The following is a 72089-nucleotide window of genomic DNA, read 5'->3' as shown; positions in this document are numbered from 1 at the left end:
TCACAAAATACATTTTAATTCAATTTCCATTTCTTTTTATTAATTTTGTATTTTTTGACACATTTTTTACTGATTTTTATCAAACAGAATTTTTTTAAGATTTCAATTTAATAAAGATTTTTTATAAAATATATTCGTTTTATCAAACATTATTTATTAAATATAAATCTTTTAAATTATGAATTTTTCATCAAACAAATTAGTATTCAATTTATATTTTTATAAAAAATGTAAATTGAATTAAATTCTAAAAAAATTCTATTGGATAAAAATCGATAAAAAAAACTATTAAAAAATCTAAAATCTAAATTTGATAAATCTAAAATATGATTTTGGTAAAAAATTCATACTTTATAAAAAAATGGAAATTGAATTAAAATCTATCCGATGAAAAATTTATAATTTAAAAATCTATACTTATAAAAAATCAGTTTTAAAATAAATTGATAAAAAATCTGTTTGATAAATAATTTTTATTTTATAAAAAATCTAAATTGAATTATAACCATAATACAAATTCTGTTTGATAAAAATTCAAAAAATTGTGTAATAAAAAAATTGATAAATAATTCTGTTTGATACAAATCCAAAATCAATAAAATATCTATATTTGATAAAAAAAAATGTTAATCAATATTCTTAATTGTTAAAAAAATTTGTTAGGTCCCAGTTTTATCATGCCAATTTTGGTCACAATGTCAATGTTGTAAATTTTTTCATGTTGGTTGATAAAAGTTGCTTCAATTTTGCTTATTATATAAGAAATAGTCTCTTTGTAAAAGTTATCGGGTCAGCTTCATGAATAGGTATGATGATGCTAGACATAAAAAAGCACATTATAGTAATATTAATATTTTCAGAGCTCTGTTCAGAATCTAAAATAATTATTGAAAAAGAATGAAAAATTAAAATGGGTGGTGGTGGGGAAATGTACGTGAGTAATTCATACCTATTATAAAGCAGCTGCGACACCCACATAATCACCTTCTATTTTTAATTATGAATGAAATTCATCAATATGAACATTGCATTTTTCAGCTTGGAATATAATTAGTGAATAATATAAATTTTCCATTATTGTACTTATCTATAGAAAAGAGGACGTAAGCCAGCGATTGATTCAGATACTATTTTCCAAGTTCTAGAAGAAAATAAATATGACTTGTTTGAGGATGAAAAATTAAAATCAAATACACACACAATATGGACAAAAATATCTGAACAATTAAATTTTAAAGTCACGTCTCTAAATTTATTCATTTCTGTCTACAAAGATCGACATAATTTTCAAACAAAACTAAAGAAAAGTCTAAATATTGAACATTCGTGCATTTTAAAAGAATCAATAACTGACGAAGAAGATTCACCTAGTGATTTAAATGAAGTAAACTATGAAAAGAAAATAGATGATTGTATAGAATCATTATATAGCAGAAGAATTATTGATGATGATACTACATTATTTAATTTTTGTATTCCTTTTGAGAAGTACTTAGAGTTCAGACCTTCGATAGTAGAATACCGACAAAAGAATAAGATAAGAAAATATAACGTTTTAAAACCATGTATCTGGTCAGATGTAATTAATGATGCTTTTCTGTCTGAACATAAACTACCTTGCAACTTTATTTACCAGAGAAATAAAGTATCCATTGATAACACTCGAAGTAAATATTTCTTCACATTTAATGCCAAGTGTAAAGATTGCGGCAGTAAACTATTTGGATGGAGTGAAAACGAACCTACTGACGGAGATCCACTGTATATCAATATACGAACCAAAGACACTAAAGGATGTGAGTTGGAGCATATAACTAAGAGGCCACTCAAAGGAGAAAAACGAACTGAAATTGGAAGACAGCTATCAAGAGATCTAGCCAGTAATTGGAGACGAGAAAATGTTTCTGATATGGAATTTGGTCGTATTTCTCCTCCAAATTTATATGGCCTTTCAGTTCTCCGTAAAGCTAAACAGCAATATAAGGATAAAGTTTTAAGTATCACAGAAAAGTGTCCTTTTAAGTCACTAGTAGAGTTGAAGCATAATTCGCAGTTTGCTGGATGAATACACTCTATAAGCATTGATCCTTTAATTGTGCATTATTGGAGCACCCATCAACTAGTTATTTATAAAGATTTATGTAAATCTTACACAAAAATCTCTATTGATGCAACCGGTGGATTAGTAAAAAAAATTAAGCGTTCGTCACTTCATTTATTATCAAGCCATATTTTCTTGTACGAAGCTGTTGTAAACACTGGGTATGGACAGATACCAATCACTCAGATGATATCTGAAAAACAAAATTGTCTCACGATATACAAATGGCTTAGTGATTGGCTTAATTCTGGTATTCAGCCACCTAATGAAGCTGTATGTGATTTTTCTATGGCTCTTTTAGGTGCCATATCTAGAGCGTTTTGTGATGGAAGCAGTCTACGTTCTTATTTGGATAATTGTTTTAACATATTGTTGGGTCAAGAGAGACTATTTCCCCAATGTTTTATACGTATTGATGTCGCACATATGATGAAAATATTTTTTCGATTGAAATCCTTAACTGGAATTAAAAATAAACATCTTAAACATTTTTATGTAAGAGGACTTCGACTTTTATTAACATCGTATGAAATTAACGAGTTTAAAAATATTTTAACGTCATTATTAACTGTAATGATGAGTGAAAAAGATGGTTGGTTAATCGATAACTCTATTTCTCCTGCTGAATCAAGTCGGGAACATATATTGGATTTAGTTAAAGGTATTAAATATGATATAGAGAATGTATATGATGAAGATGTTGATATAGTTCCAAATGAAGAACCAGGTACTGAGTTTGAAGAAACTCCAAACTCTATTGCAGATTTTTTGAGTGGTATTGATAGGGTATGTTCTGATAATGCTAAGAAAGAGGGGAATCGTATTTCTGCTTATTATCTTCCCAACCTGGCAAAAGATGTACAAAGGCTATGTAAATACTTTCCTCTTTGGACTGGAGTCATGAAACCGAAGTTTAATTCTCCATTTAATATCGCTTCCTCGGCAGCTGTTGAAAGCGATTTTGGAGAACTAAAACACAAGATTCTTCGTTTTGAAGGACAACCTATGACAGCAGATCGGTTTGTATGTAAACATTTAATATCCATCAACAGTAATACCAAGCTTTTTAGAAGTTCTCAGCTAAGAAATGAGTTACCAAAAATTTCAACTACTGATATTCCAATTGAAAAAAAAAAAACAATATGTAATTGATTGGAACAGTGATGAAGTTGATATTCATGAATACAATAACAAGAGTTATGAACAAAAATATAGATACTCAGAAAGTTCAGATACTTCTTTAAAATCAACAGAAAATTCTAATATAAGTATAAATTATCGTATTCAAGATTCTGTTATAGAAAATACACAGTTTCCTCAATCAGACAGCAGTGACTCTGGTAAATCAAAATCATCTTTAGATTTAACTGGAAATTGGCGTGGTATAGGTAAAAATGAAGATGTAGTACCATATGTTAAAGAAAAAAAGAAAAAAAAGAGATTGACAATGTACATGCAATCAGCACCAGAAATTGATCAGATTTTAAACAGAAAAACACGTTCTAATTTGAACACATTATTAATTAATGGTAATGTTTCTACGCCTCTTCGTAGAATGAAAAAAAAATACATCGTTAACAATACTTGTCCTTTTGACTCTATTGCTTTCATACTATCTATGGCATATATAGATCATCCTCAGTATAAATCATTTATCGATGTTAGTGATAATACTCTTTTACAGTTTTGCAAACATTTGGCAGTAAATGGCACAAGCAAAATATCATATATGACACGCTTGGATATACTCAAAGACATTTTTGAAGAACAAGAAAGTATTAATAACGTTAGAGTTATTGATGCTAGATGCAACGTATTATTTATTATCACACAACTATTAAAAACAGCTCCATCAGCAATTGATCATATGATATGTTCTAACAATATCAATTGTCCTCAATCAACTAGAGATATACCAAGCCCCACAATAATTGTACGATTACAAAACAATATGCAAGATTTAAATAATGCATTAAACTTGTATGTAGTTCCCAAAGCGATAGAATGTCCATCAAATCAATGTACAGGAACAGTAATTGGAACAAGAATTCTCCAATCACACTTATTTATTGAAACTGACGTATTCACTGAAAATCAACAAATTCCACTTCATGAATTTCCATTGGAATTGTTTATTGAAAAATCAAGGTAAACAAATAATTTTTCATTAAATTTATACAATTACTTATTTAATATTTATGAGTTTTAATTCTGTGATAGATATGTTTTTTATGGCGTTGTGGCATATGGAATGGGTCATTATATATCATATATTCGAAGAATTGATGGCATATGGGAATCTCATAATGATCTCCAAAAAAAAATTAAACGGTTTGTTTCCACAGGAGAAAAAAAGGCAAATCCGCATTGTTTAGTATATATTAAGTGTTAAATAAAACAGACCAATAAGTATATAAGTTATTTTTATTTTTAATATTTTTTATGTTTTTGATTTTGTTAGTAGTTTGTACAACATAATTGATAACACTAGTTGGTATATTTAACAAGAAAAAATATACTACTATTTTAAAATTATAACTGTATATAATTATTTGAATGTGAATTACGAGTATTAACATGGTAGAATAGCTTATAATATTACAAAATATTTTATATTAATTATATTATAAACATTAAACATACTAGGCCATTGTACTGACATAGTATAAATTTATCGGTGACTTTACAAAAAATTACATAAATATTTTACTAAGTTGCAAAAATATAATAGGACCTTAAGTCAAAATTGTCCAGCAAAGGCTGTAGGATAGGATTAAACTGAGTATTTTAAATGTTCATGGGCGTTGTTTTTTTTTCAAACGCTGTGTAGAGTCAACTTAACAGTAATAGTATTATCCATGATTGTATATAGTTTTTTTATGAATTGAAATTGTTAACCTAGTTATAATATTATGGCCTATGGGTATATAATTATGTAAAATATTGCTAAAGCAGTTTGAAATTTTTGTGACCACGTGAAGGGACTGCATACAATTGCACTCCACGCACAATTTCGTGTTTTACCATCCGCTAAACGAATTGCAATTTTTTTCGAGAGACATGCAATTAGTCCAAGAAAAATTCCCAAATGTCGATACCAGTTTGAAGTCAGTGAGACCATAATATTGGCTGTGTAGCCTACGTTATGGTAATTTTAGTTATAGTTACCAAGTATATTTAAAAAAAATTATGTTTATTGTTATTTTTATACCAATTATAGGTTAAATGGGAAATCTTTGAATAAAAAAATTCGGCAAAAATAAATATTTGAAGTCGACAACTTCAATAATAGATTAACTACTATTTATTTTGCTATTTATCCGCTTACTAACTGTGCTGGTTTCGGATCATTTGTGTGGGGGGGCTACCATAATTATTTTTGAATTTACGGGCCCCACGACGAATTGCAAATTTTTTGGCGAGACATGCAATTAATTGCATAAGAATTGCAAAATTTTGATACCAGTTTGAAGTCTGTGGGACCACGCGGGGAAGCTGTGTGAACTTATACCCCCATAAGTATTTTTGAATTTCCAGTCCCCACGACGAATTGCAAATTTTTTGGCGAGACATGCAATTAATTGCATAAAAATTGCAAAATTTTGATACCAGTTTGAAGTCAGTGGGACCACCTGGGGGGGCTGCGTGAACTTATACCCCCCATAAGTATTTTTGGATTTCCGGGCCCCACGATGAATTGCTAATTTTTTGGCGTGACATGCAATTAATTGCATAAAAATTGCAAAATTTTGATACCAGTTTGAAGTCTGTGGGACAAAGTGGGGGGGCCAACTTCACGAACGTGTTCACATGACACATTCATTGTCTTGGCAAAACTGGTAAAATTAGATCCTTGGTCACTTGTTAATACTCTAATCTTGAGTGATTTCTTTTGAATACGACTAATAACTGCAAATATAGTATTTTGTAGATGAAGCCCAGAACAACTAATGTTGATTATAAAATATGCGACAGGCTGCTTCCAATTATAATTTATGCTTCTTAACATAAAACAGAGTACATGCTTTGATGGCTCATATGTTTTTCTATCGTATAAATTATTAAATCCTACAATATAATCATGTGACAAATTATAAAATAAATGTGTTTTAATTGACATCTCATCAATACATAAAACACTATCCTTTGAATCGTCTTTTAAATTGTTCATCTTCAACTCAATGGTTTCAAATATGACATCATTTAATCCAGGCTCTATATTAATTTTCTGTGTTATTCTACGTAAAGTTCTTGGACTGGGTAATAATAATAATGATTTTAAAAAATTGTATATTCGAGGACCAAAAAAATATAGTTCGAGCCAACTGCTTGATTTGATTAGAATACCGCATGCCTTGAGGTTTTCTCTTACCCATGTGTACGTACTGTTTAATAACCATGCTCAGGTTCGGAGGTAAATGTGCTTCAACAACTCGATTAAATAAATCGACTGAGGTAACATCTATTTCATTTTCACAATTTTTCTGTGTACTTCTTGACTCAATGCTTCAAATTTTTGTTCTAATTGTTCGTATTTATTTTTAATAGTTTGAAGTTGAGCTCTACACTTTTGTTTTCTAGGTGTATGTAATGTGAGATATTGAGTTGTTTGTGTAGATGAGGAAATTGATTGATCGGCCGAATGAGATGAACTTTGAGATGCCGAACCTAGAAAAAATGCAAATTAAAGTCATTTTTAGTTTTCATACAGTAAATTATTTATATTTTTTTTTGACTTACTAAAATATTGGAAAATTCAATAGTATGTAATATTAATAAAGCAATAATATTAACATAATTACAAAACCTTACAAGCAATAGAAAAAGACTCCTTTTGTTTTAATGGTGTACTTGAAGAAACTGAAGCATTAAATATTGGATCTGAAATACTTGTATCTAGACATGTCGTAGAATTGCAAGGATCTTCTTTAGGAATTATAGCTATATACATATATATAAAAAAAATGTCAGTATAAGATAAAATATTCAATATCACACATTAGGTAAAATTGTAATTACTGATGTCAGTAGGAACAGCATGGCGCAGTAGAACTTTTTTTCCTATGTTTTTGTACATGCACTCCAGGAAATGATCTGAACAGACCTTAAAGAATGTCAATGATTTTCCAATTAAATCTTCTCGACTACAATTTATCAACCATTGCTTCGACCTAAAATGGTGGTAATAATTAGATACAAATATTGATACGCATTAATTATTAGTAATAGCTAACGTTCTACTTACATACATTCATCTTTATGGAACTTAAACAGTTTACACTTCTTTGCGGTGTACTTATACAAATTTATACAACCTTTCACAAGGCATACATACACCATGATAATTATATAAATATAAATCGCACAAAAAATATAAAATACAAAAAAAAAGGCTCGGTATAAGCACAATTTTCAGCACTCAATTGCAGCACAGAATGTAATAGGTAATAGCGTAGACGCGTACTAGTCAGTTCGTCACTAGTGACTAGTCAAAAAGTCAAAGCACAAACAAACATCATGGAAAATTCAGTGCTACCAAAAATAAAACGTTAAAATTTCATATTTTCCCAGATACATGCCCCTACTGCGGACCTGCAGTGGTTGATTCTCTATTATCAGCCCGCCGCCGAGAAGTGTCCTACCCCTGGTATAATTTCAAAATTCAAAATCAGAGGGAAAATAAATATTGACATAGTTTGTCTAGATGGTGTTAGTGGCCCTGCCAACAAGTGAGAAGGTTCGGGCCTCACTTATCATACGTTCGTTCGGTATCCTGTATATCTTAATTTGTGGTCGTTACCTATCACCGTCACCGTAGACAATCAACGTCCAAGCTGGCACCCGTGGGTCACCGTCACCGTCGTCGCCTGTAAACGTCAGTGCAACACCACCGCCGTCTTCAACAACACGGTTCTCTTATTATTTATTTATTACTCAGAATTATTGTGAATGTTTTATTAGTTATTCCTCGCTGGCCAGCACTCATTTGTGCCCCAATTTTTATTTTGTTTCTTTTTAGATTGAATAGTAGTCCGTAAAATCAGTAAACGAAAACCTCAAGCTTGATTTATTATGTAACCTTTATCCTAATAATTACAGTCCGCTTTATCTTCGAATTACCGAACAGCAAGAGTTCATCTAATGACTTGACCGACATTCGATAATACTCGAAAAACTTTTTGGGGTGCTTTCGTGTATTTTGATAAAATTCTAAAAAGTTCAAATTTTTTTCTCTATCGGAACTTAAGGGATGTACCAATATCTTCGTTTTGAAGGAGTAGGTTCATCAAATTTTCCAGGGGCATCTGTTGCACACAACACGTTTAACAATCTTTTATTGGACATGGTATCGACTGTCGACCTTGTAATACCAAAATAACATTGAAACTGAACTAAAATTTCATTCTAAATTGATTTTGAGTTCTCAAGTTTAAAGTAAAATGTATAACGAAATTTAAAAAATATTGTTAAACGCATCCGGTCACAACGCAATGCGGCGTTGTGCGCATCGTGTGGCCCGAGCATAAGGATTCTTAATATTTTTCAAATGTCATTGTAACAATATAGTAAGAGCCTTGTATTCAATTTTCAAGCTTTTTACCCAACAAATAAAGTTTTATTGATATTCATAGAAAAAAATACTAATAGAACTGGAAACTAAAAATATTCCTAAACAGTTCAAAGCAAATCAAAATATTTTGAAAATTTTGAAAATTTCATCCTATCTAGAAAATTCAAATATAAATAACCAGTAAAAATTTCATGTATATACGTGAAAGATTTTAGAGTTACACCAAAAACCAAAATCGTTTTTGCGTAAAAATTCCCATTTTTCATTAATTTTACTTTTGTTTTTCCCGGCGCTTTTGAAAACTATTGAGAATTTTAAATTTTGACCTTCCCAAGCACCTCTCTTTCCCATCCAACAAAATACTGAAGTTGAAGATTATAGTAAAATCATTATTTCGACTATTTATCGTGAGACACAAAAAAAAAAACAAACACAAGTCATTGTAAAAACAATACATTCATCGCTCCGCTCAGAATCTAAAAAATGTTAAAAAGTTACAACTTTTCGAAATAATAAGTGTTACATTAAATTGATAACCCTGTGTAATATGTACATTATGTTGACGACCCTAAGTTTGTGTGCTGAGAGGTTCAAATGAATAAAATAGTTTTTCCTTATATTATACTAACGGTGTTTACCCAAGAATCACTTCATTGACATCAAGTGGCCCATAATCGATTGAGATTTCACAATTATAAATATAAACATTACATAATCATAATTTTTACTGTACATTAGGTATGGGTATGTTTTTAAAACTGAAAAATTGTTCTTGGGTCTGAATTAAAATATCTACTTTTCTGGATATTGTCCATCTCATAAACATGTGGTATTTTGCTGTATTAGGAAACGTGCAAGCATTCAATGTTTCTTTATGTACTTTACTTGCATTTGTTTTGGCATTACGGTTGGCTTTTCATTTTTTCGGTCGCTATGTTTACCACACACAGCCGCTCTATTGGGCCACTGCCAACTATATGGTTTCCACCATCGTCTTGGGGAATGTTTGTCTACTTTATTTCCACCGTCTTCAAGAACCAGACACTGTAAAAAATCTGCACAAAATCCATGGTGTAATCGTTCAAATGCCACCCATGCCCCGGCCTCAAACACGGACATCACTTCTGAGTAAGACTTACACTCGACCTGATCGCTGCATCCGCATAACGTAGCATCCTCAAACAATAGTTTTGCTATTCCCCTGGCTAATTTGTCTCCCCGTTCCGCCGTCAGATAACTTCCTCCACATGTTTTATCCAAAATAATTTTCTCAGGCAAATGTTGCGTTGACAATGGAGGTTGCGTTGACAATGGAGGTTGCGTTGACAATGGAGGCATAAATGGTCGCTCCCTAATGATTAGATGAACACCACCATGGGTTGAGGCTGTTCTAATTTCGATGTTTTTACTATGTTCCTCAGAGTAACAATCAATCAAAGTCATGACATACTCCGATCCAGCCTTTGCTTCAGTTTGTTGAAGTCCTAGTCCCATGGCGTTATTTTATTCGTTTAAAATTTGCTGTTAGACGATAAAATGTTGTCTAAGATTTAAACAATTTGAATAAACAAATTATTTAAAAAGGAGTTTCTTTATTTCTAAAATAATCCATATGGTAACATAATAGTAGTATTATATGATAATTGTTTTTTTTTTATTGTAGCCACATTGTATTTTTAGTCATATTTTCTCTCTTTAAAATAAGTTGTTTTCAAAAACATACGTGTGATAATCATAGTAGGTAGGTTAGGTTAGGTGCATTGTATAGGTGAGGAAGGCACTCACCAAAGGAAATAACAGACACATGATGTACCATTTATGGTATTAAATAAAATAGTAGTTGTTGTATTTAACCTAAATATAATAACACATGAAACGGCTACCGTAGTTGTGCAAACCAAACATGGGTACTCCGTCAACGTAAGAGCTCTATTAGATAGTGCCAGCCAAAGCAGTTTCGTGACAGAACGCTGTGTATAATTGCTGGGACTTTGCGAGAAAATCGAGATATTGTGGTACAAGCTCTCGCCGGTACCCATGTTCCAGTCGTTAAAGGAAGTACCACCATTAACGTACGGTCTCGAAAATCCACAGTTTAATGTTAACGCTTTAATATAACCTCGTATAACCGGTCCGATACCATCAGAACACGTTTTCACGGAACATTGGCCACATGCCGTTGGGCTAAGTTTAGCAGACCCTGATTACGACAAACCACTGCCCGTCGACCACCTATTATTTGCAGACGTGTTTCCACAACTCATCTTTGGAGATAAAAGAGTTGGTAACACCGGTCAACCAATAGCTTTATCTACAGTGTTTGGATGGGTCTTAATGGGAAGAACCTCATGCGCTACGGAAAATAAGATTGTCATAATGTGTTCAACACTGGAATCCGTTAATCAAACCTTAAAACGCTTTTTTGAAGTGGAAGAAGTTCCAAATGTCGGAAAAAGTTGCGCGGTGGATTTAGAGTGTGAACAAATCTACCAGTCAACCACAACGCGTCAACCAGACGGTTGGTACGTAGTCCATTTACCCTTCCCGAAGAACCCTCCACAACTTGGACGCTTAAAAGGTCAAGCATTGAACCGTTTATATCATTTAGAAAACCGATTTACAAAGAATCCTGTCTTGCGGAAAGAGTATAACAAAGAAATGAGAGATTACCTAGACACCACCCATATGACAAAATTAAATCAAACCCTTACAAATGAACATAACACTTATTATATTTCCCATCATGTAGTTATACGGCCTGAGAGCACAACCACAAAAATGCGAATTGTTTTTGATTCCTCTGCAAAAACATCTTCTGGGATGTCATTGAACGATAACCTTTATTGCGGAAGGAAGCTCCAACAAGACCTACCCGGAACAATTTTGCGATTTCACCTACATCCCATTGTGTTTACTGCAGATATAAAAAAACGTATGCGGCGGCCGTGTACCTACGGATTGATACTGGCACAGAAGTAAAGTGTCATCTCTTAATGGGAAAATCTAAGATAGCACCGGCTAAAAAGATATCTGTTCCGAGACTAGAATTATGTGGTGCTTAGCTATTAGCTCGTCTCCTTGCGTTTGCTCAAAGTAACTTGTCCGCAATCAATATATGAAAAGTTACCGCGTTGTCTGACTCCACAGTAACGCGACATTGGATAAGAAGTTCGACCTCACGACTGAAAACATTCGTAGCCAATCGAGTATCCAAAATTCAAGAACAGACTGTGTGATAAGCCAATAATGAAACAATTAGTGAAGTACATTTCTCAATAGATAATTTAAAAACTGATGTAGTAGATAATCAAAAAACTGTGAGTAATAATGAAACATGGTATAAGGATTTGACAATAGATATTGTAAAAGTAACATTTAAAATAGATACAGGTGCTAATATTAATGTATTGCCATTATGTTATATAGATAAAAATAAGCAAAAAAAAATAAAGCAAAGTAAAATTAAATTATATGCGTTTGGAGGAACAAGTATAGAGGCGTTAGGTAAAATACATTTTAAGTGTAAAATAATTGATAAAAATGAACATATAGATACAGTGGTTGAATTTGTTGTAATTAAAGAGAAATTAACTCTAATTTTAAGTTTAAAGTCTAGTGTAGAACTAGCTCTAGTGAAAAGAATTGATACAATAAAAACAATTAACGCAAATGAGGTCTGTAGTAAAAAAGATATGTTCTATGAGAAAAATAAAGACATATTTACAGGTTTAGGATGCTTTCCTGATATTTGTGGGATTAAACTAAAAGAAGGGTCCACACCAAAAGCATTAACAGCGAGACGAATACCAATAAAAATCAAAGATAAATTCAAAGCTACGTTACAAACGTTAGAGCAAAAGGGAATTATAATACCAGTAAATGAACCAGTTGATTGGGTAAATAGGTTACAAATAGTAGAAAAACCTAATGGGTCTCTTAGGTTATGCATTGATCCAACATACTTAAATAAAGCTATCGTTAAAGAAATGTATACAATTCCAACGCTTGAGGAATTGGTGCCTAAGTTATCACATAGAACATATTATTCAGTGTTTGACATTGTAAAGGAATAGCTTTACGCACTCAATTCATATATTCGTATATAAGTATTATTATACTCGGAGAGGCAGTTCTCCTTGAGTTGTTATGGTCTCCTAGACGTAACCTCATAGTTAGAAACTATATCCTATTTTGGCAAACTAATCAAGGGGAGCGGCCAATAACAAGTCACGAGCGGCGGTTGCGAGAATAACAACTTATTGAACCAGCTACATACACCGCCCCGTCCATGCGCAGGATCCATCAAAGGAACCGACATCATATATAGGAGGGCTGGAAACACAGTAAGGACAGATGTACCTGGACCAGCAACGCAGAAGCGACTTCACGCCACTAGCCATATACAGGACGACGACTACTTCTACTACTATTACCACGACGATACTATACATTTTATATTTGTTCTAATAAAACATTGTATTATAAATCTAATTTGGCTACCATTATTTCCAAATCATTTACATAGAGAATTCCTGAAGGGGCAGCACGTAACAACATAAAGGATGGTTTTTATCATATACAGCTAAATGAGGTATCGAGTAAATACTGTTCTTTTAATACTATCTATGGAACATATAGATTCTTGAGAGCCCCGTTTGGATTAAACAATATACCAGAATTTTTTCAAAAGTTAGTATACAAATATTTTGGGGATATATCAGGTGTCACAATATATGTCGATGACATATTGATAAGTGCTGATACAATTGAAGAACATGATAATATAGTTAGAAAGGTGATACAAAGAGCTAGAGACTATAACATTAAGTTTAATTTTGATAAAATACAATACTGTGTACAGGAAGTGAAATATCTTGGAATGATTTTTAACAAAAATGGAATGAAGTCTAACCAAGAAAAAATACATGTTATTAAAGAATTATAGTATCCAGTTAACAAACTTGAACTACAACGATTTTTAGGTATGATAGGTTTTTTAAGAAACCTACCTTTTTTATTCCTAATATGTCCAAAAATAACGGAACCACTTAGGCAGTTATTAAAGAAAGACAATATGTGAGTATGGACAGGAAAGTGTGCTAATGCAAAAGACAGTTAAAAAAATATAATCACAAGTAATACGGTCTTGGCACCATTTGATGTGCGAGCACCAGTACAAATATATTATGATGCGTCCAAAAGTGCATTAGGTAGTTGTTTGATACAAAATGGTAGACCTGTTTATTTTGCATCGAGAACGTTAAATAAGACAGAGATTGAGTATGCACAAATTGAAAAAGAATTACTAGCAATTACATTTTCATGCAAAAAATTTCATAATTATATTTATGGACATGGAGATGTAACAATATATAGGTACAGATCATATGCCGTATACATCAATCATTAATAAAATATTAGACGAAGTACAAAATAACAGAATAAAACGACTAAGGTTAAAACTAGTTATTTATAATTTTAGTTTAAAATATATACCAGGGAAGAAAAATGTGATAGGAGACTTTTTGTCAAGATTGAATATTAAAACATGTGAAGAGGAAGATATACAAATTAGAGATATAGTACATACAGTAGGTATAAATAATGTACAGTTTAGTGAGGAGAAGTTAAAACTTTACCAAAAAGAAACCATTACAGACAAAGAGTTGAAATTAGTTCATGAATATTATTTTGAGGGGTGGACAAATACAAAAAGTAATGAAAAAAATGAGCTTAAAAATTTTATATAAAAAAAAAAGTGATATAGAAATATCAGATGGACTGATTTATTATAAAAAAAGGTTGATTGTATCAAAGACATTAAGGAGAGAAGTTCTTAAATTATTACACGAAACACATTTGGGTTTCAATAAAACATACATAATAGCCTGAGAATTGTTTTATTGGCCAGCAATAACATCTGAGTTAAAGTCGTTTATAGGGCAATGTAAAACATGTAATAAATACTCAAAATCACAAACAAAGAAGTCATTGGTCAATCATTATATACCTGAAATACCGTTTATGAAAGTAGGCATTGATATTGCTGAGTATGCAGGAAACAATTTTCTTATACTAGTAGATTATTTTTCAAAATGGTAGGAAGTAGAAATATTAAAAAATAAAACCTCAGCGGAGTGTATCAGTAAATTTAAAAAAATATCTAGTACTCATGGTACACCTGAGATAGTGGTTGCAGATAATATGCCTTTTGACTCATATGAGTGTAAACAATTTTCTAAAGAGTGGAACTTTACGTTTACAACTTCATCACCAAAATATCCAAAAAGTAATGGTCAAAGCGAAAAAGCAGTGGGAATTAGTAAAGATATGTTAAGGAAGTGTAAAAATGAGAGTGTTGTGGACTTTGAATTATTTAAATTAAATTACAATAACAGTCCAGTAGGAGGGTTAAATTTTTCGCCAGCGCAAATACTAATGAGCAGGAGATTGATAACCAAATTACCATATAAAATGGAAGATTTGAAACCAAAAGTATTGTGTGAGGATGCATACAAATTAATTATGAAAGGAAAGAATAAACTAACAAAATATTACAACAAGACAAGTTTAAATAATAATACAGAATTTATGGCAGGAGAAAAGGTATGGATTCAAGATGTGAAAAGTAAACAGTGGAGTGAAGGGAGTATAGTCAAATCATTACCACTATGGTCTTACTTAGTTAAAATGGATAAAAATAATAGGGTTGTCAGAAGAAATGATATTTTTATAATAAAGGTAAAAACATTTCGAAGGCTAGATAAAGAGGATGAAATTAAAGAAACACACAATCAAAAGAATGAAGAAAAAGTGTTAAGGAAATCACAAAGAAAAAAATAGTTCCTGTTAGATATGGTTCAACTAATTAAAATAGGGGATATATAAAAAAAAAAAATATTAATATTATTAAAAGTATTATTACTGAAGAAATGTATCAATATTATTCTTATTGTTATGATTATGTGTATTGATATTTTTTTTTTTGGGTGTTTTGTCTTAAATAAAAAAAAATAAAAAATGTATTAATAATGTTTGGTTCTGATGGATTAATAGGGTATTAACATTATATTATTATGTAATGAGAAATGATGTTTTATGTTAGCAGTTTTAATATGTTTATATATAAAAAAAAAATGTTTAAACATAAATTGTTAAATGTGTAATTATATATATATTTTTTTTTCTTATTTTAAAAAAAAAAAAAAAAGAGGGGCATGTGTGATAAGCCAACAATGTTCATTATATTCAATAATGTTTTTTAATATTAATTATGAAAGTACTGTGAATTGTAATTAATATAATAAAGTCATATCAAACATTAACAAACACAGACTCACGAGGAAAATTGGCGTCTCGTACCAACCAATGATAACCCAACGGACTGCGTCCACGTGGGCTCAGACCCGACCTTTTAGCCAGCCACGACATATGGTGGCATGGTTAGGTTAGGTTAGGTTAGGTTAGGTTAGGTTAGGTTAGGTTAGGTTAGGTTAGTCCGGCTCCGACCGCCATACCGATAACACGCACCCGCGTACCGCTCCCGAGCAGTTTTTTGTTTTCGACGAAAAAACTCAACCGATCTGAGTGAATCCAGTGTCTATCGCTCCGTCTCGACTCCGCCGTCACTCCAAGACATCGCGCGTCGAATTCGGCCAAAGTGCGACCGAGATATCGGAAAAAGAGTGCGCCGAATCCGCCGCCGCCGCCTAAAATAAAGTTCGTTCGCAAAGTGCGTCTGAACTGTTCGTTCGCAGTGTCTATCGCTTCAGCTGCACCGCACTAAGCGAAAAAGCCTTCGCGCGTGAACGTAGGTGCAAAAGCCAGTGCGTAACGGCGAGTTAAGTGCGCCGCGGCCGGCTACCCGCTCGCACGGCCACCAAATAACTGCCGATCCCCGGCGAACCAGACATCCAACAGCCCCGTTCGACACATCAAAAAATCCGCGACAACATCACGGATCGATTGGTGTACTCAGCGGGCCTGTAAGTCCAACAGAAAAATTTTCCGACAAGGGTAAGTGAAATTAAAAAAAACACTACCTAAGATAACACGGCCGCCCGGTTTTTGACACCGCGATCGCGTCGGTCGCGCGCGCAGCGATACCCGTGGCGACTGCCGACAGTTGCCACCGCGATCGCGTCGGTCTGAAAAAAATCGGATTTTCAATTCAACGGTACGCGACAACCAGCGCTCCGATCGAGCAGCGGAAAACGCACACGGGTAGGAGGCATTGCCCTCTACCTCCACGCGGAATTTCCCCTCACCCCGTTTCACGGAAACACCGTTATCTCCGGCGGAACCGAAGCCACGACCCCAGGACTCGGGCACAAAGCCCCGAGGCACCTCCCGGACGAGGTCCCCCCAAGGGAAAAAAAACCAAAAAACCCCCCCCAATTTTTTTTTTTTTTTTTTTTTTTTTTTTTTTTTTTCCCTCCCAGGCCTTCGCGACTCCGCTTTAGGCTAGGTAGCCATGGCGAAAAGCATCCCAGACAGCTGGGACATGGATCAAGACCCGACCAACAACCCTCAACACAAAAGGAAGGGGTCAAGCTCACCAACTCAAGCGAGCAAATCAAAGAAGAAGCCGGTCAACACCCCCAACGTTCCGACCAACATCGACCCAGAAAGTCTCCTCGGCGCCGCCGCTGACGCCACAAAGTACGCGTGTGAACTGGTTGAAGGACTCGCCGAAGAATACCATCACGAAGATGAAATCGGGCCATGCCTGAACAAAGTTGCCAAAGCCCTTGACCTGGTATGCAGGGCACTGCTCCAGCTGTCTAAAGAACGGCACGCCGCATCACAAAACTGCAACCGGAAAAAAGTGGATGCCGAGACCAACACTGAAATCGCACTACCAACTCCGCAACCGCCCCCAACTCCACATGTCCCCGGAAAAAAGCAGATGACGAAATCGGCCAAACAAAGACAACGATACAAGAACGCCAAAATCAAAAACAAAAACGACGAAAGGACCCCGACTCACGCCACCCCGGCCGAGAAGCCGACGACCTCAGGAGAGGCAAAAACAATCTACCCGGAACAAGTCGAAGAACCGTTCACTGTAGTGGACAGGACCGCAAAAACGAAAATTCCCCCCAGGACCCAAACGGCCAGGAAAACGGTGCAGAGATCTGCGGCCGTCCTGGTCAAGGTCCCTGAAGGCCGGACTTACGCAGACACTCTTCGCGCGGTGAGACAAACGGACATCGACTTTGAGGGCATGGGAACCCACGTGACGTCGATGAGGAAGACCCAAAACGGGGATCTGCTGGTCGAACTGACCAAGGGGGCCAAGGCCACCGCAGCTACTTCTATCATCCGTGACAAGCTGGCGGAAAACATGTCCGGATCCGTGGTCACCAGACTACGCCACACAGCCGAAGTCGAGATCACGGACCTCGACGAAGTGGCAACAAAAGAAGAGGTCCTTGCAGCCATCCAGAAGGCCATACTCGGCGACGATCTTCCCTCCGGCGAGGAGATTAAGATAACCGGTCTGTGGGCCACTCGGGACAGCCGACAAATGGCCACCGCAACAGTGCCCATCGCCATCAGCCGCAGCCTAACCTCGATCCGAGTCGGCTGGACGCAGTGCCGGGTCCGCCCACGCAGACCGGAGCCGGCCAAGTGCTACCGGTGCCACGGCTACGGCCACGGCACGCGGCAGTGCACCGGACCCGACCTCTCACACGCCTGCAGGAGATGCGGGCAGAACGGACACACCGAGGCTATATGCACAGAGGGCGCGGACATGTGCGTCGCGTGCGATCGCATCAAGTCTCCGCGCGTGCCACACAAGCCCGGCTCCGGGGCTTGCGCCGCCCGGCGGGCAGCTCTAGCAGCCATCAAATCCGCAATAAGATGATCAACATACTCCAGATCAACCTCCAACGGAGCCCCACGGCCCAGAGCCTCCTCCAGCAGACGTCGGCCGAGAGGGGAGCCCACGTCCTCACAGTATCGGAACCCAACTGGCACCCCGCAAACGACGACAGGTGGGTTAGCAGCGACGACGGCACCTGTGCCGTCGCCCTGACTGCGGCAGCTGACTTCGTCGCGGAGACCAACGGCGCGGGTCGCGGATACGCCTGGATCCAGGGACGGGGCCTGAGAGTCTACAGCTGCTACAACTCCCGCAACGACACCGCCGAAAACTTTGCCGCCTTCCTCGACGACGTCCACCAGTCCGCCCGCGAGTGTGACCACCGGACTCACCTAGTCATCTGCGGCGACTTCAACGCGTGGTCGCAAGAGTGGGGCTCGGCGCGCAACGATCAAAGGGGCGAGCAGCTGGCCGACCTCGCCGCCAGCCTGGGGCTGAGCGTCGAGAACACGGGCAACACGGCCACCTACCGGCGGATCAACGCCGAGTCGATCATCGACATAACGTTCTCCCGCCTCGTGGCGCCTTCCGTCATACGGGGCTGGAGCGTCCTGGAAGACGTCGAGTCCGCCAGCGACCACAGATATGTCGAGTTCTCCATACACACGACGCCGGACGATGACGAAACCGATCGCAATCGCCCCGCGGGCTGGTCGTACCGGCAGCTGGATCCTGTCGCCCTCACAGCGCACCTGGCCAACACGGCCCACCCCGTCGTCGATGACTCTACCACCGCGACCGGAGCAGCCGATCAGCTGATTGACTACCTGGTGGCGGCTTGCGACTCTTGCATGCCTCCGAGGGCCACCCCGATAGCGGGCAGAAGATCTGCCCACTGGTGGTCCAACGACCTCGCTACGCTCCGGCGATCTACCATCAAGGCGCGAAGAGCGGTCCAACGGTCCGCCCGAAGACGCGACCCACGAGAACTGACGGAAGCTCACCGCGCGGCCTACACTGAAACGCGGAAAGTCCTACGCGACGCCATCCGCGCGGCGCAGGCCAACAGCTGGGCTGAACTCTGCAGAGCCGTGGACGACGACCCCTGGGGCTTGCCTTACAGGGTCGTGACGAAAAAGATTTCCCGAAAGCGGCCGGGCGTCGAAGCTCGCGGCAGGGAAGAAGCAATCGCCGATCATCTCTTCCCGGAACCTCCGGCGACCGAATGGGCATCGGAGCCCCCACTGATCGACGACCCCGCGACTTCCCGGTTCACGGTCGAAGAGCTGCGCGAAGCGTGCCTACGACTACCGGCGGGCAAAGCCACGGGACCTGACGGCATACCGAACGAGGTGCTTATCCGGGTCTCCAAGACCGCGCCACAAGTCTTCCTCGATGTCTTTAACCGGTGCCTCATGGAGAACAAATTCCCCGAAAGATGGAAGATTGCCAGGCTCGTCCTCCTCCGTAAAGGACCGGACAAACCTGTCCTCGCCCCGTCGAGCTTTAGGCCGCTATGTATGCTGAACTCCACGGCCAAGCTCTTCGAGCGACTCCTGCTGACGAGGCTGAACCAGCACCTGGATACGACCGGCCAACGTTCCGAGAACCAATATGGATTCCGCCACGGGCGATCCACGGAGGATGCGATAGAACGCGTAATCGCCGCAGCCCGAGGAGCAGCTACGGGAGCAACCCAACACCGCGACCTTTGCGTTGTAGTGTCACTTGACGTCCGTAATGCCTTCAACACCGTCCCTTGGCCGCGCATCGACGCCGCTCTCAGACGGAGAGAGGTCCCTCCGTACCTAAATAGGACCATCCGATCATACCTCGAGGACAGGACATTACTCGTCGGCGAGGCGCAGACAGCCCGGAGAACGACCTGCGGAGTTCCTCAGGGCTCCGTCCTAGGACCGTCCCTCTGGAACTCGTTCTATGACGATCTATTAGACATCGACATGCCACCGGGAGTTCAGCTGGTCGCATTCGCGGACGACGTCGCCGTCATCGGCACATCCCGGACCGGACCGTCAGCAGCCGAACTGCTGAACCCAGCGCTGGAAACAGTGAACAATTGGATGCGCGACAACGGCCTCACAGTAGCGCCCCAAAAATCGGAGGCCGTCGTCTTGACCAGGAAATACAGATATGCCGACCCGGAGCTGTACGTCGAGGGGCACGCCATCCCGGTCAAGTCGGCCATCAGATACTTGGGAGTCGAGCTCGACACTCGACTGTCCTTCACCAGACATATCGCAGCTGCGTCGAGGAAGGCCACCGAATCCGCCAAAGCCATCGGACGACTGATGCCGAACGTAGGCGGCCCGTCCCAGTCGAAACGAGCACTACTGGGATCGGTGACCAACAGCAAACTACTGTACGCGTCACCGATCTGGGCGACAGTCGGCATCAAGACTGCCAAAAACCGCAACGAGATGGCCAGGGCGCAGAGGACCACGGCACTGCGCACAATCAGGGCATACCGAACGGTCTCTGCCGACGCGTCCTCCGTTCTGGCGTGCATGCTGCCCGCCGACTTACTCGCCCACGAACGGGCAAGAGTGAAAACCCGGATAGAAGACGACGGAGAAGTACAAACCAGCTACGCAATCAAGAAGGAGGAAAGGGAGATCTCCATGTCGTCTTGGCAGGCCAGATGGGACCGGTCAGCAGCTGGCCCGGACGCCGTCGGCCGCCGATGGACTCACCGGCTGCTGCCCGACGTCGCACGCTGGCTTGCGAAGCCCGCGATGAGCCTCACCTTCCGGCTGACTCAGGCCCTGTCTGCGCACGGCTGTTTCCGCAGCTACCTGCTGCGGTTCAACCGTGCCGTAGACAGCTACTGCACATACTGTATGGCCCCCGACGACACTGCGGAGCACACGATCTTTGCGTGCCCCAGATGGGAGGACGAACGCTCCGTGCTTTCCAGGATTCTTCGACGCCCACCAGAGCCGGGGGACGTGCAGGAACTCCTGTGCGGCCCACGGCCCGACGACCTACCTGACGAACCAATACACCGGCGGAGGATCCTGGAACAAGCCAAGATCAACAGAAGTGAGTTCGTCGAGATGGTGGAAACAATTCTGAACAGCAAAGAAGCGGACGAGCGGGAGGACCAGCTGCACGATTGACGCCAGCGGCAGGATGAAGAACAGCTCGCGTACACTTGACTTCGCAACAGCGATACGTCGGAGGTGTCACCGACCACCGTTCTTCATCCCCCACGATGACACCACGGGAGGGATCTAGACCATACCGGAATGGATGAACAGGATGAACGAGACAACCAGGGCGGCGGACTCCGGTCGGCCCTAGAACACAGAAGGAAGGTGCCAAGTCTCAAAATAACTTAATTACCATAAATGTCATGTCTAGGGGGGGTAAGTCGGGGTATTGTCCCGTCTACCTCCCCCGTATGTATAAAATATTTGTTTACTTTTCAAATAAACGATGGCGGCGTCGCGGCAGTAATGCGCAAGCAGTTCCCGCGGCGCCGTCGGTTATAAACTGGAAAAAAAAAAAAAAAAAAAAAAAAGGTTAGGTTAGGTTAGGTTAGGTTCCTCGGCGTCGAATTAGACACCAGGATGTCCTTCACGAGACACATCGAACAGGTCTCCCGAAAGGCGACCGCAGCGGCACTCGCGATATCGAGACTGATGCCCAACGTCGGAGGCCCGTCTCAGTCCAAGAGAGCGCTGCTCGGAACGGTCGTCAGCAGCAAGATGCTGTACGCCGCGCCGACCTGGGCCAACCAAGGCACAAAAACGGCAAAGAACAGGGGCAAGCTGGCGAGAGCGCAACGAACGATAGCGCTCCGCACCGTACGGGCGTACAGAACCGTATCTGCAGACGGGTCCTCAATGCTCGCGTCAATGCTACTGGCTGATCTCGCTGCGAACGAGAGACTGAGGATTCGCCGACGCCGCGAAGACCAGGACGACACCGAGACACTTAGTACGATCAAGCGGCAGGAGAGAGCCATCAGCACAGCTGTCTGGCAAGCCCGGTGGGATCGGTCTACGAACGCCAGGTGGACTCATAATCTCCTCCCGGACGTCGGTCGATGGCTGTCCAAACCGCCCATGGGCTTGACATTCCACCTGACCCAGGCACTCACCGGCCACGGCTGCTTCAGGGCGTACCTGAAAAAAATGAATAGGGCCGAAGACGCGTACTGCGTCTACTGCATGGACCCGGAAGACACCGCGGATCACACGATCTTCGCGTGTCCAAGATGGATAGACGACCGCGCGCGCATATCAGAACTACTGAGGAGGCCTCCTAACGCGGCAGACATCGAGGAGCTACTCTGCGGCCCTCGCGCGGACGCCATGCCGGACGACCCAACCGAAAGGACCAAGCTGCTTCTCCAAGCAGCGACCAACAGAAATTAATTTTTAAAAATGGTGCACAACATCCTGCGCACTAAGGAAGAAGACGAGCGCGAAGAGCAGGCCAACGGCTAACCGCTCACACGGAACGCTCGATGAAGAACGTGAACGCTACACTCTCCGTTGATTCGTGACACGCGAAACGTCGGAGGTGTCACCGACCACGTTCTTCATCCCCCCATTCGTGACACCACGGGAGGGACGACGATCACGGCATCGCGGCTCTCATCCCACAACCGGCAAGAGGCTACAAGGTCGGCGGACACCAACCGGACCGCCATCACGGACAGCAAGAGACTGCAAGGGTGGCGGACTCCGGTCGGCCCGCCAACACGGAAAGCACGAGACATCAAGGGCGGCGGACTGCGGTCGGCCCTCGAAGACGGCAGGAAGCACCGGAACAAAATAAATGTATATAATTTATAATGAAATGTATAATGTAACAAAGGGGGCAGTTAGTCGGGGACATGTCCCGTCAACCCCCCCACGTATGTATGTATAATATTTGTGCATCAAATAAACGATGGCGGCGTCGCGGAAGTAATGCGAAAGCAGTTCCCGCGACGCCGTCGGTTCATACAGGAAAATAAAAAAAAAAAGGTTAGGTTAGGTTAGGTTAGGTTTTTACCTAACCTAACCTCCGTTTCTCCGACAACCTGAAAGAGAATGGCCTGTGGAGAGGACGTTGAGCCCTATTAGTTGTTCAGAGGAAGAAAAGGAAGAAAAACCTATTACGCTTTTGTCCCAAGGAAACGAGGAAGACCATCGGCTTCTTTATCAATCAGACAATTTACCAAAAGTTTTAAGACTCGCCGTCTATTGGTTAAGACTTTGAGATCGTCTTAGGAAAAACCGTTCTTACCGATCACTTCTCCACCTATTACAGACAAAACGGACAGGGGATTTCGATCCTTAGTACGCTGGACTCAAAACGTTTATTTTTTCCGACGAGAAAAAAGACCTCTCCATGGACAAACAAGCGCGAAGGCATTTAAGAAAATTAACACCGTTTCTGGATGACGACCACTTGCTGAGGGTAGGCGGTCGTTTAGGATATGCCGAAATTCCTTACAATGAAAAACATCCCTTATTATTGCTAAAGTCTGCGCGGTTGACTGAACTCCTAATCGACTTTACCCACCGGAAAAACGGACATCCATGACCCCAAACGGTACAATATTTACCACGTCAAAATTACTGGATGCTTTCGTCCCGAAGTGTCATCAAACAAAGAATTCATCGATGCATACTGTGTTTCCGCGCAAAAACTCGCCTGGTCCAACTTTTTATGGGATACCTACCGTCTTTTCGTATTTCCCAAATAAAGCCATTTAGTAGAACCGGAGTAAATTTTGCTGGACCCTTCCAGGTAAAGGCAGCAATGATTCGAAAAATAAAGGTCACAGAGGCGTACATCTGTATTTTTGTATGTATAGTAACAACAGCAGTTCACATTGAACTAGTTTCCAACTTATCGACTCCATTGTTTATAGCTGCACTTGATCGGTTTATTGGACGAAGAGGGAGATGCACAGACATTTATAGCGATTGTGGAAAAAATTTCATAGGAACGAACCGATATCTACAAGAAGTATACTCCATACTGAAAGGACCTCGCTGTGTTGAATATGCGGTAGATAATCAAATCTGTTGGCACTTCAACCCTCCAGCCTCCCCCCACGTGGTTGGTCTATGGGAGGCTGCAGTAAAATCAACCAAAACCTTTTTACTACGAATTATTCAAGACAGGGTCCTGACGTATGAAGAACTTAATACCGTACTGCATCGTGTCGAGTCAACCCTCAATTCTCGCCCTCTTAATTCCATGTGTAATATGCTCGGGAGCTTGGTACCTACTATCGTAGTACTGATAGTTGATAAGTGGCTGCCAATATATTATAGATGCAGGTCGCAGACACTTTATTTGATGTTGTAGTCGTGGTTGTTGAATAAATAAAAGACAGTTGTTGTTTTATTGTGAATTTTATTATATTGTTGATAATTTTCTAAGTCCAAAATAATGCTCGTACAGAGTGGCGTGAAGGTGCTTGCACTAATGGGTGGTAGTACACGTCTGAAAACAGGCCGATTCGGGCTCCCTTATATATGAAGTTCCCCGTACCCCTTGCATATAGATACTGTATCTCGGCTCACGGATGTGATTTGTGTGACCATCGTTCCGGCCCACGCATTTTATGACTTCCTTATATTTCTACGTATTGCTAAAATGCTAATCTATGATTCAATTGAATAATCATTCTACTCTTTTATATTTCTATATTGAATATCGTCGCGTACAGCGTTGTAATTAAAATAATTATTTTATTATTTTATATTTTTATATTTGAATATTGTCGTTCACAGGACTCCCCGAGTAATTATATTATTCAGTGAGCCTGTCTCCTTATGCTAAACAGTAGGAAATCCTATTTCCGTTTCTAATATCCGAGTTATGCCGAATTACAGTATAGCTAAATTACAGTATAATATGATTATGCACCTGTGTGTACAATGATGTTGTTAAGTAGTAACTTGCTCACTATACATGTCTCAACCTAACCTTCCGACCAGAACGATTTCCAAGCCCTCACGGCAAGACACTTTCTAACTATGACACCATTGGTATCCGTACCTGCACCCCACGATCAGGTTGAACTTAGCAGGATAAGTAGGAGTAAACGCTGGTCATTAACACAACAAATTCACCATCATTTTTGCATCCGGTGGCAGAAAGAGTACATACTATCCCTGCATGAGAGATCTTAATTGACCCATCTTAATCGCAACCTCCAAGTGGGAGACCTAGTCTTAGTGAGCGAACCAAGTGCCCCTCTGACATGGCCTACAGCTCGAGTGGTAGAGGTTCATCCAGTAGCTGATGGGATTGTCCGAGTGGCAAAAGTAAAGCTGTCAACAGGAAAAATCTACACTCGGCCCTCAGCGAAACTGTGTCTTTTACCCCTCACTGATTGAAGACAGGGTCTTCAAGGTTGACCACCTACCTTTAGGCAAGTGTTTGATAAGCGATACGACAAGCCTCGCACCGACACCGATACCGCGTAATCACAATCAGACCCGTGCGTGAGCGTCTAGACTTCGGTTGCCTATACTTGTTGTTTTTTTTCGTTTTTCTATTCTTTCGTTGGTTGTTTTTTACAGTTTGTCGTCACCTATCACCGTCACCGTCACGTTTCAAACCGGTGAAATAGTAATACAAGCTTTTTTAGAAGACGCAGATGCTATATTTGAAAATTTTAAAAATAAATCAGAAATTTTATAAATTAATTAATTAATTTCATTAATTTTGTCAATAAATCAAATTTACCTTTGTATAAATTAGTTTGTATTACGACTGATAATTTTCCAAATTTTATAACGTTCCATTGTGTGATTCATCAATAAGCATTGTGTGGGAAAATATTGAATATAAGTAGTATAATGGACATTGCTTTTAATATAGCCAATTCTATACGTTCACGAAGCTTGCAAAGGCGACTTTTTAAATTACAATTAGAAGAAAACAATTCTCAGCATTGTGATTTATTACTGCATACGGATGTTAGATGATTGAACCGTGGTAAATTTCTAGAAAGGTTTCAGTGATTACTTCCTGAAATAATAGAGTTTTTAAAATCCAGAGGCGATAATTATGATTGTTTAACAAACAATACATGGCTTCAAAACTTAGTTTTTTTAACAGATATAACGGGTCATTTAAACACTTCAAATGTTGAACTTCAAGGAAAAGATGGGACAATAATTGAGTTATTGAGTTCTATAAATGGTTTTAAATCAAAATTGATATTACTCAAGTGACAATTAAATGAATCTAATTTGAATAATTTTCCAAACTTAAAAGATTTTTTTGAAAAGCAAAAATGTACAGTGGCAGTGGAAATATATTGCTCTGAGGTTGAAAAAGTGTACAATGAATTAGAGAGACGATTTAAAGATATTCAAAAATTAGAGCCATAAATTATTACAAGTAGTATATATAAGCCGTTCCTGGCGCAGTGCATTATATCATCAATAAAAGATCACAAAGAAAACAATTTGCAAAAAGATCAGAAAATTGAAATGCAATAATAATTATAATATTTTTCACAAAATTGAAATATATTAATAATTAATATATTTTTTACATTCATGACCTATTATCATTAATATAAGATTGAATTGCATTAATAATAAAAATATTTTTCACAAAACGTATGTTATTAATAATATAAAATCGAAATGCAAAAATAATAAAAATATTTTGCATATTCCTTGAAATGCAATAATAATTAAAAAATATTTTTCACAAAAACTAATATTTACTAATAGAAATAATAGAAATGGAAAATATTAAAAAACTTTTAAATATGTTCCAACCCAGGTAGCAACATTATAATATAATAATGTTATAAATACATTTTATTTGTAATGACTAATATTATTTAATGATGATAATTTAATTAGAAATTGATTAGAATAATGTTATTGTATTATTATGGTATTATCTTTTTGCAACAATGCCATTATTATTATATTATTATATTATTTAATAATCATATTTTTATATTGTTTTTATAATATTATTATCTTATTAATCAAATATTTTTTTATTTTACACCAGCGGCTAAAAAATGTTTTGAAAATACTGTCTAAAATGTCTGTACAAAGAGTAATAGCATTTTTTAATATATTTAGCTAGGAAAACTTTTTTAAATAATTGATCATTAGAATTTCATTATTTCAATACCTTGGATGTTTATCACGCAATACAAATAAAAACTTAATTGTATTTAGTATTTTTTGAACAGGAGAAATAACAAATTAAGAGTAAACAAAATTGAGCAAACTACACTTTATTATATTATGCTCATAAGTATAATGACAAATTAGTATTATATAAATTAAGTACCTATATACTATATAATATGTGTATTTAATTAATTTTTTTTTGCGAAATGCAGCTCCAGAAATATAAATTTTGATAGGCATTTCAATATTAAAGTTGGGAACATCTTGAAAAAGTTTCATGCTTCTTACAGCTTCTAAAATCAAAAAAAGTTAAGAATTAATTATTTTAATTAATATGCAATGTTAAAATATGTAAGAAGTACCTAGTTATAGATTTCCAATGTACATTGAATTCTTAAACGTACATTATAAAAATGTAATATTGTATTATAAAAGTCTGTACTCAATTTACTCAGGGAATGTGGTTGCGTACAGTCCAATATGTTTTATATCCTGCCACATTAACCTTACATCCTACTCCTAGTTTGTAGTGGTATACACGCAGTAACCACATTCTCTCGGGCCCCGGCAGAGTATAAGTTAGGTTTATATTTAAATATTTTTAACTGCATTAATACTTAATTCATATATATTTTTTATTTTATAAAATTTGTTAAAATCTAAAGCAATAAATTAAAATAGAATATAGAAATATACGGTATGTATAACTTTTTCATTAATTACTTGACACTATATATAATATATAGTAGTGTAAAGTCTCTATTCAATATTACAAAATATTATTATTATTAGTTATTACTTATTACCCTTTAGCATTAAATATTAAACTATCCGGGTCTAAAGCGGATTTTTAAATGAAAAAAAAGAAGGACTAAAGGAAAAAATTTACTTTTAGTGCATAAAAGCACAGCCATATTGGCATAAAGTTTAATAAAGTTTTTATAGTAAAATAATAAAATATTCATCATACATGCACATTATAAAAAAATATTAATAAAAAAATTTAAAAAAATTACGTTTTATTGTATATAATATTATATAATTATTAATTAAGTATGCAAGAGTGAAATATTTTTAAGCTTTGTTCCCCATAGCCCCTCCCCCTTGTATTGGCGTCTGATATACTTAGTTTAAAGTGCTATAACTTAAGATTCCCAAAATAGATACAAAAGGGCCATAACCATTTACATAATATAGGTAATGTAGCCACTGGGAATTTCAAATAAACATAAATAAATAAATTTTCATAGAATTGTTTTTGTCTTACCAAAAATAATAGCACATGACGCCAAGGATGAAAATATCATTTTCTTTTTTTGACCCACATAACTATAATTTTGCAATAGCTCATCATCAAAGATGGTTCTTACAATTTGTCTTATAGTAGAAGCTAACGAATTTTTCACTAAACGTTTTAGACCATTAACCTGAAATCAATATTCAAATATTTAAAATTGTTTAGTTATTATTAATATGTATAATATATACATATAATGAAGCTTGCATATTCATATATGAATTAAATGTATATATACCAACATAAAGAATAACTTACAACATTTAATCTGAACGATTCGTTAACTAATTTATTTTCAAATTCAATTAATGCATCTTCGTTGTGCAATGGCAATATTACACTATAATCATTTTCATAGTTGAAAATTGAATCCTCTTGAACACTTCTTTCATTTGTTAATACATCACTTAACATTTTATCTATTCTATTCTGGTTATGCGTTAGATTCTCAATGTCATATTTAATTTTTTAAATCACATTTAAAATTTTTTTCAATGTATCTGAATTATAAACAATAAAAGTAATGATTTATATTAGAAAAGGTTGACAATAAATATGCATAATATATTAGAACATTACCATTGGAACCTGATACATTTGGAATCGTGTTAGGAGTAGTGCAGTTTCGGTCTGAAGATGATGGTGTGAAAATAGCGGAAGAGTTATCACCTGAAATATAAAAATATATTATTACTAAATATTTATTTAATAATACAAAAGCGTATAAAATGTTAACACATTTATTGTTTGAACAGATTTTGATTAATTTTACTGAATTAGAAACGGTGTTTGAAAAGGTAAAGGCAACTGGATACCTGTTGAAATTGAGCTATAATACCCATCTTTCTTCAATCAGTTTGATTAGTCATAGACCTTTTACTCACAGACTGGCCCATCCTATGCCAAATATATTAGTAGTCACATACAGACATAGCATGGTAATGCAGCTATCATTTAGTATGAATATATAGTATACAAATGTATTATATTTTGTATCGTATCAGAGTAACTCAGTAACCAATAAGTGATACCTATCTCGACACGGTGGACCATGAAGAGAGCCGGTCTATTAGTAAAATTTCTGGATAATATAGTGAAGCGATAAGAATTCCGAAAAAAGATTTGAATTCAGCATCAAGTCTACATGACAACATGCAGTCTAACCGCTTTTTTAATATCAGTCCTTTACTTACAAACATTTGAAAAATTGAAAAAATCATTAAAAAAAATAAAAAAATAAATTGCAAAAAGTGGCTCTCATGTACATATCACACTGAATTCAAATTTGTTCTCATAATAAAATTTTTTTCTTGACACTACATTAATCGGACTGATTGAAGAAAAATAGGTAGTTGTATATATTTCCAGCGTTTTAAACAGCAGCAGTTTTAACTACTTAGAAACTGCTGGTATTCAGTCACCTTAAGTATTGTAATATAAAAGTAGTATTTGTTTAATATTACCTAAAGACATTTTAATACCAGAACCCTTATGTCCAAGGGTATTTAATGCTGCAGTAGTTTCAACTTGAATAGAATCCAATATAGTAGTCACTTTGAACGGAGAAGATGTAGTATGTACTATAGTTGAATTTTCCTTTTTCATTTCTAAGAATTAAAAATTGTTTAAATTCATTAAAACAATTAAAAATTATTTAATTCTAGTACCAACCTATAGAACCATTAGAATCCGATGATAAAACATTTTTATATTCAAAAAAGTCCTGCGAATTAGAAACTTCTAATTTATCAAAATCATCATGATTTATTGTAGGTACATCTAAAATGCAAATATGTACATATTATTATATAAAATGAAAACAAAAATTCTAAGTTATAACAATCACGATACCTATATAAGTTCTATAATCATAAGATTCATTACAGTTTGCAACATTTATTCCAGAAACAGTAGAACTTAAATTCTGTGTATTATATTTTTGCTTATTATTAAAGCTAGGTATAAGAAAATCATCTGAAAAATAAAAGTATTAAATCAATTAAAAATGATTTAGACTAAGGATAAAATTGTAACTATTTTTAGTAGAATAATACTTTGGCTAGAAGTATAAGAGGTTGTATCGAATAATTTTTTTCTAACTTCTAAATTAGGACTAGTTGAGCTTATCTTCTGGCTTATCTTATGTGACGAATTTGGTTTTGGGAAGTCACACACGGAACTAGACAAAATAACATCTAGAAAAATGTTTATTATTAATTAATGAAACAATAATAATTATAATGACAATTACCTGTATTTGATAAACCAGTAAAAATAGGAGCATCTTCCACTACAAGTATTCTCCTTCTAGTTTTGTTTTGAATATCTTCACTAGTAGAAAGATCAGTAGTGTGTTCAGCCATTTTCGCTTTTAAATTAGCTTCTTGGAGACTATCTAAAATATTTTATAAAATTTTAGTAAATGCATAAAAAAAACAAAATATAAATAAATATCTGATAAATATATATAAATGAATAGGTATAGGATGGATAGAAAGACTTTTTTTTACTATTTACTTAGGTAATCATAATGTTTATTTATATATTATATTATAAGTTTAGAGTTTATCCTAAATTTTTCGATAACTACAGGTAGCTTATCCTAAGTAACTTAGTATGTTTAACCTTCACTATGCATAGATACTAGATAGATAAAAAAATTATAAAATTACCAATGCCTTTTCTTAAAATTCTTGAAGGAAAATAATTGAAATCATATTTGTTCACAATTGTTCTTCTGTTAATATGTGTTTTTATTTCCCTTTTTGGCCACGCACACGTTGGTTTTTTAACCCAATGGCTGGGTACTGCTTCAACTGAATTTTCCTTAACAAAATGAACAACAGTCCACATGATAATGCCGTAATGTCTACTGAAAAAAAAAATTGTTAACACTTGTTATGTGAAATTTGTAAGTACCTAATCCACTAAAATCATTTTTAAGTAATAGTATAAGTCAATTTTTTTTTTTACTGCATATGCTTTGTATCTGCTTAAAATGGCAGTATAATATTGATAAATTGTGAACATGCATAGATAAATAACCTCGTATTTAAAAAATAGGCGTCAGTGTTACCTATGAATTTTAAATTGTTAGTCCGATTGTCAAGTTGTTGATGGATTATTTTATAAATACCTAATATAACTTTCAAGATAGAATATATTTACATTGTTTTTTTTTTTATATATTTCAATAAGTAATTGTTTTTTTTCTTCTTATAAGATATAACTTCAAATTATACATTAAGAAGAATGTAACAATGGAATAGCAATGCTAATGTTATTCAATGATAATAACATTACTTTTCTTTGGATATCATTGATGGTCCAAGTAGGTACTCATATTCTTTGATAAATTTTTAACAGTGTATATTCCAAAATAAGATGACTGAATTGGTTCTTCATAGAATAATTCTTTTAATTCAAATTTTCTTCCAATTAAAACTATTGACTCAGTGTCATTTGAGTGAGCGATATTAATCAATTTTATAATATCATTTGTTTTAGAAGCAAAATATGAATCTGCATCTATTTTAACTTTTATTTTATAATTTTCTAAAACTAATGTATTAAATTGTGGATCGACACAACCAACTAATAAAGGGCCATTATTATGTGGTCCTTTTAATAAACTGTTGTCACTTTGATTAGTTGTATTGAAACACAAATTAAAGTTATCGCATTCACTGAATCTTTTAACAACTTGCTCCAAAGGCTTATTAGGCTGTCTTAACATATTTTTGAGAACTTTCATTTAGTTCTCAAATGGAAAAGCACTGCAATTATCTAGGGGCCCATATTGTTTATAATCATTTACTAAATTAAGTAAACCATGAATATTGCTATTTATTTTATATTGTTCTTTGTAATCTTAGTTCCGTGGTTACATGATATGGTAGTATACCTGATACCTGGTTATCGTTATCATCCACATGACGTTGAGTAAACAACACGATTTAAGATAGTATGGTTGCCCAACGACCCATTAGAAAAATGTTTTCACACTGCATACGGTTTGAATCGAAATGTCACGTGTTCTGCAGGGGTCTGTTGGACATTGTTGTAAGTTAGGTTATACGATATTACCATGCGAGTATGAAATATGCAATACTTACTAAACACTAATAAGTGTAAACAGACACTCGTCTGTTCGTGACTCGTGACTCGTTAATAAATTATTTATTATTTATTATTTAATAATTTTATGTTTTACAATTTTAAATGTTTAAATTGTAACAATAGACTTACAATTATTAATATAGTATTAGTTTTTGTAAATATTAATGTCTTGTATACCACGCCATGTTGTATTTTTATTTAATAATTCAACCAAACATAACGTATAAGTACGAAGTACCTAAATTGTTAAGCGTTACATGTGAATTGGATACCTACTTATCGAGTACGCGTACGTGAATACTGTAATACAATTTATTGGTAAGTTTAACTTATTTGGTAGTCGTAAAAATTATAATAAATAATACAATGTCATTGTGTATAAACATTTTGATTTCAGTTTAATAATTTCAACACATACAATTTTCGTTTAATGTATAACCTAACTCATGGATCACTAAACCTACTGGATATTATTTATATTTTGATAATATTTGGCTCATATCACAATCAAGTGGTACTGTTTTGGCATAACACTACACAGAAATATTACAATCATCTAAGACATTTTTATAATTGTTCATAATTTAATTATGTCATCGTGAACTCTACTATAACATACTGTGGCGAACCGCCGCCACATAACTACCTCCCAGCGTCGATCATCATGTAAACGATTGGTCACAATGATTCCCGGCAGACGGCGATTACCGTGACTCGGCGGCCGCCCGTCTCGGCCTCTTCACCCAGTTCAGTTTTCGTCCTTACATAACGCATCACCCAGTGGCGTAAACTGGGGGTTGCACGGGGTTGCACTTGCGACCCCTGAAAATATCATAGGGTCGCAAGAGTATCCTTTTGCGACTCCAAAAACTCACGATATCAGTTTTCAAAAAATTGAAATATCAATTTAATAATAAATTAACTAATCTATATTTTGAGAACCAATGTTCAACTTTGTTTTGAAGCACTGGAACTATTAATATATTATTATATCCTTTCCACATTTATTTATAGTTTTGTTATCAATCATTTTCTATTATTATACCAATATGTATAATTATTGTGATCGGTCGACTCGAGTCTCAGTAGTCAGTGGCAGCAGTTGGTGAAAACGTATTTCATGGTTTAAAATTATTATATTTTGTTTGTTTTATACATGAATTTAATTTTTACACTTGTAAGTTGTATTTATTTGTTATCCGCTGTCGCTTTAAAATTACGCGTTCCAACAGCAATGGACCAATTTCTTGTAAAAATATCGAAGTCGAAAGTAAGTACATATTTTTTACTTTAAATTCATCTAATTGTTTAGTACACATATTTAGTATGCATTAAGTTAAAAGTAGCCCTTAAAATATATCACTGATTTATATTATATTAAAACTTCAATTTTGACAAATACAACAATATCATTTGTTAAATTATTACAGATCAGATATAAACTTTATATTTGATCTGTTATTTAATTTTTATTATTAATTATTAAGGTAATATTATATTATTGAGCAAATTAAATTTATTTTGGTATATATTTTTTTTATTATTTTGGTACTAATTGTTGTACCTGCTTATTAGAAAAATACTAAAACAAATGCTGAGGAAAATGTTAGCTTATCTGAAGAAAACCTCCATTCCATAGGAAAAAGATCAAAAATGGTAACTATAGTAATTTCATATCATATATTTAGTTTTCATAATATATACAATTTATTGAAAATTGAAATTAATTTAATATCATAAAATATTTAAGGATATTTTGTTAAATACTTCTACCTTAATTTAAAGTGAAAATTCTGTAACTAGTTGTCTACGCTAAATAAATAATAGTAAATGTAATTAAAATGTGTGTATTAATTTCATTGATGATTTTAGGATATTGTACCAAATACCAAGGACATAAATCAAATTCAGAATGATGTATCTAGTGATGTAGTTACATCAAAATCAGATCAAACTACAAATACACTATTGGTAAATATAAAATATTGCATACAATTTTAATCTTTAAACCATTAACCAATGATATAAGTTTTGATTTTTGACTAATATCTACATGTAATCACAAAACATGAAACAAGTATTAAAACAATTATAATTTCAATAGAAATTTAAAATTACTAGAAATTGAAATTTGAAATGTAGAATTTTAAATGTTGTTACACAAAATAGTCAATATTCACTCATTTTTATACTCTTTGGTAAAGTGAATAATTTGTGTATGGTATTATTTTGTGAAAATTAATTTTAATTTTAATTATAATATATATTTATTTAGGAAAGTGACAATCTTATTCGAGATCTTGGTGAAAAGAGTACAAATGCTTTAATTTTATTTTCAAGTGGGTTTGGACCATATCAACCAAATAACATTATATTTCCACAGCATTCAGGAAGAAAATTTCATCCAGAGTGGTATTCTTTTTTTCCTTGGGTAGAATATAGTCCTAACAGTAACTCAGCATTCTGTTTTTACTGCCGTGCTTTTCCATCTAACACATCAGATCCAACTTTTGTTAGTGTTGGATTCAAGCAATGGTCAAAAGCTAGTTATAAGTCTTTTCCTCAGCATGAAAAGTCATTTGGACACAAAGAAGCTAGTGCCAAATTAGCTGGTTATAAAAGTGCTAAGAAATCTGGGAGTATAATTAGTAAAGTTAATACACACCATCAGCAAATAGTAGCTGATAATCGAGCCTATTTAAAATGTATTTTAGACAGTTTACTTTTTTGTGCTCGTCAAGGCATCGCTGTCAGAGGCCATAGAGAAGACGAAGACTCTTCAAACAAAGGAAATTGTCTAGAACTATTAACACTTCGTGCTAACGATAATGATATTATCCAACGATATTTTATTGAAAAAGAAAAGACGTTTCGTTATATCAGTGGCGATTGCACAAATACATTTCTTGAGTATTTAGCTAATATTGTTATTAAAAATATAATTGATAATGTAATAGCTGCAGGCATTTTCAGTATAATAGTTGACGAAACTCAAGATTTGTCTCGACATGAACAAGTTGCAATTATTATAAGATATGCAACAAAAGATTTGTCTCCAGCAGAAGTTTTTCTCGGTTTTTATAAAACAGAAACTACAGATGGAGAAACGCTTTCAATGTTAATAAAATCAACTCTTGTATCTCATGGTTTAAAAATAGAAAACATAAGAGGACAGTGTTACGACGGTGCAGCGTCAATGAGAGGGTCGTATAAAGGAGTACAAGCAAGAATTAGAGAAGAAAATCATTTAGCAATGTACATTCACTGCAACGCACATATTTTAAATTTATGCCTTATTGATTTGGCTAAACAAGTATCTGTGAGACCACTTCTTCAGTTTTTGTCGTCTTACTCGGATAACATCGTACGAACTTAGAAAAACTATCGATAACGACCAAAATAAATTTATTATTATTTTTAGTTTTTTCTAACGGTCCTAAGTGATCAACATGAACAGTTAAGAACGGGCGTTCACCTTTCAGAATGCTATGTAAATACCCCTCGCGTTTGCCTGCTATTGGTGAATATTCTATGCACTTCAAACAATTACGTACATAATTACGAACTTTTAATTTCATTTCGGGAAACCAATATATTCGCCTAACATTTTCAATCACTTTTTCTACTCCTACGTGTGCCATGTCATCGTGGCAACTCCGAATTACATTATTTTCCATAGTTTGTGGTACGTAAAACAACAACTTATCTTTCTCTTTGTGATAAACTAGACCTTCTCGCAGTTCAAATTTTTTATCGCTTTTAACTTGTAGATTATTTCGAATTTTTACGATACTTTCGTCTATTCCTTGTTTTATTGCCAATATTTGTTCAAAAGTATTAGCTTCTAAAATTAAAATATTATAACACCTACTCTTGACGCGTCAACGTGTCCCATTCCCGTTCCAGGTCGGTGAATAATTTCAAAATCATAATTTTGCAATAAAAGAGCCAATCTGGATATTCTGGGATTAATAGTCTGCTTGTTCATCGTTAACCTTAAGCTATTACAATCTGTCACAATTTTAAAATGTATTCCAGCTAAGTAAACATGAAATCGTTTAATTGAATACACTACTGCTAAACATTCTAATTCAAAGCTATGATAACGGGATTCGGCCTCTGTCGTACGTTGACGAAAGTAGAACACTGGGTGAAGTTTCCCGGTCGACTGCCTTTGTAACAGTACTGAACCATAACCATACGAACTAGCGTCGCAGTGTAATTCTGTTTCAGCTGACGGGGAATATATACTAAGTATGGGCGTTTCGGACAATTTTTTCTTTAGCGTATCGAACGAGCATTGTTCAGCTTCGCCGAAAACAAATTGAGTGTCTTTCTTCAGTAAATTGAGTAACGGTTTAGCAACTAACGAAAAATTGGATATGAATCGTCGGAAATAACTGGCTAATCCGATAAACTGTCGTAGCTGTTTTTGATTCTTTGGGACAGGATAATTTGTAACAGAATCTATATTCCTGGGACTAGGACGTACGCCTGATTCATTTATCACGTATCCTAAGTACTTTATAGTCTGTCCAGCGAGAGAACATGCCGCTTCTGCGCATGCAGACTGACGAGCGAGAGCTCCGAGGCCCCATTTCCCCCTCTCTCGGCGTGCCGAAGACGGTCGATCGATTCGTCGCCGATCATCGGTAATCAACCACCTGTTGATTATTGCCGCCCGTATAATAATATTCTATCAATAATAGAGCGTATAATATCGTAATCGTAATTATTGTGAGCAATGTAATTTTTACAATTAATTGTATACCCTAAGCTCTAAGGTTTCGTATGAATCCGTTTTCCTTATTAATAAATAAAAAATTGAATATCAAATATTAATAAGCGTTAAACATTTTTTTTAATAGTCATCTTTAACAATTATTTCATATGCAATAAACATAATACAAAATACATTAAAAGTAGGTTAATTACCATTGTCATAACAGCTAATAAAAAAAACAAAAAAAATACATAATACATATACATAAATTATATAAATAAATATAGTTACTCTAAAGTTTCACATCCTAGATCGTCTGAATCGGACGTGTCCCCAGTGATAGTCATTACATGTAAATTGTCGTCATCCATCACATCATCGACAGTTATGTCCACATTCCAAAATCTGTCTTCTATTTTGATGACGTGTTTGATTTGTCAACAACCAACTTGTTGAACTGCGGTTTAATACTTTTGACGATATCCATGAGTCGTACCTTGTCGATCGGCCTTTGGAATGGTTCACCCTTTTCTTCTAGCCAACAATTTATGAATACTTACTTTTCCTCTAGGGTTCACCTTTAATGGTGTTATATGAACTGGTCTCTCATCACTCATTTTTAAATTATAATAGTAGTACAATACAAAAAAATATATATTAATTATTATAATTTTCACTGCAGTTACGTATCGTAAGAAATAGTAAACACACTACGCGCGGGAAAGTAGATACTATACGTCACTACGATGCATCTACTGTTATCGATCAAATCGTTGCCACTTGCCACCGCAGCGTTGTCGTCGGACACGTGCAGCCGGTCGTCGGAGCACGTCGTCGTTCGTCGGAACTCATGCGCGAAAACAGACCGATTTTGGTCGATCCGCGGCATGTTCTCTCGCTGGACAGACTATATACTATCATACAAAAATGAACATTTATCTAACCGAAACTTCAAATCAAACCTGGCTGCAAGGTTAAACACTTTTTTTAAAATAACGAAATGATCTGGAATAGTTTCCGTCGCGATTAATATTATGTCGTCCATATACAGTATTATCTCTTCTATATCAATTAAATCGGCAAAAATCTGTTGTGTAAATCTCGAAAAAACTTTAGGGGCATTTGCTAATCCAAACAGCATTTTTAAATATTCAAACTGCCCTAACGGTGTCACGAAAGAGGTAAACGGGACAGACTTCTCATTCATCCTAACATGGTGGAACCCATTTTTTAAATCTATATGCGAAAAATATTTTTTATTTTTCAATTTATTGATTTGGTCGTCAATAAGAGGTGCAGGAAAATTGTCTTTGACGGTGATTTTATTTAACTCACGATAGTCTACGCATAACCTAATTTCACCGGTTTTCTTTCTTACAAGTACAATTGGACTGCTGTATGGACTTCTACTTGGTCTGATCACACCCTCTTCCAACAAATCACTTATTATAACTTTTAATTTTTCTCTATCACTATATGATATACGTCGCGCTCTGTAGGAAATATCATGTTTAAGTATTAATTTTATCTCTAAATTCGGGTCAGTACTATCCTGTACACATCGTTTACCCAAAACATACTCACTTTTGAATAACTCTACCAATTTACTTATAGTCTGTACCAAATAAGAGCGTACCACGCTGGCGCATACAAATGAATCGCGGAGCGACGTCCGGACCCCCCTGGACGGGTCTATTAGCTATGTGATTGGTCGCCTTAGTCGGCTATGATCGGCGTCGTCGACGATGTTGCCGCCGTCGGCGACGCCGCCGTACATACAGGAAATTGTAGTAACAATGCGCTATCGCGGATTACATTGCGCTACCGCGTATTACATAGTAAAATAATAGACCTTTTTTTTGTTTTTTTTTTAAACAACAACAAGAAAAATTCAATAAACAGCGAATGCGCACAAAAAACAAAAATACGTGTTACCGCTAAAGACCGTTAAAATGGTGTGACAATATAACACACTCTGTATAAGCGGTTGACCCTGGTGGCGCTGGAACGCACGACGGTAGCGCTCTCTGACATGCGCGTGATATGACCGGTTTTTGTGCGCCGCCCGGTGCGCTCTTATTTGGTATAGACTATACATACGTAAATTCCATTTCCTGGTTGACATTCAATTTTTCTTTTACACTCTCAAACTCGTGCTCATAATCCACACACAAAATTTGGTATAAACCGTCTGTCATTTTTGTTTGATTAACGTCCTTGATTAAATTTAGCCTTACAACACCATTTTGGAAACACAAACTTACACCCAGTTTAGTAATAAAATCTCTACCTAATAGAGCATTCATTACCATAGTGTTATCAGGTACAATATAAAAACGTAACTTAAATCTATTATCATTAATAACAATTTCGGTTTCAAAAATACCTAACAATTCTAACTTAGTGCCGTTTATACCAGAAAAATTACAATCATTTTCCAATGGTTTAATAACATCATAATTATAAGGTAACAACTCACGTTATTCGTCGATATCTGCGTGGTCGCGGCTTAACAAATGCACGCTTAACTCTTTTGAATACAGACCTTCGAGCACTTGCATTTTCGTCTCTTGAAAACTTAATTCGAGTAACGAACACAAATGAACCTTTTCGTGAAAATATTCGAGCACATTTTCACTTTTGCGTTGGACACGACGTACCATTTCTTTCCATCTGTCTCCGACTGAAACTTTTCCGACAAAAGTCCGTTTAAACTGCGTTTCAAAATCGATCCAACTTACGATTTTTCGTGACGAAAACCAATGTTTGGCAGGTCCTTCCAAATTTGTGCGCACCGACTGCAACTTGAAATTGTCAGGCCAACGATTTAAATTAGCTACACTGTTGACGGTATTCAGCCAATCAAGTGCTTGAAATCCAGGATTTAGTCCGTCAAATACGGGTATAGACTTATGAAAATCCGGTGCGAACGTTATTTCATCTGTCGACTTTGTCTGTTGCATGTTTAACAACTCCATTAACATACGGTTTTGAACCATCAACGTCTCCAACATTTGCTTCGTGTCTACCGTCGGTTCAACATTCTGAGGCACGGCTACTCCATTTGCACCAGTGTCATTCGACGACGTACTTCCGGTTACCGGTGTCGAAATCGATTCTTCATCCTTTCCTGACAAATTCATACTTTCTACTTGTTGATCGTTTACTGAACGACTTGCTGCTAACGTACGCGATCTCGTAACTACACCCTTGCTTCCATTCGTCATGTGTCAAACGACGCTTACTGTTTGACACAGACTCAAACTTACGGTTGACTGCGGTATCTTACGGAGGTGCGTAAATTAATGAAATTCATTAAAACGTACCCCACACCTGAGCTGATGTGTGTGTCTACGGCGATCGTAAACACACACAAAAAAAAAAAAAGATCGATAACTGTTTAATTACAACGCTTTTATTTCACATACAAACATTACGAACAATCATTCATTCACGTACTAGGACGGCCGACAACTGACTCCGGGTCGTCTATTGTCGCCTATATTATTTACCACAAAAACAGGTTCTATACTCCGGCCCACGAGAGTCCATACGTAAACCGCGCATCGATACTGACGGTCGCGACAGCTGCCGGCCGAATTTTCTCCCACCATAGTGCTGTTCCCACCACTCGGCAACGTGAATACAGCGGGTCATAAAAACACAGCTAATTAATTGCGTCGCCGCGGCGTAGCATATTATAATCGGTATTCATTTTTATAAATTTAATATAATATTATGTGAGACATCATCATTTTTTTTTATTTAATTTACTCATTACCTTATTAGGTATACCTGCTTGTTTATAAATATACGCACATACATATATATATTAAAAATTTATATTTATACAACTGAACAATACAAATAATAATCATAGTAAAAATAAATGAGCAACAATTTTTTGTCTAGTTTTTTATTAGATTTTAGTATAACTAAAATTATCAAATTGAACATAATTATTTACAGATATTATAATATTTAAAAAAAATCGTCAATCACTTGAATCAGAAGTCGTCAATCCAGTAATAGTTAACACGTGCGATGTCGGTTCTTCGTCCAACATCTCATCAGAAATATAGTCTATCTGCCACAATTTGTCCTCTTCTTTTATTGTGTGTGAAACAAAATTGGACCACATTTCAGGTGTCACTTTTTGTATACCATCGTTTAATAATTGCCGAACGTCATTTATCTTAAATGTTGTGTTATTTGCCTTCACATGTCCTTTTACTACCGACCATGCCAACTCAATGGGATTGAGTTCACAGTGGTATGGAGGTAAACGTAGAACAATTTTTTTTTTGTTTTTTGGCCTCTTCATCAACCACGTACAAATTATATTTGTGTTTTATATTTCGAACAATTTTTAACAAATCAAATTTGATCATGGATGGGTTGGTCTCTACGCCTTTGGATTCAAGCCATTCAACTATGGCAGCCTTTTTCCAAGCAGAGGTAGGTGATTGTTCTGTTTTCACCGAATGGTACGGTGCATTATCCATAACTATTACCGAATTATCTTTTAATAAAGGTAAAACGCCACAGAACCATTCGAAAAATGTATCTCCGTTCATTTCGTCGTGGTAGTCAGATGTGTTTTTTTTTGATTCAAAACACAAAAGACCACCTGCGACGAAACCCTCAGCTGACCCGATGTGAACCACAATGAGCCGTTTGCCTTTTCCTGTTGGATTACGTGACCCTGTAGTTAAGCCTCTGAGGAAAGCATCTCGGTGTGATTGTATTGTTTGGTCGACCCATACTCTTGACGAACAATCTCCAGCATTGACCCACGTCTCATCCAAAAAATAAATTGTTCGGCCTTCCTCTCGATAACGTCGAATGTCAGAAATATAACTGCGCCGCCAAGTAACAAGATCCTCTCTTTCGGTAAGAGCACTGTTTCTGTCCCTTTTTGTGTACTCAAATTGCATGCTCTTTAACAATCTTTGGAATGACGTACGTGTTAGATTTGGAAGATCAGGATCATCGTTTACTACTTGTATTATTTTTGTTAATGTCGGAATTTCTCGTCTGAACCAAAATGCATGGATTTTTTGACGAATTGCATCTTTGTCAAAATCGTCAACTTTATCTATTACAGTAGGTCTTTTCTTTTTATTCATTGGTGAGGATACTTTGCCCGTACGCTTGTATTCGCTGATTGTGTTTTTGACTGTTAGTACTCCAATGCCACATGCTATAGACACCCTTTTCACTAAATTTTCATAAGTAATATCGGGTTCTGTGATGAGGATATCCTTGTATACATTTATAATAATTTGTTTCTGTTTGGTATGCACAACCTAAGTAATTATAAAAAAAAAACAAATTTTAATGTATGTACATCTAATAACAAATAGTTCAATAACATTCCTTAACATGTAATATCTCGTCGTTGACACGAAAAAATCTCCCTTGTGCTTAAACCTAATTTTTCAGGAGAGACGAAAAACGTTTTAAAAAATCACAAATCATCAATGATTAATGAAAATACATTTAAAAAACGTAATAAAATATACATTTTTATTCTGAAAAAAATTGAAGTAAAAAACTTAATATAATATATTATAATATGTATTTATTGTACAAATTGTCAATATTTCATCACATAGGAGGTTTTTTCGTGTCAACGACGATCTATTAATTATAAAATAGTAATGTATTTAGTAGGTACAGGGCTTTTTTTTTACAGAATTTGAATATCGGGGCTTTTTTTCCGATTACCATAAATAATAATAATAATTTGAATAATTCAAAAAATACGTTAGACATTTAAATATTCACTGGGTGACACTAATACAATTTAAATTTAAATAAAATATTTTGATGTTTAATGTTAATATGACGAGAGTACCTAATTAAAAAAAAAATAATAAATAACGTGAAAAGTGTGATTAAGCAGCCACCCATTAGTGAATATTGGCAAATAAAATATAAATATTATAAATATATATTAAAATGCTTACCTTTCCACTTCGATTTCGTTTTGGGGGTGTAACAATCTCCATATTGAATTTAAAAAAAATTGGAAAAAAAACGCAAAATAATACGTTATGCAATGTGAACAATTAAATTTTATGGTATCACGTAAACACGCGTTTGCTGCAGTCACTCCGTAGATACGAATGTCAACGACGGCTGTCGGCGATCGTTGCCGGCCGGTTTCCGATCGGTATGATTCGGCGTATGGAAGGGGAACCGATGCGCAGCGACGGACGCGTTCTGACATATGGACTCTCGTGGGCCGGAGTATAGAATGTTCGTAAAGCCGATATATAATATTTAATGTACGTAATACGTACGTTCCCAACAATAGGTAATAAATAGTTCAAATGTAAAAATTTAAAAAAAACATAATATTATGAATAAAAACTAAAAACCAAATACTCCAAATTTATATAGCAGAACATGTTTTGATTAAGTAATATAATTTATAAATCAAAATTTTGTAGTTATATAAATGAAAAGCTTCTATACTATCGCTTGTATCTTATAGCTCAAAGAGTTATAACTTATAACTATCATTCAAACCAGTTGAATTTACAATTTTCTTGAAAACTAAAACTTATTTGATTTGACCATATTTTACTAGTAATTTTTTCAAATTAATAATATTAAAAATATGGCACATTTTTTTGTAATATATTTTTACTCTATTTGTATACTTAACCCAAAGCTGTATTAAACTAAACAACATAACTTTTGTTTTTGAAACCTTCCAGAGGTTGATGTATCCAAACCAGTTGGAAAATGTCCAAGCTGTAAACTAAAAAATAAACTCATTTAAGTTGTACTACAATTTAAGTGTTATACTTATTATACATTTATACTATTATTCTTAATACAATTCAGTAACTCTAATTGAGTTTTACCTATTTGACAATAAAAGTTATTTTTGTCTCTTTATAGGTGGCTCAGATTCAGTTGTTGCCACTGTAGTCTCATTAGTATTAATGTTGTTTGTAAAATGACTAACAACAGGTACAGTGGATGAAGTATCATGTGGTTGGGATGCCGTAGATGTTCCTATAAAATATACAAATTAATTTAGAAATAAATTTCTTATGCTAGTATATTTAAAATTATAACATGTTTTAAAAAAATTTAAATACACAAAAGTATTTAGTTACCTGGTAGTAGTATATATTTGTATGTTCACAGCCAGCTTTTCCACGGTAAAAATTTTTTTTCAAGGGAGAATGTCTCACTTGAAGCACTCAGATTTACCGTGTAACACATTTCACACCGATTGTTAGTAAATTTTACCTCGAAAAAATGTACTGTATTTCATTTTTACTCATGTTGGTTACACTGATTTTTTTAATAATGATAAAAACTTTATTTATTATTTTAAGCTGATTGCTGATTATTTTTTCATATTCAGTTACTAATGATCCATCGTTCACTCAAGTCGTGTCTCATTTTTCTTTATTTTCTCAAAGTTTTATTAAATTGTATAAGTTATTTAATTTCTTCAAAAATGAATTTTCAAAAATGCGCAAACGATGTCCAGTCATTGGTCGATCAAATACGATTCAATTCAACGCCAGCGTATCCAGAATTCTCTGCATTTGTATCTAGGTTACGATCTTTTAAAAGTTTTCCTTCAAATACCGGCCAGAATAAGTTCAAGCTCTCAGAATGTGGATTTTACTATATCAATCTCGATGACGCAGTTCAATGTCATTGGTGTGGAGTAATTCTACATAGTTTTGAAATCGATGATAATTGTTTTATAGAACATACCCGATTCTCACCAAAATGTTTATATGTATTATTAATGAAAGGTTATCAGTTTGTTCAAAAAGTCTTAAGTAAATATTGTAAAACCGAAGTTATTTGTAATTGTGAAACCGGTTCGTACGATACCATTTGTTAAATCATGTTTTTTTTATATAATATACTGTTTATAATATTTGCTGTATTGAATAAAATAAAAAAATAAAAAAAAAATTGAATGTTTTATCTTAAATGTTTTATTATTCGATTTAATATCTCGTGGACGTATAGCCTAGCGGGTTAGTGTGTATATAATAATTTAAAATGTTTTTCAGGTATCAGGTTAGTAAGTATATGTAAATTCCCTCTCTAATATGCACTAATTGGCTATCTGTACGTTCACATTTTTTGCATTTTTTTTACATGAATTTAAATTATTACAAACAGGATTTAAAATAAATTAGAATGTATACATTCATTCTCAAAAACCAATTACATTATATGAATTTTAATTGTTGCTAACATAACCTGTCCAGCCAAATGTTTTCACATTTACTAAATGTCAATGCTTAGAATGTATACATTCATTCTCAAAAACCAATTATATTATATGAATCTAAATTGCTGCTAATATAACCTGCTCAGTCAAATGTTTTCACATTTACTTAATGTCAATGCCATTATAATATTAAAACAGGATGTAAAATAAGTTGAAATGTTTAAATCCATCACAAAAAAATTCTAATGAGAGAAGAGAGGGTTATTTTCGGGTATAAAACCCAGAATTTCTTAGCTTATCGTCATCAGTTCAAGCAACAGCAGTTCCAAGAGCAGCCAGCAGCAGACCAGTCTTCTTCGCCAAAACAACAGCCAGCCAACACGTACATGAATATGGCCCCCCGTCTTTGTCCAAACATTTTCAAAATTATTGTAAATAATTGTAAATTACATTTGCAAATTTGTAAATCAGCAGACAACTTATAAATCAAAAAACAAAAGTCGGGGAGCCAAGTTCACGTAGCCCCCCAACTTTGGCCGATCGCCTCCGGACAAATTGCAGGCAATTGTAAATTAATTGTAAATAATTGTAAATTACATTTGCGAATTTGTAAATCAGCAGACAACTTATAAATCAAAAAACAAAAGTCGGGGAGCCAAGTTCACGTAGCCCCCCAACTTTGGCCGATCGCCTCCGGACAAATTGCAAGCAATTGTAAATTAATTGTAAATAATTGTAAATTACATTTGCGAATTTGTAAATCAGCAGAAAACTTAGAAATCAAAAAACAAAAGGTGGGTAAGTGGATGTCACTCTGCTGTACAGTAGGTTACAAGTGGGTCACTGTAATGAATGGTGTTAAATTTGAATTCAATTTCTGTTTTATTTAATACTTAATATAATATGCTAATTCACCATTATATCTCCTGTTGAAACAAAACTTTAATTTTTTTGGGAGATCATTGTGAGATTGCATTATGTAGCATGTTATATTTAAAACTAAACCGTCTGTATAAAAACCCAATGCTTTCAGTAATAACGCATCGTGTGGCCTCAGCATTAAATCAAATTATATTGTTTCGACTGTACCGATTGTTATTATTATTGCATGGTGGACGTGTCGTTACTTGTGTGTTGTATTTTTTCGGGATTTCCTATTTTTGTGTAAAGGCGTCGTCTAGATATGCCATTGACGATTTCTGTAGACAACAATAATAATATAGGCTAAAATTTACTGATTGATAACAATATTATTAAATTAAAATTATAGTGATTGTGTTCTCATATGCAGTCCAGATGTCCAGTCGCATGCTCTTGCATTTTACCCTGGTTTATATATTTTATAATAAGTTGTGTATTGTTATATTTTACTTGAAACTTAATACATCTTGTTTATAATGGTAAGTTTAAAAATATTTTCAATTACAATAGCGTGTACCTATTATTAAAATACATTTATTAAATGATACAGCCATAGGTAATTCTTTTCATAGTCCACACTAAATTCATATTTGTTGATTCAATTTTTGTATGCCATAAAGTTATAATACTTAATTTCTATCAAGACATTTGATTTGATTATATTTTTATCTGAATGATTAGTAAAGATAAGTTTTTGGTTCTTACAATATCCATCTATGTAGTGAGTTACTTTGTAATGGATGTAATATTAGGTATAGGGATGTATATATTATATAATATCTATGGTCAACTTCTCAAAGTGGGCCCACCGCATAACATGTATTTCAAAATTACCTATAGGTACTATCATTTATGAGGCATATGTAACGTCGACGGGTTTCTAACTCACGCGACATAATATAATATAAAAATATATAATATTGTATATGTTTTTTGTGTTTTACTTTAGTTTATATTAAAAAAATTTAAATTGATAAGAAATCAATAAAAAATCTGTTAAAGCAAATTGATAAAAAATATGTTTGATAAAAAATTCATTATTCAAAAAATCTATATTTTAAATTAAAAATAGATAATTAATTGTAAAAAATCTATTGAATAAAAAAAAATGTTAATTTATAATCCAAATTTGCTAAAAAAAACTATATTTTTATGTTTTTTTTACCAAATATTGATTGTGTATCAAATAAAGATTTTGTATAAATTTAGATTTTTTTAACCATATTTTATCAAATATATATTTTTTAAACCATAGATTTTTATCAAACGAAAAATACCTCACATTATTATTTTTTATTTCATTTAAGTTTTTTTTAAAAATATGAATTTTTTATCAGGGATTTTGTTTTATAAATTTTTTTTTCAAATTTAGATTTTTTATCAAATATTGATTTTTTTACAAATAAAGGTTTTTAGCAAATTCAGATTATTATTTAGTATTTTTTAAATTTTTATTATGAATTATCCATTTCTTCATTACATATATAATTATCATTGAATTTTTTATCAAATAGAATTTTTATTAAATTTATTTTTATAAAATACGAATCTTTCATTAAACAGATTTTTTTTAAACATATTTTATCAAATATAGATCTAATTAATTCTTAAAAAAATTTAAATTTTATAAAAGCCAATCCTTAGCAAATTGTTCTTTAAAAGGATCAAACCAGTAAACCAACAATGATCGTAAAATGATGCCATTCATTTTACATGTAATGGCGTAAAATATAACTATTAATTAACGTAACAAATAGTTATAATACGTAAAAACTGTACAAAGTGTAAATCAATACTAGACACTGCTAATACTATTAATTCATTAATCCATTATAAATATTATAAAGTTTTAATTTCAAGTAGGTTAGGTTAGGTTTTTCATGTTATGTAATCCTCTTCATCATTATTACTTGTTGTGCTTAATTGTATAGTTGTATATTTTCTTATTAAATAAAAAAAAAAAAAAAAGTTTTGATTCGGTGAAAACTATAAAATAAATTGTATATTTTAGGCTACAGTTAAAAGGGGACGAAAACCTCGTGTTGACGAGCACCTAGTTTTTGAGACATTAAAAAAAAGAAAGCATGAAATTATAAATGAACAAGGTTTAATTAGCCCAGTTTCAAGTAATGTGTGGAAAGTTTTATCTGAAGATTTAAATTACAAACTTCCTTCAAATTCATTATATATTATGTTTTATGAGGATAGACATGGATGGAAATCTAGATTAATTAAATTGCTTGGATTGGAAGATCATATAAAAAATGCTATAGAAGTAGACCAAAGTTCATCATCAGATACAGAATGTTCATTGCAATCTAATGAAGGTGAATTCCTCAAAAAGTTATTTCAAATAACTATTCCTTTTAATGTGTTCACTCAAATTAAACCTAAAACTGTGTCTTATAAGGATAAAAAATCTGCGTACAGATCGTATGACATACTCCCACCAGGAATTTGGACAGATATGATCAACGATATATTTTTAAAAGAGCATAAACTTCCATGCAATTTCATATATAAAAGAGGAAAAGTTAGTCGTGATCCTCGGAATAGTAAACATTATATTTGGTTCTGTGCTAAATGTAAAGATTGTGGTTCTGAAATGGAAGGGTGGTCAGACACAGAACCTAAAGGTGGTGAAGCACTTATCCTTAGTCTCCGTACTAACGACACTAGGGGCACCGAAACAAAACATGACACTAAGCGTCCATTAAAAGGTTTCAAACGAAAAATTGTTGGGGAACAATTGTCGTCAGATTTTGGATCTAATTGGAGGAGAAAAAATGCCAAAGATTTGGAATTTGGATGTACTTCTCCGCCAAATCTTTATACTCTTAATACTTTGAGCAAAGCTAAGCAGCAATTTAAAGATATATCATTAGGAATTGTTGAAAAGTGTCCTATTAAATCTCTCGTTGAGTTCAAACATAATTCAACTTATGCTGGATCAATATATAATATTGGTATGGATCCATTTTTTGTTTACTATTGGTCCAGTCATCAAATTATTATTTACAAAGATGAAGTAAAAAGTTATTGCAGATTAGCCATAGATGCTACAGGTGGTTTAGTACAAAAAATTAAAAGAACAAGTATGAACATATCATCAAATAATATCTTTCTTTATGAAGGAGTAATAAATACGGGTTTTGGGCAAATTCCAGTAGTACAAATGGTGTCTGAAAGTCACGATACAGACAATATATTCAATTGGTTATGGCGTTGGAAAAAAGTGGTAATTCGATGTCCTCAAGAAGCAGTGTGTGATTATTCATTACCAATACTGGGTGCTATGTCTCGTGCTTTTTGTAATGCATCCTTAAGTGAATATGTTGACAAATATTTTTTATGCTTAAATAAATCACATAGTAATTTACCATCATGCTACATAAGAATAGACGTTGCCCACATGGTAAAAATATTTTGTAGACTTAAATGTTTGAATGGGAAAAATAAACATCTTAAAGTATTCTATGTCAGTTGTCTCAGACTCCTTTTAGTATCAAAACACATTGATGATTTTCGTGAAATTTTAACAAACTTACTAACTGTTGTATTAAGTGAAACTGATGGATGGTTAGATAAATGTTGTACAAAACCTAATCCTTCAGAAAAAAGTAGAGTCTATTTAGTAAATCGTATAAAGGATATTATACCAATTAAAGACGGAGTAAATTTTGATATGTTAGACGATGAAGAATTTAACGAAGACTCTGAAGAAAATTTGGCTTCTGGTTTCGATGAACGTCCAACCCAGATTACAGCATTTCTAGAAGATGTATTAAAAACAAGTAAAGATAATTCTGAACAAAAAGGTAACCGTTTGTCTGCTCATTTACTTCCAGAACTAACCACTGATATTATACGTTTATGTAAGCACTTTCCTCTTTGGACATCTGTCATGCAATCATTGTTTGATTCCCCATATGATATTGCTACTTCTGCATCCGTCGAAGGGGACTTTAAAGAACTGAAATGCAATATTCTTCGTTTTGAACGTAAACCAATGACAGTAGACAGATTTGTTATAAATCATTTAAATAGCATAAATAGTAATGCTCGACTATTCAAGAGTGCCCAAATTCGAAACTCAGCAAAAATAAATAAACAAGAAATATCAGTTAAAGGCCAGGATACAAAAAATACATTATCAGTTGAGAAAACAAAACCACTTGATATCATTGATGTTCAAAATGATATTTGTATTCAGCATGACAAAGATGTATATATACCAAGTTGTTCAAAGACAATATTTGATATTAACGACTCATTTGATGAAGAGTTTGACAAAGAAATAAACGACACGCTACCAAATGTAGTCTCTGACAAAAAACCAGATGTATGTGAAGGCGAAAAATCTGATAGCAAATATAGTTGTATAGAAGATGAAATATCTGACGACAACTCAATAACCCTTTCAACTTCTCAGTCTGGTGAAGAATATGAAAATTGGCGTGGACGTGGTGGTGAATCACAGGAAATATATTTTAATGATAAGCCTAAAAGACAGAGAATAACAAAATATATGCAAGCAAATAGAGATATCGAACTGTCGTTTAATAAAAGAAAAACAAGATCAAATTTTAACTCATTACTATTGAATGGTAATTTATCATCTATAGTTTACATGGAAAAAAAAAGATATCTTGTAAATAACACTTGTGCGTTTGATTCTGTAGCCGTAATTATTTCAAGAGCATATATTGATAATGATGAATATAAACATTATATTGATGAAAGTTCTGATGAGTTTTTGAATTTTTGCAAATCAGTGGCTTGTGGAAATTCCCCAAAAACTATATATAAAGAACGAGTTAAATTAATAAGGAAAATATTTGACGAAGAAGACGGAGTATCTGGATTGAAAGTTATAAACTCTGAGTGCAACGTAACATTCATAATTTATAAATTATTACAAGAATTTCCATCAGCGAAAGAACATATCAAATGTTCTAATACAAATTGTGAAAATGCCAATAACATCAAAAATTGTAGTACAATCATATTGGATACACAAAAACTTCAAAAAATATCAAATTTGGAAGGTCTGCTAAAAACATATACAGAAGAGAGAAATTATAACTGTCGTCAACCATCATGCAACGGGATAGTTTCGGCAAACAAAAAATTAAGTCATCATATATTTATTGAAATGGATCAAGTCGTAGGAACCAAACATTTTAATATGGCTCACTTCCCGCTAGAATTGAGTGTCAATAATGAGAGGTATGTATCATTTATTAATTAATTTATGTAATAAAATGAAATTATACTACATTATACTTTTTACTCAGCTTTTTTTTAAATGGATCCATCAATTATACAAATGGACATTATATAAGCCATGTACGCCGTTTGGAAACAAACACAATATGGGAAACCCACAACGATTTGGTTAAAAAAATCGCCAGATGTAAGAAACCAGAACAGATAAAAGTGAATCCACATTTATTAGTTTATACCAAAAAGTAATATTTTTATTGAGCTATATTTTATTTTATTGAATACAGTTATATTTTATTTTTTAATTAAAGATACGAGTTAGTACTTTTTAACCAATCATAATTTTATATTTTTAAATAATTTGTTATAATGAAAAGAAATAAACTATGTTTTTAAGCCAGCTAATTGTATATTAAAATAGATCATTTCAGCATAGATTTCAACTGAAGGTGATCTCAGCCGGTAATGTAGCAACAAATATCACAATTATTCTTAATTTATGATAAACGTTAGGTAAAACTCACTTGTACTCCATTCGAAGCCTCAACAAATATCATATAATAATATTATGTAACATTTGTAATACAATTCATTAACACCCAAACAAGTTTTGAAAGGAAGAAGATTTTAGAAATTCTCTAAAAACTATTAAAAATAAAAGGGTATAATTAAACAGGAAATTATAATAACTTCAACACTACCTAATACTTAAAAAAATATCACAATACTTCTGAAGGGTCTAATAACTCAAAATCAGCCAACGTATGTAGTTGGTCGGATTGCTGGACTCGATCGGCCAAAGTCGGGGGGCTACGTGAACTTGGCACCCCGACTTTTGTTTTTTGATTTATAAGTTGTCTGCTGATTTACAAATTCGCAAATGTAATTTACAATTATTTACAATTAATTTACAATTGCTTGCAATTTGTCCGGAGGCGATCGGCCAAAGTTGGGGGGCTACGTGAACTTGGCCCCCCGACTTTTGTTTTTTGATTTATAAGTTGTCTGCTGATTTACAAATTCGCAAATGTAATTTACAATTATTTACAATTAATTTACAATTGCCTGCAATTTGTCCGGAGGCGATCGGCCAAAGTCGGGGGGCTACGTGAACTTGGCCCCCCGACTTTTGTTTTTTGATTTATAAGTTATCTGCTGATTTACAAATTCGCAAATGTAATTTACAATTATTTACAATTAATTTACAATTGCTTGCAGTTTGTCCGGAGGCGATCGGCCAAAGTCGGGGGGCTACGTGAACTTGGCCCCCCGACTTTTGTTTTTTGATTTATAAGTTATCTGCTGATTTACAAATTCGCAAATGTAATTTACAATTATTTACAATAATTTTGAAAATGTTTGGACAAAGTCGGGGGGCCATCTTCATGTACATCCAGCCAGCAGTTTACCAAACATCTTCAACAGCCAGTCAAAAGATTGTCAAAACAACTCTAACAAATAGACCAGCCATCATACTTAGAAAAAGTACCTCAATTTCTACAAGCTATGTAAGTACTATTTTTTTTTTATTGTTATTTATTAAATTTAACATCATACTTCTTTTTTTTAAAAAATAAAATAGAATAATAACAATTTATTGTTGTAATTATAATACAGTTTTATAATATTACTATGGGTATTGAGTGTTTAGACTTAAAGATTTTTTTTCATAGATTATTTAAAATAAAAACATTAAAATAGAAGTAGTTGAAAGACGGTTTCTCAACTCTCACTTTTAGTCACTACTATAATATAAGCTGTTTTCTTTTTTTTTGTTAAGTTATGATCAAGTAACAATAATACGTTATAATTACACCACGTCCACAGTATAGAAGATAACTTACTGATGTACCATACTATCATAGATTTACATAGATAAGATAGAACATCGGGCTTATCATTCATCAATAATTTTGATAATTATTACCTGACCTCAAAAATCTTTAATAGTCAATCTCTTTCATGATAATAACTATAGATACCGTTATCTAGTAGTGTTGCACCATACCTTGTTTTTATCAATGTTAAAATACTATAGCTGATTATAAATATTTGTTATAGATAACGTGATTGTTGTATTACACGTGTAATATTATCTTACGTAAAATGTTTTTAATATAAAAAATTTTTTTTATTATATTAAAATATTCAATAATGTTTAATGACTGTATAAAATATATCCTAAAACGTATATTATACACATATATAAATTTAAATTATTTTTTCTATAATGTTTTTTTTTATTGCTTTTACGTTAAGATTATTCGAAAGCTGCTGTCGCACGTTGATAGTAAACACGTAGTTGTTTTCGTGACAACGTAATGTTACCGTACGAACTCTACGATAGTTACAATCGCCCTATCTACTATTAACTAACATATAAACTATCACGTTTTTTTCTATTATCGTGTGACGTAGCTTCACTAGCAACTAAAATTTTATTTTTTATGATATAAAATATGCTATATTGTCTAATTTTTAAAGTTTTTTTATTTAGCTTTGAATAATATAATTAGTTATTATTATATATACGTATATACGTACATTCGTTGTTTTATAAATAATCGCCCAGACATCATTGCAAGAGTATTTAATCGAAAAGTTAAGGAGTTAATAGATCTGTTGACAAAAGGAGATTTGTTTGGGAAAGTGAGGTGCCATATATATTCAGTTGAATGGCAGAAACGAGGCCTACCTCACGTACACATATTACTATGGTTGGAGAATCAAATTACATCAGATATGATAGATAAATTCGTGTGTGCTGAGATTCCGAATCCAGATGTAGATCCTTTACTGTACGAGATAGTAAAGGCTAACATGATACATGGACCATGTGAACTTTTGAACAAAAATTCTCCGTGCATGAAAGGAGGTGTTTGCAGCAAACGTTATCCAGTTACGCTCATTCAAGAAACTCAAAGAGGTGAAGATGGCTATCCAAAATATAGAAGGTGATCAACAAACGATGGTGGTTTCAAAGTGAGTATTAAGTCAATTGACTTAGATAACAGGTGGGTTGTTCCATATAACCCTCTGTTATTGCGTACTTTTAGTGCTCATATAAATGTAGAAATAACCAGTTCAATCAAGTCTATAAAATATGTATGCAAATATGTCACAAAAGGTAGTGATCACGCAGCGTTTGGTTTAGGAAAATCTGACCATACAGATGAAATAAAAATATATGAAAGTGGCAGGTATATCAGTAGTTTCGAAGCAGCTTGGAAAATTTTAGGTTTTTATATACACGATAGGTATCCAGCTATTATTCATCTTGATGTTCACCTAGAAAATGGACAACGTGTCTACTTCACAGCAAATAATGTTGCCGAAAGAATAGAAAATCCACCAACAACAACTCTTCAGGCTTTTTTCCAGATATGTCAAACCGATAATTTTGCAAGAACATTGCTTTATCCACAAGTTGCTTCGTATTATGTGTGGAAAAATAAGAATTTTGTTAGACGTAAACAATGCCAGAATGTCGAAGGTTGGCCAGGAGTTAAGAAAGATACAGCTTTGGGTAGAGTTTATACAATCCACCCAAACAATGTTGAATGTTACCATCTTCGTCTTCTTCTTCATTACGTAAAAGGTCCAACATCGTATTCATTTTTGAAGATTGTGAACAATATCGAGTATCCGACATTCCAGGCCACATGAAAAGCACTTGGATTATTAGAAGATGACAATCAGTGGGATTTTGCTTTAGAAGAAGCAGCATTATGTCGTTCACCTAATAAAATGCGAGAACTTTTCAGTGTAATATTAATATTTTGCCACCCCTCAGATGCTTCAAGTCTTTGGACTAAGTATAAGGACGATTTTTCAGACGATATTCGACGACAATATTATAGACAACATCTAGAAAATAATATAACAGACAGTGAACTTTATAATAAGTGTTTGGTATTAATTGAAGACTTTGTTTTGAATCTAGGTGGAAATAACTTAAAAGAATATGGTTTGCCAACTCCTACAAGATCTGGTGGACTTTTAGAAAATAGAGAATATTTAAAAGAAACAAGCTATGATTTAAATGCTTTACAGGAAATTGTTTTGCAGAATGAACCCTCTTTGACTGAGGAACAGAGGTTTGTTTACAAACAAACTTTAAATAGTATCAAATTAAATTTAGGAAAATGTATATTTTTAGACGCTCCTGGCGGAACTGGTAAAACTCACTTAATCAATATACTTTTGGCTAAAGTAAGAAGCTCATATGGGATTGCAATTGCAGCTGCATCATCAGGAATTGCTGCTACGCTTTTACATGGAGGAAAAACTGCTCATTCTGCTTTCAAGTTGCCACTCAATCTGAACACCATCGAGATTCCAACGTGCAATATTAATAAACAATCTAATATGGCAAATGTTCTGAAAAAATGCAAGCTCATAGTTTGGGATGAAAGTCCAATGTCTCATAAGAAAGGCTTTGAAGCTTTAAACAACTGTCTGAAGGATCTAAGAAATTCAAATTTATTAATGGGAGGAGTCACAGTACTGCTAGCTGGAGACTTTCGACAAACTCTACCAACCGTACCCAGAGGAACTCGAGCTAATGAAATCGCAGCATGCATCAAGTCTTCATATTTGTGGCCTAAAATAGAAAAATTTTCTTTGACCAAAAATATGCGAGTACATTTAAAAGGATACAAGACTGCTGAACAGTTTTCTGAGCTACTCTTAAAAATAGGAGAAGGAAAATATCCAGAATGTGAAGAAAAAATTACTTTGCCGACAGGATTAGGTACTGTTGTTAATACTTTACAAGAACTTACATACAAAATATATCCTGGCATCGAAAACCTCAAAGAAATATCAATAGACTGGTTATGTGAGAGGGCCATTTTGACATCAAAAAATGATACAGCAGGAGAAATAAACAAAATATTATTGGGCTCTTTTCAAGCAAAAAAATGGAATACAGATCGGTGTATTCGGTGCTGGAAATAGATGATGCAGTTAATTATCCCGTAGAATTTCTCAATTCACTCAACCCTCCTGGATTCCCACCACATTTATTAACATTAAAAATTGGTACTCCTATAATGCTTCTAAGAAATCTTAGCCCACCAAAATTGTGCAATGGGACTCGTCTACGTATTACTGATCTTCAAAAAAATCTGATAGAAGCTCAAATTATGACTGGATTTGCAAAAGGTGAATCAGTTTTTATTCCTCGCATACCAATTATACCATCAGATTATCCATTCCAATTTAAGAGAATGCAGTTTCCTGTCAAAGTATGTTTTGCTATGACAATAAATAAATCACAAGGACAAACCTTGAAAATTGCAGGGATCGATGTAAGAGAAGATTGTTTTTCACATGGGCAATTTTATGTGGCATGCTCCATAGTCAGTATGCCCACAAATTTAGTTATTTTGGCACCAACAGGAAAAACATCAAATGTAGTTTATAGAGAAATTTTGTAATAAGATTGTTGTCATACATTATTATTTTTTATTATATACCTATTAAATTTTAATAAATTATTATTATTATTTATTATATACCTATTAAAATTATTATTATTATTTATTATATAACTATTAAAATTAATCTTCTGTCTTGGTCTGCGGCCGTCCGGTTAAAGTTGGGCTGTAGACATTTTTTATACTTAAACCCGGCAACGACGGGTAATTCAGCTAGTGATTTATATAGTAAATTAGATAATGTCGAATAATATTCTGTTTTTCAATAAATAATTAAAATATTATTTTTTTTTTTGTTATTATTTATTATTTAATCATATAATTATTATTGCGTATATAAGATCTGCTGGTATGATAAATGTTTTCAAATAAAGCTAATTTAATAAAAATGTTAGGGAAAGTGGTTTAGATTTAAAAAACGTATCAATTAGTTAGTTTTTGAAATTCTATGTAATTTTCAGAATCATGAACCCAGAAATAAACGTAATTAAAAGCAGAATTCTAGCAGCAAAACAGCAGGTGCGTGACAATAAACGCTATTATATCGAGAAACGGAAAACATTTCGAAAAGTATTTGTAAAAATTAATGATAGTATGAAGAAAAATTCATTTTTTAAAAATAAATTGATAAATGAACATAATAGATTCGAAAACTATTCAAGTGAATGTAAAGCAGATCTTCAGTGTCGGTTAACAGAACTAAACAATCGGTTAAGAGAATTAGAATCTGAGTAATTTCTTATTACATTAACCAATTCTTTTTTTCTTTGTAATAATTTAGAATTAATACTTTTATTATATTTTGAAAACAATATTCTGAATTGCTTGCATAAGATTTAAAAAAAAAGAAGTTGATGTTATAATACATTTTACAATATTATGATTGCATAATGCATATATCTGTGTTTTTTTTTATTTAATCTATTTTTTCAGTTTTATAATGAAAAGAAAAACGGTTACATAACACGAGCGGATGTCATCTTCAGATGAAGGTTTATTTGAAATCGAGAGATTTAAGAAATGTTCAAAAACATTTTTGATTAAGAATACTTTAAATTTTATAGACTACACGCTTTTTTTTAACTATGTTAGAGATAAATTAATTTTAAAGTTAAAAGAATCATGTTTACAATCATCTATAAAATTTAATTTACATGTGGATAGCGTATACGAAAGAATACTAACTCAAGAAGTTCGGGACATAGCTTTCAAAACTTCTAATACACTTGCATGTAATTCATCCGATTTCAATAAATTACTAAATGGAATGTTCAATAAATTATTATCTGAACAAGACCAGTTTTTAGCGAAAGGATCTGGGTGGTCCCTTAAAACTATAGATGTATTACAATTGAGAATTAATACAGTGAATCCTCTCAGAGGAGGAACGTATCTAGATCTACCTGAATATATAAAAGATAAAAGAGCAATTATAAATGTAAAAAATAACGATGCTAAATGTTTTAAATATTCAATACTATCTAAGTTTGATAATCGATCGAATAAAACTTATTTGAATAAGAAATATTTTAAAATGTTAGAAACAAAAAGTGGTTTAGATTTTGAATGTATTGATTTTCCAACACCAATCAGTCAGATGAAAAAATTTGAACGTACAAACGATGTATCAATTAATATTTATAGTTTAAATGATAAAAAACATATTTTTCCTTTGTATATTTGTAATACTGAAAGAAAAAAACATTTCGATCTTTTTCTATTCAATAGTGATGAAACATCACATTACTGTTATATAAAAATTTTTCAAGATTCGTTAGAAGTCAGAAAACTAAAAATTGTACTAAGCTAATTATCTGTAAAAGATGTTTTACTACTTTTGGGAACAAACCGTGTAAAAGCAAACTTTGGGGTATGAAAGGATTGATTGAACATCAACATAATTGTAGAAAGAACCAATTAGGGAAACCTATAATGTTTGAAGAGGGAGATGATGATTTTATTTATTTTGAAAGTTATAAAAAATGAATTCATTCAGAGTTGTAAAAAAAAAAAAACATATATTACACATTTACATGAAATTATGAGTTATGGGTTTTATGTAAAAGTCGACTATGATATTATACCAAAAGAGTTAGTAAAACAGTTGAAGATTCCTAGAAAGGTGGTTATTTATAGAGGAGAAAATGCAGCAAAAAAATTTATGGAAAATATGATTGATATCGGAAATAATATCAAAACAATTTACGAAACTGCTACACCAATGGGTAAATTAACTGAAAAAGAAGAAAAACATTTTCAAAGAATTAAAAGATGTGAAAAATGTTCAAAACATTTTAAAAAAAATAATTTAATTAAAGTTCGAGATCACTGTCATTTTACTGGTAAATATAGACAATGTCTTTGTCTCGAATGTAATTTTCAAATAACTAATCCATCATTCATTCCAATTTTCTTTCATAATTTATCGTACGATAGCCATTTCATAATTCGAGAGCTCGGTTGCGATGATCAAAATATTCACGTTATTCCTAATTCATCAGAAAAATATATATCCTTCAGCAAGGAAATCGCACCTAAATTTAGTATAAAATTTGTTGATACATTCCGTTTTATGAGCGAGTCATTAAGTAAACTTGCGGAAAATTTATCTGAAGATAAGTCGAGATTTAGAGAAACTCTTAAAATATTTTCTGCGGACGCACTAGATTTAGTTACAACGAAAAGGAGTCTTCCCTTATGAATATGTCGATAATTGGAGTAAATTAGATGATACATTTCTGCCATCAAAGCTAGAATTTTATAACTCTTTAACAGACGAGAAATTTAGTGATGAAGATTATATACATGCTAAAAATGTATGGCATACATTTGATATAAAGACTTTAGGTGAATATAGCGATCTTTATTTAAAAACTGATGTTAGCATACTAGCCGATGTGTTTGAAAATTTTAGAGACTTATGTTTATCTACGCTCGAACTAGATCCTGCTCATTATATGACTGCTCCCGGGTTTGCTTTTGACTGTATGCTGAAGTATACCAAGGTCAAATTATCAAGGTTAAAGGAGTATAACATGTTGCTTTTCTTCGAAAAATCAATTAGAGGCGGGATATGCCAATCAACCAAAAGATATGTTAAGGCAAACATACCAAATATCGAAGGATTGGACTATAATGCAAATGAACCGATCACATGGATTACATATCTCGATTGTGTGAATTTGTATGGGAAGTCTATGTTAACAGAATTACCTTTTAAAGATTTTGAATGGGTTGACGATCTCAACATAGATGTAACTAAAATTGCTGATGATTCAGAAGTCGGATATATATTAGAAGTTGATATTGAGTATCCTAAACATCTACATAAATATCATAATGATTTCCCATTTTTACCGTTTAACGAATGTCCACCAAATTCGAAAGTTGAGAAATTGTTAACTACTTTATCACCGAAAAAAAACTATATTGTACATTACAAAAATTTAAAACAAGCAATTTCTCACGGTCTTAAAGTAGTAAACATTCATCGAGCTATCCGTTTTTCTCAAAGTAAATGGATGGCATCATACATAAAATTATGTACATCTATGAGAGTACAAGCTAAAAACGAGTTTGAGAAGGATTTCTGGAAGTTGCTAATTAATAGCGTTTTTGGTAAATGTATGGAGAATGTTCGAGCAAGAACTTCTATAAAACTGGTTTCTTCAGAACAAAAAGCAAGGAAATTAATGGCGAAAACTAGTTTTAAAGACAGAACTATATATTCTAAGAATCTCATGGCCATTCATCAGCATAAGGAAACAATTAAATTCGACAAGGCAATTTATGTAGGATTTGCAATTTTAGACGTTTCGAAAACATTTATGTATGACTTCCATTATAATGTAATGAAGAAAAGGTATGGTACTAAAATTAGTTCTTTATATTCGGATACTGATTCCCTGATATATACTATCCAAACAACAAATTTTTTTGACGATTTAAAAAATAGTTTATTACCACATTTTGACACATCTAATTATCCTAAAGACCATTGTTGCTTTAGTGAAATTCATAAAAATCAACCAGGGTTCTTTAAAGATGAAATGAAGGAATTATAATTAAAGAATTCGTTTCATTAAGACCGAAATTATATGCTTATAAAACTATAGATGGCGCTGAGAAAAAAAAAGCAAAAGGCGTAAAGAAATATATATATTAAAAATCACATGCAATTTAACAATTATATGAATATACTAAACGCTTTTATAAACCATAAAACTCTCAAGGATGAACAAACTCATAGAAAAATGAATTTTATCCAATCAAATAAACATGTTGTTCATTCGAAAACAATGAGCAAACTTGTTCTAAGTGCAAACGATGATAAACGTTATATAATGGATGACGGGATAAATACTTTAGCTTATGGTCACTATAAACTTAATGACTCAGTTTAAAAGCGTTATCTAGCGGAACAAAATACAGCAGTATTATTATTTTCATTGATTTATTTACCACTAGATGACGCTTTTTGTTTTTATCGATTGTATATATTTATATATAGTTTTCAAAACAGACTAATGAGGATCAGGAGATCATGTGAAATAATTAATTCGACTTAGTAAAAAAAACTGATATTTTATTTTATTAAAAAATAAATAAATAAATAAATAAATATTATACATAAAAAAAACATTATTTTAAAATATCTGATGATGTTATCCATGAATTTTGACTTGAATCAAAACCTAACCATTTAACAAACATTTTATTCCCAACTTTTTTTACAATACGTTCAATGAGAAAGGTGTTTGGAAAATCAGTTAATTTAATTTCCTGTTCATAAAAACCACCTAAAATTATACTGCCTATTCATCCTTTAGTCGATAAGTTACTGGATTTGTCTGTAAAACTTTTGAAACTGTAAATATTTCCGTTGTCCAATTTGGTGTATATCCTTTAGTAAATGTATGTTTATACTTAGATATTCGTACTTTATCGTTAACTTTAAATTTTGGTTTATACAATGTTTCATAATTTATATATGTGTTAAATTTAATTCTGTTTGTATCCATTCGAGCTTCACTAGGTGTACATTTGATTGTTCTGTGTTTTATGTTATTATAGTTATGTATAATTTTTGATATTGTATTGTACTAATTCCATGTGCCTGTTGCAGTAAAATGTCTATATATATTATTTTTAAGAGTTCGAATCACACGTTCCGCGATTGAACATTTGATAACACTGTATGAACTGTAATGTTTAATTTTATACTTTTTCATTAAATCTTGGAATTGGACATTGTAAAATTCTGTACCATTATCTGTCTGTAAAAATTTTGTTTTAGCTTTTTTCAATATATTAAACATTCCTTTTGTACATTCTTTACCTGATTTATTTTTCAGCGGTTCCACAAATACATATTTGCTATATGTGTCTATAACAATTAATATGAATTTAAAACCATAATTTTTTTAGAATGAGATTGCATATCCATTAAATCAGCTTGCCAGAGGTCGTCAATAAACCGTGTTACCACACTACGTCTAGGAAATATTTTTCTCGCTGGTCGATGTAGCTCATTAGCTATACTCTCTAAGGTTGTCATTATACTATAATATTTCTCTCACGCAGTTCTTCTAAAATAGATATAATTTCATTATTGACACCAGTATTACCAACACTTTGTGATGATGTCAGAAGATTTAATCTAGTTACTAGCTCATTCGGATCGTCACAATAAACTAATTGTGTTTGAGGTAATACATCTTTATAAAAACCTCTGCCTGTCTTAGGATCAGGTGATGAAGTAAAATTAATCATATCTGTAGACATGTGATCTGCAGGTGAAAAACTGCTTGCTGATTGATTACAATCAAATGGTTCAATTTCTTGTGTTATTTTTCTACGTTTAGCGTTAAATAACCCAAAATGAGTAGAAGGTAAAGTATTGTTAAATGATTTTAAGCTAATTCGAGGAGTTGTATTCTCATTAATTTTAGCTATTTCTTCGTTAAACTGTTTTTCCTCCATTTTCATTCGATCATACAACGGTTTTACAACAGTCATCCATTTATGGTACCTCGAGGTTCTAGGTTTTCCATCTGCTTTTAAATGGACTCCAGAAGTTTTAAAAATATTGTAATAAGATTCTATATCTTCTATAGTTGTTTTTTTTGGTTCCTTCTCACATAATAAAGACCATAGTCCTGGTGTAAATTTATAATATTTATTAAGCAGCAATAATTTACCGTGACTAAAAGTTGCAGAGTGTTTTCCTATTTTATACGAATCACTATCTTTATCATAATGCAAACCATAGGATTTATCATAACGTGTTGATTTAGGACGGTTATTTAAAAAATTTTCAAATGGCGAATTTAATTCGTTATCATCATCATCTTCACTAGTACATGAGGTTTCTGATTTATTTTCTAGCTCAGTTGACTGTGTGTTCCATATTTCATTTTGTTTTGTATGTGTACTCAATGGTTCAATTATTGGCTTAAATGCCTCACGGAAATAGTTTTCAGAATCTATAACACCGCGTTTCATTTCCATTATTTTTCGTTGAATATTTTTTTTTGATGTTATTAAATTTTCCAACAAGACTTTTTCTTTGTTCATTGTAAATAATAAATGTAATATACCTGTATCGTGTGACTACCGATAACACTATGTGACGGTATATTTATATATGAGTATAAGCATATAAAATTATCTTATTTTAATGAACGTATGAAAACCACATCTATACCTTCCTTCATTCATTTCCCGAGTTTTATCGATGACCATAAACCCATAATCACTATGATTCCAACATAAATGAGAAATTTTGCGAAATTCTGAGAAATCCATATCTGTAGATGAATGATCGTTGAATATATGTCGTAAATTTGTATCATCTTGTTTCAGTATTATTAAGAAGTTTGCGTTATCTCTTACTAGCTGTTTGGTTATTTTAGAATATGTCTGTGCTAAATAAAATACAGAGCTAGCACCCGAATGTCTACCCATACTAAAGTATTCTCTAATTACGGACTGTGGACCACATATCACATCGTCAAAAATGATGATGGAATTTTTCTTGGTTAAGTTTGGTTTTATAACCTTATCAGCGCTTGTAAATATGAAAAAATTGGCACCCTTTATATCATCTATTATTTTTTTCAATAAAACATATTTTTCCTGATTAGAGGTTTTTGAGTATAAATAAATATTTTCAAATCTTAACCCGTTTGCATGTGTGATCAGATTATACATTATATTTGTTTTTCCTGAACCACTGGGGCCAACTAGTATAGCACGTATAGTATCGGGTAATAACGAACCATGTCTTGATGGTTTTTTTACTACCTGAACTTCTACATTTATAACATCTAATTTATCTTTCTGCTCAATCAAATTCATATTATTTTCATATAAATACTCTAGATTTTTTAAATTTATAGCCAGTTATAGATGGCGTGTTCAACTCGCAAGTGTAAGTCAGACAAGACTGGAAAAGGATTAGTAAACTCTCTTATAAATAGTCTCCCGTTCGAAGCCCATGTTTCAGGCTATCAGTATTGCGGTCCTGGTACAAAATTAAAAAAGAGACTAGATCGTGGTGATAAAGGAATAAACCCATTGGATGCTGCTTGTCTTGATCACGATATTGTGTATGCAGCGAGTAAAAATTTAGACGATAGACATAAAGCTGATAAAGTGCTAGAAAATCGTGCTTGGGAGAGATTTTTATCAAAAGATACACCTAGAAAAGAGAAATTAGTTGCGTACGCAGTAACAAACACAATGAAAGCTAAAATAAAAATAGGTATAGGCTGTAAACGGAAACGTGCTATAAAAATAAATGGTATACTAGCAGCGAAAAAAAAAAGAATCTCAAAGGAAAAGAATGGCGGTAAAAGGCTGATTTTAGCACCGAGACAGTCAGGAGGTGTAATTCCCTTAATACCTATATTTGCAGGATTGTCGGCACTTGGTAGTTTGATGTCTGGAGGTGCTAGTGTGTATAATGCTGTTCAAAATTCAAAAAGAAAAAAGGCAGTGGTTTGAAATCAAACAAAAATAGGTTAAGAAAAAAAAACTGATGATCACGCTACCTAACAGACCGCTTTCGTCTCAAGATATTATAAAATATGTCGGGAAGTTGAAAATCAATCATTTCCGTGGAGTCTTTTCACGTGATAACTTACCTAAAAAACCGCATACGATTGAATGTGGTGTATTAAACTTGGATATATCTTCAGGCGACGGAAGTCATTGGGTAGCGTTTTATAAAAATAAGGACAAAGTTGTTTATTTCGATAGCTTTGGTGATTTACCACCACCAACTGAATTACAACATTATTTTCATAAGTTTAAAATAGTATACAACTATTCTAACTATCAAGATTTCAATACATTTAACTGCGGTCATTTATGTCTTGAATTTTTACAATGTATGAATCTGTTACATTAAGTTTGACTGGAAATACAACTATATTATCAACGAATTATTTTCCGTCCCTAAATGTTTACGAGGATTCAGAAATAGCTTTGTTATGTTTACAAACACGTAATTTATTTCCAAACATAAATTCTACTAGTAACCGGCTGGAGATAGAGGTAATTCCTTCAACAAGTAATAGATTTATTCTAAAAACGTTTATCTTTATTTTGGAAGAAGGGTGTTATGAAATTGAAGATATTAACAACAAAATTAAAAAAAAGTTATTTCACTTTAATAATGAATTTAGAACACAGCTAACATTCAACGTATCTATTGATCCTGTTGATTTTAGAACATACATTAAATGCAATGGAATACTAATGTGGGATATTCCAAACAGTATAGCATCTGTTTTTGGGTTTGAAAAGAGAACCTATAAACCAATGTATGAAGCACATCGATCGGGAAAAGCTGTGAATTTAAACACAATTATATCTATAAAAGTAATGTGCAATATAGCTCAAGGATCATTCAACAACCATCTTCAAAGTCATTCGATTTATGAGTTTTTCCCTAGTGAAACGACAGGATCGAAATAGTACAGTCACCATCAAATTTAATATATTACAAATTGAATAAAACAAATATTGATACGATAACCGTTCAGTTAGTTGATCAAGATCATAATCTGATTGATAATTTTGGTGAGACATTGACAATTGTGTTACACATTAAACGTTGCGGGTCTTGAGATGGGATTAAAATTCAATATAAGCCCACTACATCGGATCAGTACAACTAGTCATAAGACTAAAGTGCTACCAGTAACATCAAATAAAATAAAAAAATTGACAGTGAAAAATAAAAAAATTTTGCAAGCTCTGGGCTATCAATTAAAGCAAAATGCCTGAAAGTGATATTTTGGATATAACTTCACAGTACGAAACGGATTCTAAGATTACAAAAATTGAATATCATTCATACACACCGTATACAGCATCATTTAATAATAATGACGAAATACGTATATCAATCCAGCAAACAGATGTTTATCCATATCTACATGAAAGCTTTATTTTTTTGGAAGGAAAAATTACTGATGCCACCAAAGTGAAACTATCTAATAACGGTTACTCTTACCTCTTCGAGCAAATACGATTGGAAATCAATGGGATAGAAGTAGATAGTACACGTGTTCTTGGAATCACTAGCTCGTTGAAAGGTTACTTATCTGGTACACCAGACAACTACAATTGTTATGAAAATTCTGGATGGAATTTTAAAAATGCAACGCAATCGGAAAATAATAAAGGTGAATTTAGTGCTTGCATTCCATTGAAATATTGGTTAGGTTTGTTTGAAGATTATAAAAGAATATTAGTGAATTCTAGATTGGAATTAATATTAACTCGAAGTCATAGCGATTTAAATGCTTTAAGTTTAAAAACTGGTGTAACTGCTTCTGAAGGTAAAGTCGTTTTAAATAAAATAGCCTGGATGGTTCCACATATAACTGTTGACGATGAAGAAAGGTTAAAATTATTGAAACTTATAGAAAAAGAAAAAAGTTTGTTTATTCCTTTTAGATCTTTTGAAACTTTTGAATATCCTGAACTCGGAACCGCTAAAAAAGTTGTATGGAATTTGAAAACTGCTTCAAAATTAGAAAAACCACGATTTATCATAATTGGATTGCAAAAAGGACGCAAAAATATGTTATCGAAAGATTGTAGTAAAATTATTGAAACTTATAGAAAAAGAAAAAAGTTTGTTTATTCCTTTTAGATCTTTTGAAACTTTTGAATATCCTGAACTCGGAACCGCTAAAAAAGTTGTATGGAATTTGAAAACTGCTTCAAAATTAGAAAAACCACGATTTATCATAATTGGATTGCAAAAAGGACGCAAAAATATGTTATCGAAAGATTGTAGTATATTTGACCATTGTAATTTAACAAACGTTAATGTATTTCTGAACTCGATAGCTTATCCATACAATAATTTGAATTTAGATTTTACTAAAAATAATTTCACTTTATTATATAATATGTATACATCGTTTCAAGAATCGTACTATGAAAAAAGTATTCGTAACCCGATATTGAGTCCTTCTACTTTTCTGACAAACGCTCCAATTATAGTCATCGATACTTCGAAACAGAACGATTCAGCTACTGCCTCGGCAGTGGATGTTCAATTGGAAATTGAAGCTTCAGAATCGCTTGCAGGTGTAACTGCTTACTGTTTATTAATTCATGATCGTATTGTAGAATATGTGCCTTTTACTTTTACTTTTAATTTGTGTTCTTTACTTGAAATAATTATTTTAGTTTTAAGATTTTTTAAAAAATTTGCTACACGAAGACAAAATTTGGTAGAAAATCTCTGTTTTGTGTTACACGGTAAATCTGAGTGCTCCAAGCGGGACATTCCCCCTTGAAAATAAATTTTTACCGTGGAAAAGCTGGCTGTGAACATACAAATATATACTACTCCTGGTACATTAATACTATCTTGAATTCCATCTTGTTCCTTTTCTCTGGCTTGTATAATATTATCGCGCTCTAACCTGGTCATATGCTTTCTCTTTAAATGCTCCATCAAATTTGACGTACCGCTCGACCTTTGGTAAGTTTTTTTACAAAGTGAGCACTGGGCCTCATTAGAATTATTTACATCCTTTATAAAATAATTCCAAACAACAGAACTATTTTTCTTGAGCCACGACATTATTTCAGTAGTTCAGTACAAAATAAACAAAATTGGTCGGCTACAGTTAGCCAGTTAGCTCTTAAAAGTGCTGTTTTAATTTTGCCACTTAAAAGTTTTGTCATAAAAATTTAAAAAAAGTGATAACACTGATATAAAACAAGTTACTTAGGGCCAGTGCCCAGTAGTTGTACCGTACTACAACTGTCTACGGTTAAATTACGATTAAGCTTAATCAGCTGATAACGGATAAGCTGATAATAGATATTTATTATTTAACCTGGCAAAATCGGCCGATTAAACTCCGGTTAACATTAATATCGTAGAAATATAAATAATTTATATATAATAATTTCATTCGAATAATAAAAAATTATTCATTCGAATAATAAATAATTATTCATTCGAATAATAAATTGAATAATCGTAATCGATTATTCAGATAACTCATTTGGCAAGACTATCAAATAATTCGATAGTTATTATTCAATAACGCCCATCACTAGTTCGTGGCTGCCCTTTGTAAGGTATAGTGGTGGTGGTGGTGGGGGGGGGGGAAAATTATACATCTCGTACGTATGCGATAGTGTTGGCAACTTGTTATCAATTTTTGTAACTGTTACAAACTGTTATTGTTACTCAAAAAATAACAGTGAAAATAACAGTTACTGTTATTGAATATTGATCATGATTGATACTGTTACTGTATAATACTGTTATTAGAAAAATGCTTATACTGTTACTATATTATATTATTTTAATATTTAGTGTTTATCAGTTTAACAGCTACTGAAAAAATTATAAAATATAACACTGTTATAGTTTTTAATAATTTATGCATAAAATATAAATGATAAATGTAATACTATATAAATAAACCTATATAATATAATTAAATACATTTTAATTGTTAAATTAAGTCTTCATTATATATTATTGTACAAGTACAATGTACATACATATTGCCTATAGTAGTACACCACCCACCTAATCTTATACTATAGGTAATAATTAGGGCCCGGAAGTTCATGCATTTGCATGTTTTTACTGAATGGACTAAAAAATTGCTAGATCAGCTACAAATTTGAATTATACTTAAACAAATCCAAATACAAAATTTTATTTTGCATATAATTGCATATTTTGAGGTTTTTTTATTTATTCGCATATTTTACAACTTTTTTGATATTAACTGCATATTAGAGTCAAATGTTATGTAGTTCACAAAATAAATTACTTCTGAATGTCCTATTGATAAAAAAATAAAACAATACCAAATTATTTATAGTTGTATTGGCGGCGCGGCGCACGGCGGCGGCCCGATAACGGGTATTCCACAATATATTTTCAATTAAATATATTTATTTTTAGAAAAGTGCTGATATTTTCTGTTATTGGGATTGTTACAATAACACGATTATAGAATGCAGTCAGTTCGTTATTTCTCGTTGGTATTGTTTGACGTCTTCCGTAGTTCCACGAGTGAATATCGAGTGTCCACCTTTTTAGATTAACTTGTGTTAAAATGCCGAAAGTAAAAACATCAGTTACCGTTAGAGGTAAAAATTACGTTACTGAATTCGGTGAACATATTTTCGCGTTCGACGGGAGTGTATTATTTTGTAAGATATGCGAAGTCAAGGTAAAGTGCGAAAAACGTTTCAGTGTCACTCAGCACTTAAGTACTAAGAAACATATAAGAGCCTCTAATCGTCAAAATAAAAATGCCACACAACAGCTAATTACTACTCCAACACGAAAATCTGACTTTTTTAAGGATTTATGTGAAGCATTCTTAAAATCAAATATTCCATTATAAAAATTAGGAAATCCTCATCTACGTTTATTCCTTGAAAAGTACATAAATAAAGATATACCATCTGTATCTACACTGAGAAAAACATATGTCAATGATTGCTACGAAGATACGATGAATGAAATAAGAAATCAAATACTTAATAAAAAAATCTGGGTGTCTATAGATGAGACAACAGATACAGAAGGACGTTATGTGGCGAATGTGATAATTGGAACCTTACTAACCGACGGACAAGGTAAAATTTTTTTAATTGCTTCGGATGTATTAGAAAAAGCCAACCACACGACAATAAGTAAATTATTTGATAGAACCCTTTTATCTTTGTGGCCAAATGGAATTAACCATGACGATGTTATTTTATTTGTGACCGATGCAGCACCATATATGGTGAAAGCTGCAAAATCTATTCAAGCATTCTATTCTAAAATGGTACATATAACCTGCCTCGCCCATGGTTTGCATCGTGTATGCGAGAAAATTCGTGCAGAATTTCCAAAAGTTGACGAACTTATTTTGAATATGAAAAAAGTGTTCTTAAAGGCGCCAGCTCGCGTTGAATTGTTCCGAAGAGAAGCCCCAGAAACACCATTGCCTCCTTCTCCTATCATTACGCGTTGGGGAACCTGGTTAAAAGCCGCAATGTACTATTGTGAGAATTTTAAAGCAATTAAAAAAGTCGTACATTTATTAGATGCTGATGATGCGCTAGCCATTGGAAAAGTTAAAAAATTATGTCAGAAACAAATTTAGAATCTAATTTAGCTTTTATTTATACAAATTATGGATTTCTAACTACGGCTATTACATGTTTAGAAACTCAGGGAACTCTTTTAACTGACGCAATAAAAACAGTGGAGAATGTAGAAAATAAATTAAATACAATAAAATGTTCCAAAGGCATTACAATTTATAAAAAATTTGAAGAAGTTATTGCGAAGAATCTGGGCTTCGAAATACTAACCAAAATTTCAAAAGTTATGCTGGGAGAAGAAATCACAATGGATAATTTACCTGAAGATATTTCTTGTGATGATCTACTATATTTCAAATACGCACCAATTTCTGCGGTTGACGTGGAGCGGAGCTTTTCGGTATACAAAAATATGTTGGCAGATAACCGGCGGTCATTTAAATTTGAAAATTTATCAAAGTCGTTGATTGTGAATTGCAATATTTAAAAATGTATATTAATTATTAATTAATAATATTTTTAATTACCTGTCAAAGAAATTTGAATAAAAATCGTAGTAGTATAATAATGTTTTTTTTCCTTATATTTATAAATTTAAAAAAATAAGGGCATATTTAAGCGCATATATTACGATTTTTAAGCGCATAAGTGCATGCATATTTCGGTAGTTTTTAGTGCATAAACTTCCGGGCCCTAGTAATAATATTCCCTCATTTGAAACTATTAAGTGCATAAATGTACAATTATTAAACAAGTCACTATTCATTACCTATAAAATGAATATAAATAAATATAGATGATTTTTATTTAAAAAAGTGGACAATTATATGGGTAACTATCTGCTCTGCTGTACAATGTACAGTATGTGTCTATTTTACCTTTTTATTGAGAA

General features: G+C 33.6%; 4 protein-coding genes across 4 annotated transcripts; 3 read left to right on the top strand and 1 right to left on the bottom strand.

The window, feature by feature from the left end:
• The first annotated feature begins 34294 nt into the window (after positions 1 to 34294).
• On the top strand, positions 34295 to 36436 carry LOC132933336 (zinc finger MYM-type protein 1-like). The gene is made up of 4 exons (XM_060999637.1): positions 34295 to 34330; positions 34636 to 34716; positions 34933 to 35031; positions 35336 to 36436. The coding sequence occupies exons 1-4, from the start codon at positions 34295 to 34297 to the stop codon at positions 36434 to 36436; spliced, it is 1317 nt and encodes a 438-aa protein (XP_060855620.1).
• Positions 36437 to 41777: 5341 nt separating this feature from the next.
• LOC132933335 (uncharacterized) lies at positions 41778 to 43797 on the bottom strand. The gene is made up of 3 exons (XM_060999636.1): positions 43756 to 43797; positions 42148 to 43092; positions 41778 to 42101 (listed from the first exon to the last, which is right to left on the bottom strand). Exons 1-3 carry the CDS (start codon positions 43795 to 43797, stop codon positions 41778 to 41780), a joined length of 1311 nt encoding a protein of 436 aa, XP_060855619.1.
• Positions 43798 to 57208: 13411 nt separating this feature from the next.
• Positions 57209 to 57595, top strand: LOC132933334 (uncharacterized). The gene has a single exon (XM_060999635.1). The coding sequence runs from the start codon at positions 57209 to 57211 to the stop codon at positions 57593 to 57595; it is 387 nt and encodes a 128-aa protein (XP_060855618.1).
• A 465-nt stretch (positions 57596 to 58060) lies between these two features.
• LOC132933333 (uncharacterized) lies at positions 58061 to 61659 on the top strand. The gene is made up of 2 exons (XM_060999634.1): positions 58061 to 58114; positions 60268 to 61659. The coding sequence occupies exons 1-2, from the start codon at positions 58061 to 58063 to the stop codon at positions 61657 to 61659; spliced, it is 1446 nt and encodes a 481-aa protein (XP_060855617.1).
• The last annotated feature ends 10430 nt before the right edge of the window (positions 61660 to 72089 follow it).

The sequence above is a fragment of the Metopolophium dirhodum genome, chromosome 1 (genome assembly GCF_019925205.1).
Source record: "Metopolophium dirhodum isolate CAU chromosome 1, ASM1992520v1, whole genome shotgun sequence".
NCBI classification, from domain to species: Eukaryota; Metazoa; Arthropoda; class Insecta; order Hemiptera; family Aphididae; genus Metopolophium; species Metopolophium dirhodum.
This window is presented reverse-complemented; position numbering and strand designations above follow the sequence as displayed.

Excerpts from the sequence above, each read along its gene's own strand:
- LOC132933336 (XM_060999637.1), top strand. The coding sequence starts at position 34,295 with ATGGACCAATTTCTTGTAAAAATATCGAAGTCGAAA. Across the intron at positions 34,331-34,635 it reads TAAAAATATCGAAGTCGAAA|AAAAATACTAAAACAAATGC; the intron begins GTAAGTACATAT and ends CCTGCTTATTAG. Across the intron at positions 35,032-35,335 it reads AAACTACAAATACACTATTG|GAAAGTGACAATCTTATTCG; the intron begins GTAAATATAAAA and ends ATATTTATTTAG.
- LOC132933335 (XM_060999636.1), bottom strand. The coding sequence starts at position 43,797 with ATGGAGATTGTTACACCCCCAAAACGAAATCGAAGTGGAAAG. Across the intron at positions 43,093-43,755 it reads AACGAAATCGAAGTGGAAAG|GTTGTGCATACCAAACAGAA; the intron begins GTAAGCATTTTA and ends ATAATTACTTAG. Across the intron at positions 42,102-42,147 it reads AATTTGATTTGTTAAAAATT|AGGCCAAAAAACAAAAAAAA; the intron begins GTTCGAAATATA and ends TGGTTGATGAAG.
- LOC132933334 (XM_060999635.1), top strand. The coding sequence starts at position 57,209 with ATGCTTCTAAGAAATCTTAGCCCACCAAAATTGTGCAATGGGACTCGT.
- LOC132933333 (XM_060999634.1), top strand. The coding sequence starts at position 58,061 with ATGAACCCAGAAATAAACGTAATTAAAAGCAGAATTCTAGCAGCAAAA. Across the intron at positions 58,115-60,267 it reads TTCTAGCAGCAAAACAGCAG|TTACAACGAAAAGGAGTCTT; the intron begins GTGCGTGACAAT and ends CACTAGATTTAG.